The sequence below is a fragment of the Rhinolophus sinicus genome, linkage group LG12 (genome assembly GCF_036562045.2).
Source record: "Rhinolophus sinicus isolate RSC01 linkage group LG12, ASM3656204v1, whole genome shotgun sequence".
NCBI lineage: Eukaryota > Metazoa > Chordata > Mammalia > Chiroptera > Rhinolophidae > Rhinolophus > Rhinolophus sinicus.
Genome location: NC_133761.1, coordinates 58,516,231 through 58,588,319, shown reverse-complemented (window position 1 = coordinate 58,588,319; position 72,089 = coordinate 58,516,231). Strand labels below are relative to the sequence as shown.

Genomic DNA, 72,089 nt, shown 5'->3' with positions numbered 1-72,089 from the left:
TACTACGGTCAGTGAACAGGTATTGAACACTAAGGTATCTACGGGAAAGCCACAGGTCCATAGCAACACAAATGGAAAGTCAGGAAAACACTTGGATTGTTCCCAGGGAAGACCACAGGTGTGATACAGTAGACTTGGAAATGGTACAGACTAGCAATGTCCATATACAGTCATGGGAGGCGAAATACCCCGTTATAGGAACTGTGTCACGAGGTGGTGATTACAAGGCAAGACCAATTAGAAGTTTTGTGTAGAGGCAACAGCATAGAAACTCATCTTCCTGCTTTTCCTCTTTCTTTGGTCAGTATGTTCTGGACGCAGAAGTCTGAGTTATCTCTTTAAAATGTAAATCATATCCCATTACTTTCCCGCCTATACGCCTTCCATGGATTCCCCATCACATTGAAAATAAAGTCCAAAAAAACACAATTATGGGCTACAAGGCCCTACATGGCCTGGTTCCTGCCTGTTTTTCTGACTTTATCTTATGATATACTTCCTCTTACAATCTCAGCACAAGTTATCCTTCTGTCTTCCTCTCTGCAAATACAGCAAAGTGTGTGTCTGCCTCAGGGCCTTTACACATGCTGTTTTCTCTAATCTGGAATTCTTTTCCCTCAAGTATTTGCATGACTTGCTTCATAACTTTCCTCAAGTCTAGAAATAGATTGTCTCTCTCTGTCTCTTATATGCTCATATGTGAGTAATATATATACATATATATATAAGTAAATATACAAAATATGATTATGTGTATATAAAGTACGTGAAAGGTGTTATCTCAAGTCAATGCGGCAAAAAGAACTTTTTAAAAAACATAGCACTGGTACAACTGGATAGTCATATAGTAAAAGGTAAAACTACATGTATTCCTCACACCCTAATCAAGAATAAATCCCACTTTACCAGTGATCTAAATGTAATAAATGAAACCGTACAAGTACTAGACGAAACCATGGGTGAATTTCTCTTTATTAACCATGATATAGCAGAAAACTCTCTAGCTATGATTCAAAAATCCAGATGGAATAAAATATTAATAAATTTGACCCTATATATTAAAAAATAACAACTTTTGAATGGCACATCAAAAAGCTATCACAATCAAACCAAGAGAAATGACAGGCAAATCTTGCAACAGATATCACAGAAACGTATTAATATCCATATGGAAAAAGCTTTGAAAATTTGAGAAAAATATTTTATACATGCTATGGGAAATGGGAAAAATTATAAAAATATAATTAGCCAAAAAGTGGTCCTTAAATATTAAAGAGATGATCCGTTTTACTCATAGGAAGAGCAATGCACATTAAAACTCATCGAAATAACTTTTCTCATCCATCGTGTTAGTAAAAACCTCAAAAGCTTGTAATACATAGTTGATGAGAAATACTCATACTCTGCTGACGGGAAAGCAAAATGTCACAACTCTTGAGACAGATGGGCGGAATTTGATGATATTTACCAAAACTGTATATACATTTGTCTTTCGATGCAGTAATCCCCCCTTCCTGGAATTTGTCCTAAACGATGTGAAAATACTCATATATGCAAGAGGTTATTCATTCATTGCCTCATTACTTGTAATTGCCAAATATTGGAAACTACCTAAATGTTCAAACACAGGAGGCTAGTTGAATGTACTATGTCATAGGCACACACCAGCACCATAGTATTGTGTAATGGCAAAAAGAGAATGCAGAAGGCCTCAGGAAAGCAATAGGGAGTTACTTCCAGAATATATGAAATGAAAAGAGTAGACCAGCAGAGCGTATCCTATATCAATTGTACGTTTCCTAAAGTTGATCATTTTTGTGTGGCTATATACGAAATATCTTTGTGCTTAGGGAATGGACAGAGGACGAAAGAGCCAAAGGGAATGCCGTATGCAACCTGCTCACAAGTGGTTCAGAAAAAGTAGCGAGAAAGAGAGAGAGAGAAAGAAGGAAAAGCAAGGGTAGCACAGGGTTCAAACTGGTGATTCTGGGTGATGTGTACAAATTGCTTCAGGAAGAACCCTTGACATCTCTTGAGCACTCCCAGAGCACCCTCTGTTAGTTTCCATCTTTGTTCATCACTGCCTGGGAGTTGCTTAATGTTTATTCACTTCGAATCCCCTGTGACTTTCAGCCAGATATGGTACAAGGGAAACTCTGGATTGTAGTGCAAATGAGTTAATGAATGAATAATAAAGGCATTAGAAGAGAGAGATTATGTGGGTTGGTTTCTCCAGGGAAGGTATCTCAGAGGAGGAGAAACTTAAAATGTATCTTGAAAATTGCTGACATGGGGTGGGGGGTAAAGGGGGGTGGAAACAGAGGGGGACAACGGAAACAAGACACTGATACAGGGATGACCAGATAGGGCTAGAGATGGGGCCATTACGACAGGAACAGAGGCCCTGGAATGGAATTAGTGGGAAATAAGTTTGGAGAGCTGATGAAGAGAACAGGCCATACGGACACCGTAAATAGAGGCAGGACGTTTGGGGAGGTAGTAGAAACTCCCACTGAGCTCCTGGTCACAAACAATACAATCTCCATCAAACACAGCTCCTCCAGTTGGCCCAGTCACACTGGAGAACACTACATAGGCCAAGGGTACAGGCTCAGGCCTCTTCCCTCTGACGATGCTCACTGACCAAGCAGCCTTCCCAACCTCAGCTCTTCCTTCGGAATTTTCAGGCAGGAATCTAGACAGATGGCAGCTTGGTATCACTTTGCCATTATATAGCCACCGGAAAATGTTGCAGTGTTGTTGTGCTTTTTTCAATCCTCTGCCCTAACCATATTATTTCATGCTCTGAGAGGTTTGCTTTGGTGAAACAATATGGAAAAAAAAGAAAAAAGAAAAAAGAAAAGATAGTCTTAAATAGGTTTTCACTTTAAAGGGCAGAAAATAAGAATTCCAGCTCCCATGATTAACTAGGCACAGCTTCTACTCTGTGAGGTGCCAAAGCTTAACTGGAAAGACGTTAAATGCTTCAAGCTGTGCAAGCATGTGTTTCCTCAAATGGGCAGAAGTGATCCTTACGAACACAGGCAAAGCTTTAATTGAGGGATGCGTACAGTTGCCTCTGTGACAATGGGGTTACAGGTTTACAAATTATTTATTCGGTAATTTTATTTTTTTCCTGAAAAGGTCAATATTAACCCATGGTAGGTGTCTGTCTTTAAGAGATTCAAAATCTAAGAATATACAATACAGACAGTGATTGGATTGACTTGAGCGGGATAGGTAATCGTTTATTCCTGAGAGCAAGCTGCTACCCTTCCCTCTGGCAGGCACAGGCAGGGGAGAAAGAAGATGACTGACCTTCAGAAAACGAAATGGCCATCCATTCTCTCACTTGATCCATATTTATTAGCATGGTTCGAAGATGCTTACTGTTAAGCATGTCTAGAAAAGATAGATCCTCCAACTATTAGCAAGCAACTCTCAAAATTCCCTTATGCTCAGTTGTCCATATGCCAATACATTTGTAAATTACTTTAATTATGTAGTTGCTCACTCAACAAATAATTATTTAAAATACCTAGAAAGTGCTAAATACTGTTCTGTGCACAGGAGGAATATAAGGAGGAAGAAAAGAAAGGCAGAAACAAAATCCCTGCCCTCGGGGGCTTTCGCTATAGGAGGGAGAGGCAGACACTGAAAGAGTATGTGAGTATAAAGCAGGGTAGGCTGCTGGTGCAGAAAGTGTAGAAAAATGAATCATGGGAGGAGAGGAAGTGTGGAGTAGGCTGCAATTTGAATTAAGGTTTTGGGGAAAGTCTCCCTGAGAAGGTATTTGAGGAAAGTCTTGAAGGATGGGAGGCAGTGATCCATATGGGCAGCAAGGAGAAGCGTCCAAGAAAAGGGCACAGGGGTTATTCAGGACCTGCCTGCTGTGTCCTCAGAAAGCAAGGACAGCGTTGTGACAGCAGAGTAGCCAAGTGGAAGGGCTGTTAGGCAAGTCAGCGAGGAGGACCCTGAGCCTGAACTTTGGCCATCTTAGTGAAGGACGTTGGCTTTTATTCTTTTATAAACTGAGGAGCCCAAAAGGATTTTGAATCGATGAATGACAACTTGACTTTTGCGTGGAGAATAGACTGAAGGGAGACAAAATCAGGAGTGAAGAGGCCAGTTAGGAGGTTATGGAAATAACGCATGAAGCACTGGCTCAGTAAAGGACATGCCGTGAAGTGGGTGTGTTTTGAAAGTAGACATCGATGGTTCTTTAAATAGGTTTTCTTTCCTCTTAGATGATTTATTTACACTGAGGGCAGAGGTGCTTGTATGAAGTAACTGAAAGGAAGGAATGTTGTATGAAGTAAACCTCAGGAAAAGGGTTGGTGTGGATAGGGAGAAAGTCTGGAGAAAAATGTAGACATAGAGCAAAAGAAAGTTCCAGGCTGCCTACATCACATAGAATGGAGCATCCAGAAGGGAAAGAAAGATGCAGAGAGGTAGGAGCACTTCAAATATAAGTTGGTCACTTTGTAGTATTTCCTGGGGGCTGTGTGAGAGCAATACAGTTAGGGCACTGGATTTTTCCAGTCTCTAGATGTCAGCACCCCATCTTAACCCCAATCTAATGCCTCTGCAAGAGCAAAACTAGATCCACGGGAGCCCTTACTCAATCAGGGAAGAAGCATAAAGAGAGAGACGGAGAACTGAAGAAACCCAGAGACAAGGATAGATAGAAGAGAGAAAAGAAGGAAAAGGCTCAAGAAGCAAAGAAAGATGAGCACGGAAAATATTTTAATAGTGTCGCAAGCAATCGCCCTCGCCGCTGTTCTGTGACACACCTGGTCCCAGCAGGGAGCCAATGATCAGGGTACAAAGATGCCTGAGCGAGGAGAAAACATTCCTGACCAGACTGACTTGACAAATGTTGGGCATCTAGGGGCCAGACTGTGTATATTTCAAATGCGCTCACTGATATTTTTTTATACGACCTGAATAAAGATAAACATGCTTTACAGAATCACTAAATTATCTAAGATGGTTTCAATTCCCTTTGATTGTACTGTTATTTTCAGCTAGAGATGTAGAAAATAATTGAATATCAAAATCAGACCTGGCTGAAATTCAAACAAAATAATCTGATCAATCTGGACAGCTAAACTAGATAATTGATGCCTCCAAGTGGATTTTTTGGATCAACTAATCGTACAAAAATGAGTAATCCCGTTTGGCTGTCGGAACTGATCAAGCGAACCAGGTAATGGCAAAATGTTCCCCTTATTTGGGCTGCGGAGATACAGTTCAATTGTAGAAAGGCAGCTTTGAAAAATTCTCACTGGATGCTATTGGCTGTAGAGTTTTCCATGTTTTAATTCTCAGCCTCTTCTCCTAACGACTTGTTTGAACAGAAATGCGGTTTGCCGTCCAGGGTGGAGGACAAATGGTGCTGGGCTGTTTATTATGATTTTGTGGGCTCTTGCAGCTTTTTATCGCGGTTCATGTCCCTGTCATGATCCTAATGTCAAGTTGCTCGGTCATTACTTTTCTTCCTCTTCTTCCTGACACACATCTGGAAACTCACCAGCCCTTTTTCCTATCCAACCACTGAGTAGGCCTATTTCGAAAGTCAGGGCCAAGCGGCAATTCTGAGTAACTGCCCTCCTCCGTCTTCTTGAATTTCTCTTCCTCCCTTCCCCCAGCCCAGGCTGGGCACTCCTCCACCTGGCACCGTGTGGGGATTAACACGCGCGCGAGCCAACAAGACAATACAAAGGAACAATGGTGTTTCTACGCATCCAACCACATTACACTCTCCCCCTCTCCCACCTCGTTTCTATCTCATATGGGTCTTATACCCTAAATCCCGCTGGTTTCCTCCTCTCCATCATACAAATAGCTGCCTTATGGTAATAATAATAATAACCAACACACCAGGGCTTAATAAGGGCCAGGCATTGCTTTAGCCACTATATATATTAGCTCGTTTGATCGTCATTCAAGCACTATGCAATAGATACCATTATTGGGCACCTTTTATAGATGAGGGAACAGAAGTACCATTAAGTAACTTGCCCAAAGTCACTGCTCACAGGTAGAAACTCAAGGCCAGGCGGTCGAGCTATAGAGCTCAGGCTCGTAACTACTCTGGCCCAACTGAGTCTCAGCTGAGCCTGCTACAGTTATGTGCACATCTCCTGGCCTGGCAAACAACTGATGGGTTTTCTCGTCTGCTTTGTCTTTGGGGGTAGAATAGCATTCTCCCACTCTGCATGGAAGGAACTTGGAGATTTCCTCTCCTCTCACGGCCTGCGTGTCACAGACGTGCCCCATGGAGCTGCGACGGCAGAATGAGGACCACCGTTCATATTGGTGGAGTCCCTGCTGCCCCTAAGGTCCCCTCACCCTCTGTTCTCAAAGGCTGTGGAAACATCAGAGGAGCAAAAGGAGCAGTTGTGAGTTGCTGAATTCCCAGTCTGATGACCAAATAAGTCACTAGCTGATGTGTGGGTGTACATTCAGAAGTCTAGCTAAAAGGAGGCTTACAGAGCTTGTGATTCATTCAAGGGTACTTACTATGGCGCCAGGTACTAGACCAGCTGGGTGTTCTCAGTACTCCTGTCTGCTCCATTCCATGACAATCATTAGTTCTTCTTTCTTTCACTCACTTTACTTTATTCACTCAGTAATAAATTCGACTTTTATTAAGTTCCAATTGGGTGGCATCAGATAATGTGCTACATTGGAGGATATAACGTTGAAATACAATCTCCAGGCTGCAGTTCCTCATATCTGAGAATCATCGCATGGTGACACTAACCATACTTCCTATCCTTTTTTATGGTAATGGGTGTGTCTTTGTTCACACAATCTCTAAAAAAGGCAACGCCCTGAATACCCAACCTTGGACCATTAAGAAGCCCTTTTAATACTAAACTGCAGCCAGCACTTGTATGGCTTGAGTTTTTGCAGAATTCTCCGCTTCAAATGTTTTGTTGCTGATGAAGCAGGAGAGAAAATAAGAGTGCATATGTGGATATGTTTGTCTAAGTATTTGTCCCAGTTTCCAGCTGAATCAGTCTGAAAAAAATTAATCTTTGAAGCCTTAACTTCCTCATTTGAAAAATGGGATAATAATGTCTAATTTGAAGATTGTAGTGAAGATTAAATAAAATAATGTGCCTAAGGTGCCTGTATGTAAAAGATACTAAAATGGAGTAGAGGAAGGGGAGACAGAGGAGGGGAGGAGAATTCATGTCATGTGATTTTTGCACCAGTAAAAGTAATGTAATAGAGTAAACTCCATGGCCAATGAAATACCAGAATGACAACTTTCTTAAAGAAACGAAGGGTTTTTGTTTTTGTTTACGGTTTTGGTTTTGTGTTTTTGTGTGTGTGTGTGTGTGTGTGTGTGTGTTTTGGGGGGGGGCTTTGTTTGTTTTTTTTTTTTTTACTTTGGAGATTTTTTAATGAAGTACAAGAATCTTTTCTGTATTTTTAAGTTTAGTTATACTCTTCCTTCATTTTGTGGTTTTCTTATTGTAAATCTGATTCCCCATATTATTTGAGAAATTTTCTGTGGTCATTGTCCTTCCAATTCCTTCACAGGGAAATAGTGCTGTATTTTAGCATGAGATGCTTTTTTTTTCATTTTAAACTATCTCTGGGATAAGACATATTTCTGTTTAATATAAAAGCATTTCAGAAAAACATGGTAACAACTAGATTGAGAAAATGCAAGATTCTTGGTTTCAGAGGCCCAATTTTATATTATGTAAAAAGTGTTTGAGGCCAAGAAACCACAAGGAAAAAGAGAAAGAAACATTAACATATTTTAACCAACTTTTAGGATAACATAACTAAATATGAGTTCAACAGCCAGCTCAGCATATGATAAGAATCATTAGAGAACTGACTTTGAAAGAAAGACTAAAGCACCCTGATCTGGTTCTCTGAAAGCTCCTGGGAATCTTACTACAAGACGTTGAAATATATTTAAGAAACTGCTTAAGATCCAGCAACTGAAAATGTTTCAAGTTATAACTCACCAGAGTAAGAATAATACAGGCCACTATAGTAAAGTAGGGAAAAGGATATAAAACTTTTATACGCAGAAAGCCTTCAAAAATATACAGAAATCTAGTACAAGGGGCTTGGAGGTGCCATGTGTAAAAATAAGCAGAAGCAAAACAAGAAATTTTAGCTTTAGCAATGAGTGAGAGGTTTATACGCCAAACCACAGGAAAATATTTCAGTGGAAAATAATGGGCTCTTGAAATACATTTTCAGAATAACGGAGCAAAGGTAAAAGCTGTTCTCCTGACAACATACAAATGAGAAATTAAAGACAGGGGAGGAAAAAAAATGACATGAGTACTAACCCCAGCGATTGTTACTTCCTTGAGAAGGAATACCAAGAGAAGGGGAGGTGGCCAGTACTGGGAACCCATTTCCTGGAATAACTGGGAAAATGTTTTAAAGTGAGATGGTAGAAATTAAAACAGCAGCAAAAAGCTGGAAACTGATAAGGCGAAATAGACACCAGGTCTTGATAATATATCACTGTTATTACTAGATTAATGGCATGCTGTTCCACTATATCAAAACCTTTTGTAGGAAGGGATCATATAAAAGCATCAATAAAACAACTCTTTAAAACAATAAAGCAAACATATTCCATATGTTTTAGAGGAAATGAAGAAAAAATTAGTGAATATTTAAGGTTGTTTAGGTCTCTTTCACTAGGTTAGAGTAGTGAAAATTCAAAACAGAAGTAAACATTATTTTTCTAAAGGTTGGGGATTTAAAATCAAAGGAGGAGCCCAGGAAATATGCATTGAAGACCCGGCAATTTTCAGGTTAATTTGTTAATATGGATATCCTCCAAGCCTTTATTTTCTTTTTAACTCCTGATAGTAAAATTATATTTCTGTATTAACTATGCATTGCCAAGTTTCCTCTTTGTACCCTACGAATATAGCATAAGAAGCACAGGTGCATAATTGAAGATCTTTCAGCATTATTTGTACCAATAAATTATGAAATAAACACATATTATACAAATATTATGTATTAAATTATGTGCACACGATAGGAATAAGAAAAAATACTCACAAATCTAAGTCATATATATATATATATATATATATATATATATATATATATATATACATATATATGTATATATATTGATTTATTCCTTAAAAAAGGCCTGTAAGGTAAATTTTTATTATCACTCTCACTTTATATGTGAAAACACAAAGCCTCAATATTAGAGTGAATTGCCCAAGATTACTGAACCTGTCGCTTTGATTTGAATCAAGGCTGTCTGGTGTTCCTGGTCTTTTAAGACTGTTATGCTTATGTTATGACTATGGCTATCAAATAAACAGGGAGGTCTATATACCTATGAAATCGCTCTGTTAAAAGTGTGCGAAGCATGGTGTGAACACAAAGGACGGCATGTCTAACTGGTTGGTGGGAAGGGCGGAGGGTTAGGAAAGTCTTGATCAAAACATAAGTAGGGTCAACTCATTTTTGTTTGTTTGTTTTTTTATCTAGTTCTATATGCATCAACAGGGACAGATCTTAAAACCAAAATGTGTGAAACGGAAATTTTCAGAAAAATATGTACAGATGATACAATTTATGTTGATTTTAAAAAAACATATAACAAACCTAAAAATAAAAAATAAAGTAGGAATTCACTTAGGTAATAAACTGGAGAAGGACATTGCTAGCGAAGATATAACTACGTGTTGTGAGAGAGCATACGTTTGAGGAAGATGAGATTACAAATAGCGCAATGTCACTAGCACACAAAACAGAAGTATGTATATTCACTAACTTATTTTCGCCTATCTGCTGCAGGCAAAGTAAGTTTTCAACATGCTTGATTTATCCTCCTTAATCGGAAGCCAAACATGTATTCCCTTCAAGTAAAGTAGACATTCACATTTAACTTGAAGAGATTATGATTGATTGGTATGCTGGAGACAGATTAAATTTCACCTGGATAGCTAATGTACGTGGCTTATCATTTTAAGTTCCAAGTACTGGGATTTTAACCAAAAGAAAAATAGATAAAATATTTGACTTAATTGATTGGTCAGTCTAAACTGTATAGAGACAGTAAATTCAAAAAATCTGGTTATTTCCAACTTATGTGTAAATACAGCCTTACAAATATTCTACCTTCCTACCAAACACAGCTCTCTCTGTTGCCACTAGCATGTCTGTTTTTACAATTCATTTTAAAATTATTCAAGCATTTTTTAAAAACACCACAATGTGGTCTATTTTCTAACGGAATCTTTAGTGAAGTAAGAATACAAATATTGGCAGCAATATAATGAAGTAACTCCATATTATTAAGCTAGACTAGGCTGTTAATTTTTAAAAGGATTAGTCCCTCACATACTAAAATCCTTGGGGTCTTTGTTCTTTACTTTTTAGATATTGAATCATATTCTGAATGAAGTAGCTTTCTTGAAATGCCTTATGTATTACAGAATTATACACCTGAACTCCTTGTAATTCTGCTAACAATTGTTACCCCAATAAACTTCAATTAAAAAAAAAAATTCCTCTAAGAAAAGAATTAATGTTTAATGTTCTAGGGCCTAACTGGTGTCCCAAATAAACAGAATTAGACAATGAATTTTGAGCCTGACCAAATCTCACTTCCACTTCTCACGAACACCCCAGTACCCTCCCCCTTCTTTCCTCCCATTTGAATTCCTTGACATTTCCCTGGAATGAAAGTGGACCTTATTTTGAAACCATGACAGCGCCTCTTATTTCCTGGCGCTATTTTCACCACTCCCTACTCCCACCCCACCGCAATGATCCTTCTGCTTGCAATGACTTACCCCGGCCTCCCTAACTGATAACACCCACTGAACCCTTGTCAAGAACCAAAGCTCCTTGGAGATTCAGCTGCTGCAGTTACTCACACCCCACTGATAAGCTCTCAGGTACTGATCCCAGACAAGCCAGAATCTGGAGTCAGTCATGCTCTTCAGAGAGCCCATGGTTTCTGCTGCTCAGTTAATTCCCCTCAACTGCTTCCGGGCTTCAGCTCCATAAGGCCCTCAAATGACACACTTTGTCGCTGAACACATAGTGATAATAAAAAAAAAAAAAAACTACAAAAAAAACCACCCACAACACCCTGCCTGATTTCCTGCACACACGGGGAGCCCTCAGGTGCCACTCCTCCACTCTGCTGGGCTGTAGTATCTCCCTACCTTCCTAGTCCACCATGCTTCTAGCTAGCAGCCATGGCCATGGGGATTCCCTGACATCACCATCTCTCCACGGGGACTGGACTCGCTCAGAACGTACAACTAATGCCAGGGGCCCTAAGTTACCACAACCCCAAAAGAGACTCTGATTCACGGAGTTGCTTCTATCAAAGGCCAGTCACTGCTGATGGATATTGTCAGGCCAGGACGTTGCTTTTTTCCAAGAAAAGTGAGGTAAGAAGGTTTGGTCTCATCAAGACACCTGGAGAGCCTGAATATAATAAATACCATGACAACTGTATTTTTAAACAGAGGCAAAGTGCCTCAGTATATACACTTTCATCCGTTTAAGTCAGCAATTTAACTTGATGAGATTTTTTTTTTTTTAGAGTTATCATATATTCATTTCTGACACCTAACGTCCAGGCCTCCTCTTCTGTCTTTTCATTTGCATCTACTATGGTTCTTGGTGTTTTTTACATTCATATTAAAAAATAAGTGAGAGGTTAAGTTGCCCTCTCTTCATTATGCATTTACTTTTGCACAATATTCTTTAGTGAAATTAGACACATTCACTGGAGGATCCTAAAATGCCAGTGACAGAAACAAAATCTAATCAATCCAATTTTCTCTTTCACTCAGAGGACTATTAATATATAAAAAAATCAGATTATCTTCAAGAATTTCAAATAGAGGATAATTTCCACCTATTTTTAGAGTGAGAAATGATTAGCTTGTGGGATATGCTAAATGACATGAGTATTAGCTGCTTGAACTTCGGTCACTTCTGCACATATGCAATAGACTCTTCCCCACTTTCTAAGAGTCATTTTACAAAGAAATCCAATAAAATTGCTTTAAGCTGTGTAGTAAGGAATACCATATCTCTGAGTTTATGGTACTTTAGCATAGGCTAAGTGAAAGTCTTATATATTCCAGGAGAGCATGAGGCATGTCTGTTTTATTTATTTGTTAAAATGTGCCTGGCCCCCAAACACCTAAGGACAGCCTTAAACAATACTAAATACTGACCAATGAATTAAAACAATTCCTGTACTTGAAAGGATTCAATTCAATATATTACATAACTTCAACTGCAGCATTTCACAATTTCGCTTCTTTGTAATTGGTCCAAATCCCCTAGAGTTTTTAATATATTTGAATTATGTCTAACTATGACAATTTAGCAGAGATAAATTCCATTACTTGGGGTGAATATAAGGAACTTGGTTGGTAAATTCATTGTAATACGTGTATTTATAATCTGTCACATCACATAAAAATGTAAGTTGAAAACAATGGAGAAAACACACTATTAAAAGAGAATAAACTGGAACAGCCTCACCAGAAAATGTGAAAACTATTTTGGTGGATTTTGGTTTTGTTAAATTCTTAAATACGTTTGGCCTAACACATTTCCTTTTAATTCCCTTAATATACCCTGTGGATTTCCACAGAAATGTGAACCGTATGTTTCTGATTCATTTATAAGTGATTTGAAGCAAAGAGCCTCGTGAACAGTTTTGGGGAGGGCAGCTCTTTTATTTTAGTTAGTAAACAGCTGGAACCTGAACCCAGAAATCTTAGGGCTTCATTTAATACTCAAATTCCATACAGAGTGAAAGCATTCTTAACTGGATCAGGCACACTCCGCCTTTGACAGTGCCTTGCTCCAAATCTTACAGCTGGGAGGAATTATTTTGATAGTTCCCTCTATTTCTTGTCACTTTTATTTTAGAGGATACAAGCCTTTGACGGTGCAGAACTTGTGAGTCTGGACTAGATGACACCCCATCAGCTCTGTTTGTTTGCGCAGATCTAAGTAGGTGCTGTTACTGCCTCGGGAGCCGGCTTGCTCATCAGAGCCGCCTGAAAGATGGCTTTCCTCTCCCAGGAGGAAACTGAGATGACCAAGCAGAGTAATTCCATAATCTCTCCTGACCCACCCACTGGAATGTATTTATGGAGAGAGAGAGCAAGAGACAGAAATTTTTACCTGACTCTCTGCAGGATGTGAGCAAACCAGTACAAAATTATCTATTTAATGACTGTTTTCACCAAGCCAATTATTCCTCAGATTTCTACTCTAACCCTTAACCCCTGCATCTTTCGTAAAGCATGGGGACACATCCATTTCCTTTTTCTCCTAGTTTGGGAAATCATTCACTAAAGGTCTGTGCCTGACTACTTAATGAAGGGTGCTTAGTCCCTGCTCTCCAGCTAGGTCCTTGCTCTGTCATATGTCTATCATCCCGTGGGTTTTATTTTGCTCATTAAAATGGCTGACATCTCTCTCTCGCTCTCTTTTTTTTTTTTTTTTAAATTAGCAACCACACCTCCTGGTCCTCGTCCTCCTTCAAGGGCACTCCTCCAACCTCTGTCAGATGCTGGTTTCCCTGTGGTTTGTGTTCATAAAGACCCTACACTCTGTAAAACATTAGATAATCTGCTTACGCTGGTGTCCACTTCGTCCCCCAACCCGCCCCACTGCCTCCTTCATTACGAAACCCCACGCCTTCCCTAGTACTTCTGAGGACTCCTTTGTAAACAAGATCTTAGGTCTGGAGGCATTCCTTTCCTTCTGATACTCATTGCAAACTAGAAATAAAAAGTCCTCTGGCTTTGAGATATATGTCATTTCTGTAGAAAAAAGCCCAACACAGAGGATTAGCATACTGAAATAAGAATAATCCGAAGGAAATTCCTAAGGAGAAAAACAGCTCTCTTTCATCAACTCTCTCTGGAATTGAAGAGAGATGAAACAGATATGTGTGGTATTTGCAGAAAGGAAAAAAAAAAAAAAAAGGTGCTTTTCAGTACAGAGCATAAAATCTTCCTTCTGAGCTTCATAATAAATGAGCGTCTCGATCTTTTTCTTTTCTCAAACGAGAGATGTATAACTTGTCAGAAAAAAAAAAAAAAGATACAGTGAAAGAAATAGGTGAGGAAATAGGTCCTGAGGTGCTCATTTAATAAACACTGCTGGACCAAGGTGTTGTGGAAAATAAGGCACCAGAGATGGAAGTGTGTTACCCTCATTTATAATCACTAAGGACCTCTTTTATTTCCCTGTTGACATAGATCATTCTTCCCTATTAAGATAAAAGTCCGAAGGCCTCACTCCAAAGTGGGGAGAGGAAAGAATTCCTGGGAATCTTTATGTTATTTTATTATTTGTTTTTAACCTCAGATGTTATTTAGTTTTAATCTCGCCCTTTACATTTTTCTTTTTAAAATACATCGGGGGTGCCCAAAAAATCTATACACATTTTAAGAAAGGAAAAATCTGTTAAAATTACGTGGATGGTAACCACTTTGAGAACCTCTTGTAATTGCAGAAGTCAAACGTGACTTGTATTCATCTTTCGTTGTCGGTATTTTTTAAGTATGACAATTTCAATACAGTTTTTCCGTTCTTAAAATGTGCATATTTTTGGCACCCTCTGTATATTGTATAATGTGAATAATACACTGTATAGCACATGCAGACATCTTACAGATAAATACACAGATACACACAGGCTCAAAATGACCTTTGCTTTGTTTTGTTTTACTAATAGGAATGCATAATCAAAAATGTTTGGAGCCCACTGACCCATCAAAACGAACCCTGGACTGGTAATTCTGAATCTGAGGCATAGTTCCTGACCTATGCCTCAGCTGAATTCAGCTGCATTCCTTTGGACAACTCACTTAGATTTCTGAATCTCCATTTCCAGTTCCAAGGTTAAATGAGATACTGCCTGAAGTCCCTAATGACCCAATGTCACTTGTGTCTGTACACATGCTTATTAAAACCTCACTTGACATTTACAGTGACTTGCCACTCAACAGGTGGTAAGGGTGAATAAGCGCTGCCATCCAAGAGCTGGGAGTCTAACAGGAGAAGAAAATGAAAAAGCTTATTCCACTCTAATCGTTATAATGAGACCACCAGTAAGGGCTTCATGCTACTCTTCTAGACGGTTCCATGTTGGATACAACACTGTGTCCTTCTCAGGATTTTTCTGGTGCTGAGATTAGGGGCTTGGTTTACACATACAGAGGAAGGAAAGTTCTTAATGGCTATAGATTGGGAGCAAATAAAGGTTCACCTGTTAAAGATGAGCAAAGAAAATACTTAATGTAACCCAGAGCCAGCTTTCTTAAGTCTTCTTCCAAACCTCTCTCAGGAACATCCTCACATTTCTACCATAGAGAACTTTTTGGATTTTATGGATTATTCAAGAACCATTTTCTTAAAATCTTATGATTTGGGCAGACGGTTAGCTCAGTTGGTTAGAGTGTGGTGCTCATAACACCAAGGCTGCCGGTTCAATCCCCACATGAGCCACTTTGAGCTGCACGCTCCTTAAAAACAAACAAACAAACAAACAAACAAAAACAAGAAACAAGGAACTTATGATTCATTTTCTTAAATTAAGATCCTTGCATGTATCCCTTGTGAGTTGGAGAGTCGATTCTTAGGTTCTGATAAAGTTCTACTCTCTAATTACACTTCCCAGCTATAAAGAACATGGAGAATATTACATTCATTTTCTTTCACAATTAAAAGATCTTTATGTGACTTAACTCCCTTACTATATTTTTGATTTCTTGAAAAACAAAAACTGTGTTCAATGCATTTTGGATACCCCATGTAGCAAGCATGATTTTTTTACACAGAGAAGGTGCACAGAATGTACATTAAATGAGTGAATGAATGTGCAAGAGGAGAACAGTACTTTACCAAAATCTAGAAGAGCTTTCCCAACATGCAACCTGTGGACCATGTGCATCATTCACTCTTTTGAGACCTTGTTTAAATGCACTTTATTGGGCCCCGCCTCAAACCAATTGAATCTCTCATATATTAATAGGCTCACCAAGAGATTCTAGGCACGCAAAGTTGGAACCACTGAGCAAAACAAATGGCAATGCTCCTCCCCACCTTTTAGTTTCCAGGGGAGAGCTGGGACATGAAAGGTGATTTTTATCCTGCAATTTCTTGAAACTTAAATTTGCTCTTTGCTTGAGTTTGCTTTGTTTAGAATGCCATCTGAATCCCCAAGGCTGCATATGGGTGGTAGTTTGACAGTAGGTTAATAGTGGTGCTGGACTAGGGACCAACTGAAAGCAGTGACTACTAATGGCTACAATGCATTGAGTACTCATGGCACGCCAGGTTTTGTTTTAAGCATGTTTTACCTAGATTTATTTATTTAATCTTCATTCCAACCCACATTTATTAGGTTCTGTTATCAGGTCCATTTTACAGATAAGAAAACTGAGGCATGAAATAAAAGGATAAGTCACCCATGGTCCCACAATAAGTAAATGGTAGAGTCTGGCTTCAAACCCAGGCAAAATGGTTCTAAAGACTATACACTTCACCACTAGGCTAGACTGTAAAGAGCAGAGTTCTAAGGAGTTCAAGGAAGAAACAGATCATTGTTCTGTCATAAAAAAGAAGCCTTCTAACTGAGAAAAAGATAATGATGTGCTTCTGTGTCTGTGAGTTATTAAGAGCCATTGTGAAGATATGATTTGATAGCCTTTCCCTGAACAACAGTTGCCTAGTTGCTCTCACACCCTCTACACCCCAATCACAAATGTCAACCAGAGTTGGTGGCTGTGGTTGATCTCAGTATGAGTTGTCATCAAGTGGACGTGGGTTCTCAGTGTGGAGGAAGTCTAAGAGGTGTAGGGAAGCTTCGACCAAGGAATAGATATCTAAGGAACCCTGAAGATTTCATACACAGCATAAATAAAAATGCAATTTTAGGGAAAATTAATAGTGGGGGTGCCAAAAATAAGTATACAAGTAGACATTTTGGTCAACGTTGCTCAAGCAGTAGTTCGCCATAATAGGAAGTGTCTGGACACTGATGGTAACCACTTTGAGCACCTCTTGTCATTATTGCAGAAGTCAGACGTGACTTGCAGTCATCTTTTGTTATCAGGATATATTGAGTATTACAATTTTAATAGTTTTCCTTTCTTGAAAAGGGTATGCATTTTTTGGGCACCCTCTGTAAATTTTTCGCTGTGGACACACTAGGAAGTGGGAGCAAGGAACTTCTTATTTACCTTGATGGTAGCCCAGGTTACAGGAGATTTATCAAAATGGAAAGAACATGGAAATACAGACTCCAGACCAAGTCATTCTCACCAGACTGAAGTAATAGTGGTGGAGAAGGCAGTGTCCTGGGGGTGGGAAAAGCCATTCCTTTAGGTTTACAGCAATTGTACAGCCAGTATAGGTGCTGACAGGCACTTTACACTTCAGTCTTCTCTGGATAGGATGGACTGCGATCCATTCACTTTCTTTTCTCAGGTTAAGGCAGGACAGATCGGGTTGTGACACCCAGTTGTCATCAACGAGACATGTCAAACATGTCTTCCTGAGGCAGCTTTCTGATGCTCTGCTTGCTCTCAGTAAGACCCGAGGAACTTGGATCTCAGCAGTAGGGGGAATAGGCCAGTCTAGAGGGGATCTAAGACCCAGAATTACCTGTGTGATGGAGATGGACACACATTTCAGTCATGAAACGTTTTCTCAATGCCTGCTGTATTCCAGACGTAACACTAGTCTCCAGTGGGAGAATTTCCTGCAAGTCACATGCAAGAATATGTAATAGGGCAAGAAGTACTGGGAATGAGACAGATCCCAGTCACCAGATCTGGTCAACAAACACAGGAAAGAACATAAAGTAGATCATTTTTCTGAGGGATTAACCTTACAAAAAAAAAAAAAAAAGCAAAAAGGATTCTCTTTCCCTCAACAAGGTGGAATGATTTTTTAAAAGCAAATCCTAACCATAAAATTGACAAAGGGGAAAGGTCGTTGAGAAAATATGCACCAAAACGTATCTTTCAGCATGAATATTTCAGGATAACTCACCATGCATTTAAAATGAAATGTGAATTATTCATTATCAAGAAAGTTCAAAGCCCTTCAACTGAATTTGTTTGACCTGTTTGGCAGCAAAATAAATCTGATGGGTGGTCTGGTTCAGGCTCCCGTCCAAGTCCAGTCACATTACATTTTCAGAGGATCAACATTGAAAAGCTCCGTGCCTGTTGCATCAACATGGGAACATCTCCCAAACACATGGCAACCAACACGTTACATAAACAAGTTTGCTCCATGAGCCAGACTCGGTAGTTTTCCAGAAAATCCAAGCTCAGCAAATGAAGAAGGGATTTGCATGTTCCGACTCAGAGCTCTACCACTTGAAACATATCACATGAACTTGAGGAGTGAAGATTCATCTCATTAATGCCAAAGCTCGGACATCATTTTCCAGCTCAAAAGGCAGAAAAGAGGCTACAATGCAAGTGTCTTCTGACTTTTAAATCAGTGTGTTTTCCATTACACGAGATGCTTCTCAGTTCAGTTTTCCGTATCACTAAAGCCTAGAGAGTTACTGAATATCCATCAACTTTTTTCTCTACTTTTATGTATCCAGTGTGGCCAGTAAGGCAAATAACCCAGACCTGAACGCACTAGTCTGCCATTCACTCTGTAAACAAGTCACCTAACTTCTCTCAAGTCCATATGTCTAGCCTACAACTAACTATACTGACTAAATTCAAGGCCCTTTAAAATGATTGTACAAAGATTCCTACAGAGTACAAGTACCACGCAAGCATGTGATAACCATCAGCTCCCTGAGATTAAGGATTCTAAACATACTTATGCAGCTAAAGTACCTTGTGTATAGAGGTAATAATAATTGAACATTATTAAACACATGCTATGTGTCAGGCACTGTTCTAAATACTTTATTTGTATAAATGGATTTAATCTTTACCACAAGTCTATGAGGAATTACTATTATTGTTCCCATTCTACATATGACATATCTGAGGCTCAAAGAGGTAATGGAGACCTGAGATTGCAGCCCCAGAAGCCCCACTTCATGACCACGGTGGCTTAAGGCGTGTGATATAATTAACAGCACTGGGCCAATAACCAATAAACTGTCACTCTGTTTCTGGTTCAGGGACCTCCTATCCAGAGCCTAGAACCAAATGCATGCTCAGAAAATGCTTACTGAACTTACTGCTACATAATGCCTTCTTTCATAAGTCTTTGGATCCCATCTCACTCACCTACCTCACCAGTATCAGTGAGGCTCCATGAGAAAACAAGGGCTATTAGCAATGTTTGTGAAGACACAAATGATAGCCGTGCCTAGAAAGCGCGACTGATTTGCTCCACTCTAATCTACTGTGTGGTGAATTAGGTTTAGACGTCAGAGTAGAACTCGCTGACTATGTTCCCGTGTACAGAAGAGTCAGGAGGCCTTGGAAGCCTTAAGCAAGGCCAAAGTCTTGCGGCAGGTCCATCTCATAATTCTACCGTGGAAAACGTGAGGCCCACGGGATGGTTCCACTGCCAGATCACTTCCTGTGCTATATCCTGAGGCCTCCACAGCTTTGGCCACTCATCCCAACAGGCCCTCCCTTCTACAGCTGGTCTGGCTGACAACTTTTAGGATGTGAAATAATGCAAGCATGTGACACTATTATTACCATGTGTAGTGGGTTGAATATGGTCCCCCCACAACTCATATCTATCCAGAACTTTCAGGATGTTACTTCATTGGGAAATAGGGTCTTCACAGATGGAATTAGTTAAGGATTTTGAGATAAAATCTTCCTGGATTTAGAATGGGCACTACATCCAATGACTGAGGTCCTTACAAAAAAAAAAAAAGGAGAGGGCCATTTGGGCACAGAGATACCCAGGCACAAAAGAGACAGATACGGGAAAGAATGTCATGTGAAGACCGAGGCAAAGATTGGAGTGACGCAGTGCAAACCAAGAAGGACCAAGGATTGCCAAGGACCCATGGAAGCTGGGAGAATCAAAGAAGAATATTTCCCTAGTAGCTTAGGAGGGAAGACGGCCCCACCGACACTTTGATTTCAGATTTCTGTCCTTCAGAACTGTGAGAGAAGAAACTTTTATCTTTTTAAGCAACCCAGTCTGTGCTAATTTATTACGATGGCCCTAGGGAGCCGACATACCACTCCTATTGCTCATTCTATAAAGAATTAGAAAAGGTATTTCAATGACTTTAGAATTCACTAAAGAATCAGAGATGCTAAATATAGAACTAAATTATAAATTCTGTAAATCACATGCTACATGGGGAAAAAATTCTGTTAATCACACCTCACATTGAGAAAACACCAGTCATCACTGGCAACATCTATTTTCACTTTTGAGGGTCGTATAGTGAGAACAAAATCTACTTACAGTGGAGAGACATTTTTCCCTCGTGCAGCATACCTCCACATAATTATAAAACAGCATGTTCTTATAAGACACATGCTATAAAAATAAACTTAAAGGAAATATTTTAGAAAAAGATGAATTCCAAAAATATAACAAAATACTGTCATATTTCTGCCATCAACCACTTCCAGAAACATTTTCATTACTCTTGGTTCCTACTGATCTATCTATCCCAGTTTTCAATTTATTACACAGTAAAGTTCATTTAAAGGATTCCTTAATCCACATTTTTCCACAACCTAAATAACTAGGGACTGTCAAAGATCATTTTTTTAAAAAAAGTTTACCTGGGCCCACTTCTGCGCTTTTGACTATTTTGTCATGGATTATTACCCAAATGAAACGTAGAAGAGACCTCAAATTTTAACTTATTAGGGGGGAAAAAAGCCTGTAAAAATTTTATGCTTTCCAATCAAAGGTAGTGCTCCCAGCATGATGCCTGGAACCCTTGTGCAGCTGTGACTGAAAAAACTCAAGGTGTGATTAAACGGTCTTTTTCCTATTATCCTCCCTTAAAGGTTTTTTTTTTTTTTTTAATTGGAATGCAGCCATCATTAACAGAGCCTGCTAACCAGAAGTCTTTGCCCCAAGTGATGAATGGAGCCACCCAACTTCTGACTTCTTCATGCCAAGTTGATGCCTGCTCCTGCCACCTCTCAACAGTGTACTGCTCTGTCACCTGTCACTTTTAATAAAGAAAATAACATAATAACTCTGTTTATGAGCTTTGGACATCCTGTGGCTTCATAAGAAATCTATTTTTTCACAGTACAAACAAGAAGCGTTGGGATGGTTCGTCTCAGGTGGAAGACACACGTTTCTCCCTGCCCTACCCACACTCTCCCTTCTGTCCAGTTTCCCCTCATCCCTCGGGAGTAGGATTATTTTCTGGTGTTTTGACCTGAAAAGTTTAGAACCACTATAATTCTTCCTACTATATGTTCCCAGCATCTAATTTGTCATCAAATGTTTTCATCTCTTAAATGAAACTGTCTCATTCACAGCATTGCTCATCTCCTGTCACCTGAGCCTTCTCGATGACACACTTGGGCATATAGACTCCTTCCCTGTGAAATCCCTTCCACAGACCCTATCCAGGTAAATGTGCCTAACACGTTACTTTCTTCATGACATTCCCCTGCTTAATATTTTGGTACAGTTCCTAATGGTCCACCAGATAAAAGCCCTAATCCCACAATGGGCTTTCAAACCCTTTTGTCATGTAGGAGGGTTTGGAAACCCATTTATGATGTAGGAGAATCTGAAAACCCAAACTTGGTTTATCTATCCGTCTTTCTTCTTCTTGTAAACTTCAGTACAGCTACTGTTCCAGGAAGATGAGCATTCACTCCTCTTCCGTTCCAGCTCGATCTCCCCTTTCTTCCGGCCTCATGATTACTCTTCCATCCTGTCACCAGTGCTTCTTTTGACTTTGGGCACTGAATGCCCTCCTTTCTTCTCCACCATTAAAACTCTATCAGTTCTTAAAGACCCTGCTCAGGGAGTCTTCTCGCACTCCTGTATTCTACACGATAATATCCCACCTCTAAAATAACTAACTTTTAATGTGTAACTTTCTGTTCTTCCATTCCCTCATTCCCTGGTTCTCACGAAACTGGCTCAGAGACCTACAGGCTTTATCCTCTCATTATTTTCCCACTCTATCTGCCCTTTCTTGGGTTAATTCTTTCCCTACTTTGCCTGGACAGCACGATATTTTCATCAATGTGATTGACAGTGCCACCTCCCCTTGACCTTCTGCCTGGCTATCAGCAATACAAGATCAACGAATTGTTTATGTCTTCTGTTTCTATTCAGTAGCTACTGGTATAAATTTGATGGCAATGTAGACTTGCTCCTTTAAATGCTTTATATGCATTTATGGCTACTTTGCATTTCTTCCCCATTCTTACTCAGCTTCCTTGTCCTTCTAAAGTCCTTAACCCTTTGCCTGACTCTTTTAATTCTTAGCAAATGGCCATTATAAGGCATAATCTTGCTCGGTTTCACTACCCCAACATTCAGATTCGCCTACATTTCTTTCAAGTCTTAAAGAAGAATGTCCCTAAGTTCTTGCTGAAGCCATTGTTCTAGTTTTCCCTCTCTTGGCTTCTTTTGTCCATTTATAATAAGCTTCAGTCATTCCCATATTTAAAAATACTCTTCTTTACAGCCCTATCTCCTTCTTGGCTTTACAAGGAAACATTTTAAAGGAACAGGCCACACTTGCTGTGTTCACTTTTTTACTCCAGGTTTCCAAACCGAGCCACTCTAATCTGACCCCGGGCCCAGCTACTGAAACTGCTCTCCAAAAGATGGGCATACCCCATGGAATACTACTTAGCCATAAAAAGGAGGAAATCCAGCCATTGGTGACGATATGGATGGACCTTGAGGGTGTTATGCTAAGTGAGATAAGTCAGAGAAAGACAAATACTGTGTGGTCTCACATATATGTGTAATATAAAAACAACCAACTCATAGAAAAGGAGATCAAATTTGTGATTACCAGAGGTGGGGTGTGGGGGATGGAATTGGATGCAGGGGGTGAAAAGAAACACACTTCCAGCTATTGAATAAATAGTGGGGATGTCGTGTACAACATGATGACGATAGTTAAAACTACTATATGGTATAGTTGAAAGTTGCTAAGAGAAGAAATCCTAAAAGTTATCATCACAAGGGAAAAAAAATTATATCCATCTGAGATGATATAACTAAACTTACTGTGCTAATCATTTTGCAATATATGTAAGTCACATCATGATGCTGTGCCCCTTAAACTTATACAGGGCTGCGTGTCAATTATATCTCAACAAAACTGAAAGAAGAAAAAAAAAAAGCATCGCCTGCCACCTCCCTCCTCTCCTACCAAATCCAATGGCCTCATTTCATCCTCGCAGAGCACGCCACAGATGTTTATCTACAGCTCAAAATAACTGTCTTCTTTGCTTTCATGGCATTCATGCATATTTCCTTTTACTTTCATGATTTCTTCTGAGGGTTTTTCACTGATTTCTCTTCCTTGGCCTAGTCTTGTAATATGGGTTTTCTAAAAAAAAAAAAAAAAATGATTCTCTATTCCCCGTACTACTAATTTCCTCTCAAAATGATTTTTCAATTCCCAGAGTTTTTCTGATTCCAATACACTAATGACTCCCAAAATGTAGTTTCATCCCCAATCGAAGCTTTAGACCCATATTTCCAGCAGTCACCAAACTTCTGTTGACACCACAAATAACCTGTGAAAAGTCGAATGCCCTGTCTTCACTCTACACTTACTCCTTCCTCTATGTTCTTTATCGTCATTAGAGCTTCACGAGAACACTTGGAGATAGTCATTTTAGACTGTTTCCTACACCTTACCTCCAAGTCCTAACCCATTCTACGTTTCCACTTCTACCCTTACCCCATCCTGGAAACCACTGCCTAAATTCAGATAATTCTGGTCTCTCCCTGGTCTGAAAACAGACTTCCAATGAGTCCCTCCTTAGAGGCTTTCAATCTACCCAACATACCTTCCCCAAAGTTATTGCTATGCTGTCGGAGCTGGCTTGTTACGTATAGAATCATGTTCTTCTTCTATTAAAAAAATAATCAACTCTGATCTATGTTTCTAAAAGCTGGCCTGTCTTCTGTGTCTTCCCACTGGATAACAGGGGTGTACATCAAGGCTGGTTGAGAAGACCCGTGGATAACTTTCGGCCATATGGTTTTTATTTGAGAGATGGTTACTATTTTCTTCTATTGTTCCAAGTACCAGGTGCTATCTATGGAACCATTTGTTTCTGTCTCCAAATGCAGTTTCCTCTGCTCCAAATTGGGTCCGTCCGTGTCAGGGGCTACTCATTTGTGTGCTGTCACCATTTCCTTAGACCTCACAGCTACAGTGAAAAGATTAGACTCCAGTGAGGTCTCTTAAAGATGTCTCACTTATTTCTGTAGAATAATCTTCTCATTGGGCATGACAATGAATGTCACTTTTAAAAAATGCCTGCTGAAATGTTCAGTGTCCTGGCTTTCCGTGTGGAATAAGCTTCTGAGCAGAAGGACTAAAAGAATTCACCTACTTGAAGAGGGCCCTGGATTCTCAAGATTATTTTAGAAGATTTACAATTGCTACTTTACATTTGACATGTACAAACAAAGCCATCAAGCCAATTCAAGCTGCTGCCAGTTTACTCTGACAGCATAAGAAGATACTCTCAGTGCCAGCCGGGCAGTATGCAAATCTTAACACATGGATCTGGCTGGGAGAATTTCAGCATATTTTTCAAGTATTGTTTAGAATTTGTGAAGGCTCTTCCATACTACCTTCCAACGTAAAGCATGACTTAGCAGAAGACCGAAAGCCTGATTTTGTGCTGATTTTATTAAGCCTTCCACACTATGTAAAGATAAAGAGCATTATGGGAGTTTGCTTGTACTGTCTCCCTCAAGATGAATCTTAAAAAAATGATTTAAGAATCTCCCCCTTTGTTTGTCACGTGGTAGGGTGTGTGAGAGTTTGGGAAAGCAGAAGCCAAGGATTAAGTTTGTTTATCTTAAAAAACTTTAGCTTCTAGTCAATCATTTCATTTTAATGGGCGACATCATGCGACGGTAATTGTTTTAACCCCTGTCCTGCTGGACATACCAAAACTTTTGTGGAATCAATTTAATTTTGCCTTTTTGAAATTGTTTTCCAGAAAGCAAGGGAAATAAAGATCTGAAGCCAATATATGAACAACTACATGAAAATCCAACTATTTATGTATAGGTTGGGCTTTTATTTTTCTCTACTGGCTCACAGTGTTGAGCATATTTGTCATGCAAGGCATATTTTGCAGGAACAGAACCGCTTAGAGTAAATGGGTCAATTAATTTATTAATGAATTAATTAACTTCCTGCTTCATTTTTCTTCTATTACACAGCTGTGAATATTTATTTAGGAGAGCCAAACATGATATACTGATAATCATTCTCATAAGCTATTATTCCCTGTTATAGAAGTTTTGTGATACAAAATCACATAATTATAATGTCCTAAAAAAAAAAAAAACACAAAAAAAAACCCTTCCCCATCCAAAAGAAAAGGTATAAATTTAAGCTAATATAAACTTGTCAGAGTTCTCCCTCTCAATTTCACACCAGGATGTGGTGCTACACAGCTGGGGAGCTGAGCTAATAAGTGTTGAAAAATGAAAAATGCTGCTTTATGGCATCACATAAACTGGCAAAATGAATACTTTTACCTCCACCCCATTTTTGACAAACAAATGCCAAAATGTAGATGCTGTAAGAATGAAACTTTATGGTATTAGACCCATGGGACACACAGAATTGTCTTGTGGGATTTTCTTTTTATTGAATACTATATGTAATAAGAAGTGGCATAACATTTATAAAATCTAATCACTTTTTGTTCCTTTTTGAACCTCAAAGGGGTCATTTCTAGGAAAGCTGTTGGAAACACTGCATAATGATCTATTTATCCAGTAGTGAAAAAGGATTATGCCTTTTACAAGGAGACTGAGCCTTCCCTAACAATATAAATACTGCAATATGAATACACAAATTGAGGGTTTTGAGGAACATTACGTTCAACAAATATTTATTGAATAACTATAACAGCGTTCAAAGAGTGATGCTAAGTGCTCTCATGTAATTTACATTAAATAATATAATCAGGACCCAGCTGTTTTCCTTGGGCTGGTTAGTTTCCTAGCTGATGGCCATTTACTCACTCACTCACCATCCCTTCTCACTCTCTGGCCATTCCTTCAACACTCAATCAGCAAACATCTATTGCAAGTTTATCATGTCCAAGTCACAGAGGCCTACAAATCATGTGAATGATACCATTACAACAAGATATACAGATTTATCATGAGAAGAAATCTCTTAGTCAGGGGCTAGAAATCTTGACGGAGCCAGAACAAGGTAAGCAAGAAAAGAGAGGCAAGAGGGTACCCGTTGTCAGGGTACGTTCCTTCCCCATATTGAACTTCAGTGAAAAGAGACGAGACAGAGAAGTCCAGAAACCTATCCTAAGGTTTCTAAGTGTTGTTAGAGTACAGTGCCTGGGGATTTCTGATTAGAATATTTAGAGAACTGTGATTGTCTATTCCACGTATGCCTTCTCTCATTTTCCAAAGCTAGAAATATACTCTCTCACCTCTAAACTTATGAAGATTGTATCTATAACTTTCATATAGGAGTTAATAGTATTTACCTTATATTATAGATATGTACACTGCTTATCTCCCTACTAAATATAAACTCCTTCAGAGTAGGACCAAAGTCTGAAAATACCTCTTATTCACCAACAGTATTTTGCAGAGTGTGTTATGGATATTCTACATGATTTGGTTGAATAAATGACTTCAATAGACTCAACCAATATATAACCAACTATTCATAGCATTAGATAATACTTATTATAGTAGTACCTGAAGACAAAAACATAAGTACTAATCAAGAAAATTAAAAAGTATGCCTAATATTTGGGAGAAGTCCCATCTGGGTGGTCCAAATCATGTGTCAATTAATAAATAATAGAATGAAATGAGGGATTCTGATTACAGCTTTTAAAATATGCAATTACATGAAGAAGCCACTAAAAAGTGTCCTTCTTGAAATCCCCCAAAGTATTTGAGTCGATTTTATAGGATACAACTGAAGACTACAATGACATGAGCTGATTGCATTACCCTTCTTACCTTCCATAATTTAATAAAAGGCACCCCGGGCACCTCTCTCTCATAAACAAATGCAAATTCTGCCAGTGGCAGATGACTTCCAGGAACAACTCTATTCCTCAGTCACTAATCTTACTCTCAGTGTTACTACCACTGAGTCGGTGATCAGTTTACCCTTACATATGCCAAAATGGTAGAAACAAGGAGTATGGGTTCCTTGTAGTCGGTTCTAACTATTAAGCAGATAGGTTTAAAATGTGTCTTCGCTCTCTATTGCTATACTGTGAGCAACAGAAAGGAAATGTAAGTCCTTTAGGAATATAGCCATGCCAGTTATCTTTGTTCCAGTGTTCAGGACACAGCTGGTATTGGCCAGTGATGCTGACATGTTAACTCTCTTGGTGAAGTTTAATGAAAAGACTCTACTGCCCATCCTCAGGGAATAGCTCCGAAGCTGTGGTGTCCCGTTGAACTTTTAGGCTGACGAACAGTGTAAAGACAGCTTATCACATACCCACATCATCTCTAGCAAGCTAATGATGATTCCCGCTTTCACTCCGGAAGACAGGATTAGGATACTTTTTTTAAAGACTCAGACTGTTCACAGTTGGGAAGTGGTGAATGCTGGACAATTTTACATTAGTATAAGATATCTGGATATGAGAGAAATCACTGATTTTTTTATCACTGTGAGACTTTTTTTCACCCACTGGAATTCACATCATGGCCATCAAAATACAGCACAAAATACTCCAAAGGCTCATGAGCTTACGTGAATCAACTGCAACAGCAAGTTCCCTGACAGAAACACGCTTAGGGACTCAACAAAGCACTTCCTCCGACAATGTGGGAGGTGGGCAAGAATCTTAAGCAGAACCTCTTGGAATGCAGTAACATCAGTGTGGTGACATCTCTTAAGGAAAGGATTTAGTCAACCGCAGGTCAAAAAAGACAATAATTATAAACAATGACAACCTCTGAGGACAACAGCCACAGCCGCAAATTAAAGTTCTCTCTTCAAAGGGGCTTCATTTTAAGCTTCAGATCCCAAAATAATTGCCATGATTAGCATAACCTTTGGATATAAAGAACAAGCTTCCCCCCGCCATTGTGTGGTGTAGACCACTATTTTAAAATATATGTATTTAGTTCTTTACAGTATTTGTGGGCCCTTTTTTTAAGCTCACGTGCATCTTTTAAATGATCCCTAGAGAAGCTTCTTGGATTGACCCTATTGGAAATGCCTGGGAGATTTGTGGAACACAGTTAAGAAATGCTTGCTATTGAGTACAAAGAGTACGGTTGAGCATTTAATATCACACTCTATATTTTTCTTCTCTTTTTTTTCCTCCTTAGAAATGAACAAGTCCCCTTAATGATGTTAGGAGGGAAATTTGGTGCTTTACACAAAGCACAACTTGTAGGGGAAAAAATGCACGTGCCTTGTGTTTATGGCCAGGGCCATGGGTCAAAATGAAAATCATGTCCTGTGTGAACTGAAATAATCAAGAGGTTTCATTTGGAGTGCATTTTTATGTTTTCTGGAAGTTTGTTTTAAGACAAAGAATGTTCCAGTCTTTTCACTTGACTAATGAATGGCTTAAAGACAATGATGAGATTTGAGTCTGTGTGTGTATCAATGGAAACATGGGATTTGCCTTCTCTATTTCTATTCTAGTCTGTTTTCTCTGAATAAGTAACAAATTGGTTGTAGCTATTACCCCAAGTGGCTTCCAGATGTTAACCATGTGAGTGAACAGAACTATTCTCTGATGAGAGTGGCAAGAGAGAGAAATTGTTAGTATATTCAGTGATTTTAATAACCATGAAACACACATTTTTGTCTAGCAAGCCCACCTGCACAATGTGAAAAACCTACACAACCTACATAAATAGGTTACTTTGTTACAGGTAAGAGGAAGATTTAAATCTATGTAGCATATGTGAACTTACTCTTTAAAAAAAAAAAAGGAATAACTCACTTCATGAAAACTGATTACTATCTATATTTTAATGCTTTAATTTTTTAATTTAAAATTTTATGTCTGTGCTGTACAGAAATGGATATTCATTCTTAAAGTCTATGTTAAGATATTATAAGCCCTTTTGATGTTTTACATAGTCTAGGTAAAAAAAAAACAAACTGCCATTAAATTGTTCTCAGCCTCAGTTGAACACCGATGCACTTTACATTTTTTGTTAAGAAAAATAAATAATTCACAGTTTTGCAAGTGGAGGTATGTTCCTTTCCTTGCTTTCTTGAAATTATATTATTACTAGGGACAAGTGCCAGCAGATTTCATGGGTGGCATTTCTCACTGAGAAGCAAGACATGAATCAATATTTTTATTACAGTCAACCCACTTGTCTTCATAAACAAAATATTATTACTGTTTTTCCATGTAGATTTCAATGCTAGTAAGAAGAATACACAAATTGTTAGAAGAGAGAAATAAATTACACAAATACACAGTTTTTCAAAGACCATCATTGGTGTAAACTGAAGCAAGAAGTTGAGATTGTCAGTTAAAGTTCCAAAAGCTGTTTAATGTGTGTGTGTGTGTTTTTTGAATGTTAATTATTGAGTATAGATTGCTTGTTCATCTCTTGTGCTTTTCCTATTGAAACAGCTGTAGTTAATGATATTTTTGAACATCTTTTGCCTGTTATGCGTTCTATAATGACCATGTAAATATTAACTAGTAGGGAATATGGGAGAAAAAATTACATGAAAATTATTTTTCTTTACATACCACACACACACACATACACACCTGCAGCCTGCCTTCACGTAAAAAAAATAATTAGGAAAGACTTAGTACAATGGCAACATTAAATAAAAAGCTCTTTATTTTTGTTGATTGTTTTTAGTCCCATAATTATGAGAACGAGGAAGGAGAAAGACAGAAAAGTAAATGGTTGAATGAGCAGTTGCTATATGTAGTGGTGACCCTGCATGCTCTAAGAGCAGGTACAAAGGGCATTTGAGCCCAGAACAGGACAAAATTTAAGGTCCCCAGAACTGAAACAATGGCTACATTAAAGCTTATAATCCCATATAATCATTACTTTCTAAAGAGTTTAGTTCTATTTTATAAGACTTCAAGGCCTTTAAGTTTTTTCTAGTTATTTTTTGTTGTTTTGTTTTCATAAGTGGATAAGAGGAATGTACACAGAGACTTATTTTGTTAATTTATAAAATTTAAAAAATTACCTAACGCTGAGCTATTTTGTCCAGTGTGTATGTAGCGTTTCTGTATATGTGTTTCTCTGTTTCTTTGAATAATGCAACAGAGAAAAAGCAACCAATGGAGAGGATATAATCTGACGCTCAAGAATGAATAAAACAACAAATGTATAACTGCTAACTGCATCGTCTGCATGCCTACGGTGGTTTCATTTAACTGTAATCCTTTGAAAATACCAACTATTCTCCTCTAAAAGGCTAATCTTTCAATCATTTTTTAAAGCCAACAACTGTGCTCTAAAGGGTTTCTAAACACATAGTGGAACAGCAAACTAAACTGACCTTGACATTTATGTTTTTACATCCCAGTAGGCATTGAAACTCTGCGAAAAAGGAGATTTTTCTTTTTTGCTTTTATTTTGTTTACTTGCTTTTCTTAGTTTAGACACTGAAGTGACCAAAAGGGAGTGCATCAGTCAATAATGGGCACATAGACTGCCTGAAAGCAAATGAGTAACAACAAAAAAAGGAAGACATACACAAAGAATAAAAGAATGTACCAATAAAAATTTTCCAGAGATAATTTTTCTCCCAAGTTCAATAGGGCAAAAGATCCACCATAAAAGAAGCAAACAACCATTCTGAAACTTAATTACATTTCAAAGTAATGCAGTCACATAAAAGGAACAAAATATTTTTGTTCAATAGTTTGCCTACCAGATGGCATTTCTAAATATAGTCATCTAAAACCTTCTGTTTGTTCTATAAATAAAGATGAAAGGAATAGCAACAATAGCTAAGCATTTAAGTCACTGGAAATAAAAGGGCACTTTGATTAGGTTTGGAAGAATCTGGCTGATTCTAATAATGATCCTGAATCTGGGAAGGCTCAAGTTCAAGGTGAAACTCAGAATCCCAACCTTAAGGTACCACTCAAACTGGTGCTCATTCAGGGAGAGGAGCAAACCAGGAACTAACACCGGGAGACTTGGGAAAACACAGGAATTCCTAATTAATAGAGACTCTAAAGGGCTACAGTCAAAATCCCAGAAGGACCTGAGCTCTGGAGTCAGATAGGCCCAACATGTGAGTCCAGACTCTACAAATGACTGGCAGTATGACCCTGAGCCAAGTTCTTTACCTCGCTGGCAAAAATTGATAGTAATGGTACAGAGTTGTATAGGAATTTACTTACTCCAGTGCTTGGCACCTAGGAAGTCAGTGAATTTCAGCAGATTGTTATTGTTATTATCATTAGCAACAATAATAATCATTGAGTGAAATAATTGTTTCTGATTTTTTTTTTTTTTTTTTTTTGCTGTCTCAAAAGTGTATTGCGCACAGCAAGGTTTTCTGGCAGTAAATAGTGTTCTAAGAGTAGAACTTAAAGCCTTACCTGGAATATTTCCATGTGGCTTCCCCTAGCAGACAGCACTGCCCTCTTCTCACCGGGCTCTTGAACATTATCAAGAATTCATGTGGGGAAGGCAGGTCTAGAGAGAGAAGTTTTGTGTTGTTATTGTTTTTGTTTTTTGGAGAATTGAATGTCAGAGCTCAACCCAACACGTCCTCCTTGATGACTTCACTCTTATTACTCTCAGCTGAAGATTTATAGGTTTTAGTGAGAGGACTCAAAGTTCCTTTTAGATCTGGTTGACTGACCGCAAATAGGACCATTCCCAGCTACAGCATTGGTGTAACACTGGGATAGTATAGAGCTTATCTTGGCAACTGACCCATGATGATAAACAGTTTAGTCAATTGGGAGTAGAGTGATTACCTTCAACAAATAAAAGATAAGCAGCAATTGCTTCAATATGATGCAGACTTCGACATACTGGTATTTAATGGCACTTAAAATTCTACTGGGTTGTTTTTGAATTTTACATGAGGAAAGAGCCACCTGCTGGGGCTACAGCCCTCAATATTAAAAGATGTCTAGGGTTAGGTCTTTATATAGAAAGTAATTCCATTCTTTGGGTGGGGATATTTTTTTTAATTGTGATCACATGTACGTAAAATTTAGCATTTGGACCATTTCTAAGTATATAGTTCAGTGGCTGTAGCCATTAAATAGTATCTCCCCATTCTTCCCTCCCCTTAGCCCTTAGTAACCACTACTCTACTTTCTGTCTTTATAAATTGGCCTATGCCAGGTACCTCATATAAGTAGAATCATGTATTCGTCCTTTCACTTAGCATGTTTTCAAGGTTCAACCACGTTGTACCATGTAGCAAAATTTCATTTCTTGTTAAGGCTGAATAATATTCCATTGTATGTATGTATCACGTTTTGTTTTCCGTTAATCGAATGGTGGACATTTGCGTTGTTTCCCTCTTCCTGCTATTGTGAATAATGCTGCTATCAACATTGCTGTACAAGTATCTGCTTGAGTCCCCGGCTTTCATTTTTTTGCATATATATCCAGAAGTCGAACTGCTAGATCATTTGGAAATTCTGTTTTAACTTCTTGAGGAACTGCCAAACTGATTCCACAGCTGCTGTACCATTTTACGTTTCCATCAGCAGTGCACAGCGGTCCAATTTTTCCACATCATCACCTACACTTATTTTCCACTTTTTTTCAATAATAGCCATCTTAATGGGTGTTAACACGGTACCTCTTTGAATCTTTGCAAGCTATGTTTAAAAAACTACATAAAGAGTTGTTATTACATAGCTGTCTTATCCCACATATGAATAGCTACAAACATCCTGTTGAAAGTAGAAGGTAAAATATGGTTATATCTGTTACATTTTAAACATAATAACACCAACATTTTTCCCAACAAAAGGTAATCTTGAATTTAGGGTTGCAGTTAAAAACCATAGCGCGAATGCATATTTCGTTGGCCTTCCAGAAGCTGTCCTCTGCCTAATCCCATTCTTAGCAAAAACAAACCCACAGTGTAACTAGAACAGCCTTAAGCGGCACCCAGTCAGGACAGCGCCAGGCCCTCTGCGCATGCGCTCCTTCAGGCGGCCCCCCCCCCCGCGGGCGTACGTGCGCTGTCACGCAGGGCGGCGGAGGGGCGGGGCCTGCAAAGCTCTGATCGGCGGCAGCAATGGCTGCTGCGTCAGGATCAGTTCGCCTGCAGCGGTGCATGGTGTCGCCGACTGGGAGGCACAGCGCCTCTCTGATTTTCCTGCACGGCTCAGGTGGATTCCAGTTTTACGTCCTTGTTTTCTGCAGCTTGGGACACATTCTCCCCTCGGGCCCCCCAGTGTTGCCCCAGTGGAGGAGGCCCGGGGCCCCAGTGGGGCCAGGTGATCTCGGAGAGGGTGGCTCTCTCCTCGGTAGCCCCGCGGCTGTGGACACACGGGCAGCGTGGTAAACGGTCCCCAGCCGTCCCCCACTTGCCTTCCTTTTGCTTCTATCTTGCGATCACTGGCCCACCGCCCTCACTTCCGGCCTGTGTGTCCCGCGGTCCGGCCAGCCCTCCACCCACGACATTCCCTCCCGTGCAACCCTTGCTACTCCCCATCCCCCTCCCCCGAGTTTAAACAGAGCAAGTTAGCAAGGTAAGTCCTCTACCAGAGACAAGTTATGCAGTACTTTTCAGGGTCAGCTATTGGTGATTGGAGTTTTCAGCCGCATTGGATCATTTGCTATTTCTTGCTGCAGTCTCCCATGCTAAAGTAGGCAATTGAGATTCGCAGCCAAATAATAATGATCGAGTAGCTCTTTACTATGAAGCACTGTGCCCGAGCTTTCCTGCCTTTCTCTCTTTCTTGCTTCCCCTTTCTTTACTCCCCTTTGGCCCTCTCCTGTCATTAAGCACCCAAAGTATATAGCACAAAGCCAAGTCTGATGTTCTCCTTCCACATCTGCCCTTGGTAGCCTGTGCTTAATTCTGGGTAGCGTTTCTTAATCTCATCCGTTATGACTTAATGCCTGTCTTCTCCCCTGGATCTTGAGCTCCTCACGAGTAAGGACCTTTGTTTTCATCTTTGCATCCCTAGTGCTTGGCCCTGGGTAAGTTCTTAAATGTTTATTCAAGAAATGAGGTGTAGCTAGTGTCCTAAAGTTAAAAAAACAATTCAGTTAGTTTGAGTCAGCAGTGGATGGGAGATCACAAGATGGTGCATGATTTACTGCCAAGGAATTGTGAGGAAAAAAACTGGGTAGGCTTATTAAGGCATTTGGAAGATGAAGAGCTTGTCAGATTTAGCAGAGAAAGTGGTCTTTGAGCTGAGATGTATACGTAGGCTTAAAGAAGATGGTGGGGATTGGAAAGGTACTGGGTGGAGACCTGGCCCTGGGCAGTTGTGGGAAGTATTGTCAACTTGAAAAGGAGTCTTGATAGGTTGACCAGCTTGCCTGAGGTCACTTGGCTATTACTGAAGTGGTGGTGGGTTTGGGACTTGAACCCAGATCTGATTCCAAAATCAGTGTTCTGGATGGATAAGGGTGAAAACATTCTGAACTAGGACGTGCCATTTTGGAAATAGGGAAGAAAAGTGCCCACAATGTTTAAAGGGAAAGACTTGGCTGAAAGACTTAGGTGAGGTGTCTAAGATAACGGCGAAAAGCGTTACAACTAGGTGACCCTTGCCAGTACTGTTCAGGGATCCAAGGGTGTTCGTTCATTTGTAAGCACCCAGAAATTCCCCAGTACCGTACTCCTTTTAAGAAGTAAGCTAATTATTTTACAGTACTTTTAGGAAATACTCCTAAACTTTTTTTTTTTTCCTGGACACTATTCTTAAATCCTTTTCAATTTCAAATTATGACATTTTTATAACCTGTAACTGTATATCTCTGAAACTGAGTTGTACATTGCATACAAGTTATATATACCCTTTGTTCTTTGAACAAAGAATTCTGCCAATTATGCAAGTATAATGCAATTTTTGTATATTTAGATCTCCATTTTAGGAAATAAAATTCTTATTAGGAGTATGATTTTACATTAGACTTTAATATGTGTTTGGCTTCTAGTTCATCCAAATATGGGCAAACCAATTTTAATAGTTTTACCATACTCTTGGAATAAGGTGCTGGCTTTTTAAAAGGGGGATTTTGTGACTGGAGGGATGGATGTTTTGTAGCATTCAGCTTTGCTTTTGAAGGTTGAAAGAGTGGTTAGAGGCAGATTTAGTGTTTTTTTTTAAATCTTAAAAACCTGAGATTCTTTTCTAGAATATGTATGGCAGCCATAGGAGAACAAGTGGAAATGTAAGTTACATATAGCCAACTTAATTTGAGCCTTTCCTATTACTAAAAGGCCAAAGAAGTACCTTTTTTTCAGGTTAAAAACAAATGATAGTCCAATTAGCTTTGTTCAGCTTCCCAGATTAGACTAATGTACTCTGTTATATGTTTCCTTAGGACGCTATAGTTCTCATTTCAGTAGTATTCGTATTTGTCATTATCTAATTTAATGTCTGTAAACCACACGAAGCTTAGAAGGTTCACACAGGCCCAAACTGTGCATATCTTTCTTCCCTTATAGTAAGTCTCTGCGAACTGAGTGAGTTGGCTCTTCAAGTTACCAGTAACCTCTGTGTTGCTGAATGTAATGGACATTTTTCAGTCTTCCTCTTATTTGAACTGTCAGCAGCATTCAGCTTTCTTGAAACACTCTCTGGGTTCTTTCTACCCATATTTGCTCCTTCTGGTTTATTTTGCAGACCCATCCTCCTCTTATCTGACCATTAATGTTAAGGTTCCTCAAAATTTGGTCCTAGGTCCTCTTCTAGTCTTACATGTTTTTCCTTGGGCTAAACCCCACATAAGCCCACAGATTGTATTTTTACCTATATACAGGCGACACAAAGGTGTGTCTCCATTTCAGGTCTCCATCGAGCACTAGACATCCAACTGGGTTGTAATCACTCATTCATTAATCCACTCATTCAAGAAATATCCATTCGTTGGCCACTACGAACAAGGCAGTGTTCCTGGCTCGGTATACGGTGACTAAAGCAAACAAAAGTCTTTGCTCTCGTGGAGTTTACGTCCTAGTGGAGCAAATGGTACATAGTAGTAGAAGATAGTGAGTCCTGGCAAACAAGGAAAGCAGGATAAGGAGGATGGGAGGTATGGGGGTTACCGTTTTAAATAAGGTGACCCAAGTGGCCTCGCTGTGAAGGCGAGGATTTAATGAGTGCAGGATGTGTGCATTGGGTGAGGCTGTTACAGAGCAGAGAAAAGCCAGGAAAGGGCCTGGGTGGGTCCCCTGACATCTTCACGGAACAGCAGTAAGTCTAGTTCCTGGAGTGAGAGGAGTCAGAGAGAATATCCAAGAGGGTCCTGGTATCCAGGTCGTATAGGGCAGGGGTTGGCATGCTTTTTCGGTAAAGGGTTAGACAATAACCATTTTAGGTTTTGTGGGTCACATAAAATATCTCCGAGTTTTCTTTTTCCCTTTCCCTTTTCTCCATTCTGTCTTTTACTTTTTTTTAATGACTTTAAAAAAGTCAAAGCCATTCTTAGCATATGACTCTAAAGACCTGGATTATGTCTCCAAGCTGGCTGTAGTTTGCTCAGCCCCAGGTGTAGGGCCCTGTGTGCCTTACAGAGAGATGCCCTACACTTAGCATGGATGGACCTTCTGCGTCATGAGTTCCCATCTCCGTGTCCATATAGTACTATTATTTACCCAGCTGTCCGGGCCGAAAACCTCGCCATCATCCTTAAAAGCTTTCACCATGGACCCCTCCTAACGAATCTATCGCTAATTTGTGTTAATCTTGTCCTGTGTACCTCTAGTACCTATTTCTGTCTGCTCTACTGCTGTTACCGTAGTCTACTATCTGTCACTTGACCTGGAGCCACCTAACTGACCTCCCCCACATCTTTTGTCCTTTGGTTCTGTCTCCACACAGCTTTCAGAGTGATGCTTAGAAGCATACCATCCTCCTGCCAGAAAAATATCTCAGTAACTTCTCCATGCTCTTAGGATTTGTCAGCTCCCCACACTTTCTCTCGCCTCATTTTTTTCTTACAACAGTTTTATTATAACAGTTTTCTTATTACAGTTTTACTATAGCATAAGGATACACATTAGAACCAGCCAAAAGAAGAGACACACAGGCAAAAGCCTGGAGGGTTCTAAACCTGAGTCTTCTGTCATCCTCAGCGATGCATTACCCTCCCCATACTGAGGTATGACAGGACTCAAAAGAATGTTGTCAAGCAGGGAATTTCACCTGAGCATCCTACCCAGGGTTTTTCCTTGGGTTTTGTTAAGTAGACGTGATTGATTTGGGGTTGAACTCAATCTCCAGCCTCCTCTACTCCCTGGAGGTGAGACTGATACCTGTCTCCTAATGACATGATCGCCCTTCCTGGTTGGCCACCTCCCATCCTGAGTCATCTTAGCAGAAACTGTGCAGTGGTTTGAGGGCGCTTCTATGAATAACAAAGACAATTCAGTCACTGAGGAAATTCTAAAGATTTACAGGTTCCCTCTTAGGAATTGGGGACAAAGACAGCCAAATTCTCTATTGCAGTTATTCTGAAAAGAGTGTCTCTAAGCTCATCTTGCATTCACTGTTCATCCTCCCATGTTTTGGTTCTCAGATGTCATACTGCTCCTTCCTGTAAAGGGTTTTAGTGTTTGCCGTGTGCTATCTGAGATGCTCTTTCCATCCGCGCTTCACTTTTCGCCGTCCTGTAGATTTCAGTTCAAACCATTCAGCTCCTAGTACCTATTGGATGCCCAGTTTGTGTCAGTCCTGCTCTAGGTTACATGAAGCAACATCTCACAGGATAAAACACAAAATGAGCCTTGCCTGGCAGAGCTTATCTTCTAGTGACGTTATCCCTGAAGTCTTTCCCTGGGTCAGTTCTGGATACAATAAGCCTGTGCAGCATCCTGTGTCTCATTTTGCAGTGGGCAGTTGTCTTTCCGTTTAGGTAGATGATTATTTGACTAAGATCTGATTCTCACCATAAAGATCTGATTCTTCCCCTCCCCCTGCCATCACTGCCTTTGGCAGTGAGCTCCTGCCTGAGACAATAGATATTCAGTAGCTATTTTTTGAATTGATGTCCTCATGAATTGTTGATTAAAAAATTAAAGTTGTTACCTTTAAATTTTTTTCTTCAGCACTACATGAACTGGACCTATATTTCCTTCCTATTTTTTTTTAATGGAAATACACATATGAATTCTTACATGAATTTTGGTTATTTTTCAGCCTTGGAATATATCATCTTTATTTTAGGTCATGTAAAATGTTATCAAAGTTAAATTCTAATTTCTTCAAGTTAAAAATGAAAGTATACTGAATACCCCTTTTGAAGGATTTTATTATTTTAACCAAGAAAATTGTTTTAGGCTGTTACAACCAGAAAAGTTTATAAGCACTTTAGGAATTTATTATTTCTAAGAATAAAGATAAGAAATGACAGTGTTTAAAGTCAGAAAAAATAGAATTTTTTTATTTAGAAAAATTGACTTACTTCATGAGTCCCTATTATTCCCTTTAAGCAAATGAGGAAACTTAAAACTCAAGCTTAAACAATTCTTTCAAAGTGATCAATGGTGAGGTAGGAGAAAAATAATCAAAATTATTCCTACCTATTGATGCCTGGTCAATTAATTCATATTGATAAATCAGTTTCTGTATCGTTATTTTTATGTATATATATTTTTTATTCCTTGTTCCATCCTCTGTGCCACATGAAGCTATTTTGTAAAAATGTTTTATCTTATTCTCGATTTTTTGATTCACCAGGTGATTCCGGAAAAGGATTGAGAAGGTGGATCAAGGAGGTTTTAAATCAAGATTTAGCATTCCAACACATAAAAGTTATTTACCCAACAGCTCCCGCCAGGTATGTGGTAGCTGATGTCACTGCTCAGTATAACTTTGTGGCCTAAAACATATATAAATAGGTGAACCTGCCAGGTGTTCTTTAAGTTTAATTCTGTATTTAAAATATTTTAAATTGGGGTACTTTATTTCCAGAATTGTGTGTGTGTGTGGCGATTACACTATTGGGCCAGGTTTTGCTAGGTGAGTAATTTATTCCCTCTTTGTAATAAAGCATTCCTTGGCCTGTAGGACTCGGCTTCCTCTGGCCTGCAGATCACTCCTCTTTCAAACTCTCTATCCCTCCCCCCCCCATTCATCCCAAAAAGAAACTATTAATTTCAACGAGCAAAATCTTTTTAATAATTTCTAACCCAGAGTTCATAATCTCTGGAATAGAGATCCGTGGCATTCGTTCTATACTTAAAAGGTTTGAGAATTAATGTGAAGCTGTTTGAATCGGTAAACAAGAATAGGAATACAGAATTGACTAATACGTATTTCAATCATACGACCTGGAATGGCACAGTGATGTGATTGGCGTGGCTTTGAAGTCAAACTAATTTCTAAAAATTATCCAATTAGCATCTGCATAGTCTCTTATTCTGAACACATGCTTTAAACTGGAGTATGCAAATCCTTTTTTGTGTAAGTGAAATAATGTGCTGAGCTGTGCAGCCCAATCTGATGTCTCATTATCTGTTCTTGGTTTATTTTTATTAGGTACACTGTGTGGTTATTGCAAATGCATTATTTACTTTTCTATTAACTTAGTGTTAAGGAGGAGTATTTATATATCCAAAATATTATCATTTCATCATGTAATCAATACAGACTTATTAAAGTGATCTTTTACATTCTTTTGTTCATTCCAAATCCTTGAAATCTGATGTGTATTTTACATGTACAGCACATGTCAATTTGGATCTAATTAATTAAGTTTCAGTTCCTCAGTTGCACTAGCTACGTTTTTAATTGCTCTATAGCTGTATGTGGGTGGCTAGGGACGGCATAGTGTTAGACCTTAAAAAGGAGTTCCCGTTATAGTACGTTGGGGGCCACTGTTCTAGATCAAATCATCATTTTTACTAAAGTTTCTCATGAGTTGTAGTTCTTGAGCTTGTAAGATTTTTTTTTTTTTTTTTTTTTTTAAATGAGATGACTTAAATTATTTCTTAAGCAGAGATAATTGTCACTCAGGGAACGTTTGGCCATGTTGAGAAACCTTTTTGGTGTCTGGGAGGAAAGACAACATAAAAGGCTACTGGCCTCTAGTGGATGGAGGCCAGAGATGCTTCTAAACATCCCACACATCACAGGACAGCCTCCACTACAAAAAGTTATCCAGGCCCAAATCTCAGTGGCTCCTTGGATGAGAAACCCTGCTTTAAATTACACCTCTATCCCACACATACTAGCTGATTAGTCTTGTTTCTCCTTTATGTTGCAGTGTGGTCAGCTGTTTATATTTTAGAAAAACATCTGAGGTAATTAAAGTATGAATGGTATTATTGTCTTTGAATCAATACAAAAAAGAAAAAAGAAAAAAAAGTCAAGATTTCACCTAAGAACAGGTCTTTTTGTACTAGGCTTCCTTTATTTTTAGACTTAATTTCTAGGTCAGAAACATTAAAAACAAAATTCCCTTTTCCTTCAAAAGCCTTTCTCAGCTCAGATTTACTCCTGTGAATACAGAGTTGTAAAATTTTGCTTCCCTATTTTCACTGGTTCTAAGATTCCTAAAATGAAGAAATAAAGATCTCACAATTGAGTGCAATTTGCAATTTCCTATTCTGGAACTCAAGAGCTTTTCAGCAATATTCAGAAAGAGTGTACATATATTATATATTTTTACTATAAAACATGTGTTTTTACTGTAAATAGGATCTATCTATGTTGTAGAATATTATTTTTCAGGCCTCTATCTTGATCAGTCCCCATAAAATAAAACAGTGAAATAAAACATATGTAATTAAGGATAATAATGCCAGTTAGTTTGCTACTAATATACAAATCAAGTAAATTTGCAAAATATGCTTATTGCTTTCAAATATAACTACGAGAACCCTCAGCTGACCTAGCAAAGTATATTGTGCTAAATATTCAGCAACTTTTACACTCTCTAACTCTGCTGTATTTCACTGGTCCTTTTCCATGTTGGATATCAAATGTCATTGATCAAAGACTACCAATGGCTGCAAATCTTTGACCTAATGATTTTCCAAATGTCAAAAGGGATCTCATGAACAGTATAACAAACAAGACTGACTTAATGTTTTGTCATATTAGAAAATGTATTTCAACATTACTGTGAAATCATTTTTCTGTTATTTTATGAGAGGTGCAGACATCACCAAGTTTTAATTCCAGATGTCTCAGAGTCTCAGAACAATTAGAAACTTAATTCAGTATATAATTTAAAATTACAAGATCTAAAATATTTTAATTTTCAAATATGAATCATATCTCTATTGTCTGAAGATTTTGTAGTGTTCATTCATCTTACATCTCATTGCTGATCAGAGAAAATTTCAGTACAATTTCAGTCTTTTGATATTGACTGACACTTAAATTATGGTCTTGCACATGGTCTGTCTTGGTGACTGTACTATGTGCATTTTTATATATAGAATTCTATAAAGGTCAATAGTTGAAGGTGGTTATAGTATTGCTCAAATTTTATATTTGCTTAGTCATTCTTTTTCGAAGTTGTTTTATTAAGTCCTGAAAAATGCGTATTAAAATCTCCAATTGTGATTATAGATTAGTCTGTTTCTTCCTTTAGTTCTATCAGTTTTCTCTGTGTGTGTTTTTAAGTGATACCGGTATCATTGGGTGCATGCCTGTGTGGGGTTATTGTCTTCCCCATTAATAGCGACTTCTATTTTATAAAATGTTCGTTTTTATCTCTAGTAATAGCTTCAAGTATACTTTGTTTAATAATAATATAATATATATCAGCTTTTCTATATTTACTGTTTATATAGCATCTTTTTCCATACTTTTGGTTACTTTTGATTGGTGTTACATCGAATGTCTTTTTCCATCTTTTTACTTTTAACCTATTTATATCATTATATTTAAAGTGGGTTTTTTATAAACAACATGTATTTTGACTTTGTTTTTTCTTTAACCAATCTGATAGTCTCTGTCTTTTAAGTAACCTGTATAGACCATTTGCATTTAATGTAACAATTAATATGTTTGAATTTAAGTCTAGTAATTTTTTTCTCTTTTCCCTTTCCAACTTCTTTTTGGATTATTTGAATTTTTGTAATACTCTGTTTTCATGTATCTTATATTTTTCCTGATAGCTTTAGGGATTACAAGATATGTAGCAAACTTTTTACCTATTAGAAGGTTACAACCATACAGGTTCCTTTATCCTCCCCTCTTTATGTTATAGTTGTCATATGTATGTCATCTACATACATTAAAAACTGTTAAATAAGGTTACAAGTTTTGCTTTCAACAGGCATACATATTTGAAAGAATTTAAGAGGAGTAAGTAGTCTATTATATGTACCCAGTTGTGGTCTGTTACAGCCTATCAGTATGTTTTGATTAAATTGTTAAGTTGCCACTTTTGGCTATAAGGGATTTCTTTTCCTCAACCCTATTTAATAGATGTTTTTAATCAACTCAGTTAGGGGCATATTAAATAAAAGTCAGCAATTAGCTTGCTGTGTTGATTTAAATGGAAAATGTTGCTTCATTTTTTTCATTATGTTAATTTGGACTCTATTTAAACCAAAGTGCTCAATAAAGATTTTTATTTCTATGACATACTTGAATTGTATTTGTAATTAGAGGTTTTCTTGGTTTGAGTTTACTATTAGAATTTCCATTTTAAAAATAATAACAATTTTTTAACAAGCCATTAATAATTTATATGATGAAACATAGTTTTTCTTGGTGTTTTGAAAAACTCTAAAAGTAGTAAAATTTGCATAGTGTCTCTACTTCTTAATTCACTATTTTTTTCACATTAAGTGCATGCTTATATTTTTCATTCAACATGTATTCCAAAACAGGGTCAGGCCCTTTTGTTTTCGGTGCAGTAAGCAATGAATTCATCTTGATTCTATCACTTAACATGTTGCGTACTGCGGGGTTTAAATCCCTCGTGAAGATTCTCATGATCCGTATGCAGCATGTTAAGATTTCTATCTGCAGCACGATATTCGGGATCTCTCTTCTGATACCAGTAGATCTGATACCGGTACACTTCACTGGTAAGGAGCCCTGCTAAAAACAGCTGTTTTGAAGACATAGTTTTACTTTTTTGTTAAGTATTTTAAATAGCACATTTAAATAGTTATTAGTACATAAAAACTTGTTTTCTTTGAAACATGCTTTTTTTCAAAAGCAACAAAAGAAAAATTTGACCTTTTCCTAGACATCACAATATGGATTTTACAAGAATTAAAGTCAAAAGCTATTCAGAGCAAATAAAACAATTTTAGATATTCTCTTGTTGCTGCCTGACACAGATTATCCAAGGGACACAAGTGATTGTTGACATTCATCGTTCAACAAATACTTGTTCTTGGCATGGGGGGTAGAATAGGTAAAGTCTCCACTCTCAGGGAACTCACACAGAAATGGAAAGAGAGAGAGAGAGAGAGAGAGAGAGAGAGAGATTCAATATATTAACTTCAAATAGTGATAAATTCTGTTAAGACATTAAGTAGGGTAACGGGATAGAGAGGGAACGTGTGCATTGTAGGGTTAAAGGGAGGTATACGTTAAATTGCAGGATCAAAGAAGGTTCCCCTGCAGACGTGATATTTGAGCTGAGACCTCAGTGATCAGTGAGAGCCCACTATGTATCACTGACAAAGAGCCTTCCAGGTAGAGGGAATAGCACATGCAAAGCTCTTGGATCAATAGTGAGACTGTCCTGTTTGAAGGAAACCAAGAGGGAAATGTGATGTGAACACTGAGGGGACCACTATGAAAGGGGGACAGAAAGGAAGACTGGGGCCAGATGATGTCATCTGAGTGACCTTTTGATTTTATGACTTTTAGGGAACAGAGATCAAAACAGAACGTGGTATCAGGCTGAATGTCAACTCTCTCTCTTTTTTTTTTAACCTTGCCCATTTTATTCCAGCTTAATATTTTACCAATGTGTAATGGTTTGATTGATTGATTGATTTAGGAGGCACATAGTTGTTCTTTGCCAAACATATTTATTTATTGTGGTAATGTCTGAGCTGTTTTATACCAGCTAATAAAGTGATTTATTTGAAGAAGAAGGTGAATGATTATAACATGTGTACCAGTTTGTCAGCTGCTTTAAAAAACCCTGTTACTATTATGCTTTATCTGTTATTTTAACAACTTAAGAGTTACGCATTCTCAATTATGTGTTCTTAACAAGAGTTCTAAATTATTCTTTGCCTCATTAAAATTTCCCAGTTATCTCCTTTGAACAGAATTTTAATTTTCTTAGAACAAAAAGCTACTATTAATATTAGTAAAACTTACATTGGAATTCTACCTCAATGGCACATCTATCGCTAATTAAGTAAGGCACTGTCGGAGACCAAAAGCTAAATGAATATAATTTTTTTCTATTAATGGCTGAGTTCCCAGAATGATTCATATCTTAGCCTATGATATCATCCTTATTTAAGTGCTTAGCCAGACAAATAAACACTTAGAGAAATAGCAGAATAAAATGAAAAGGGAAGTAGAAATAATTCAAGATAGTAAAAGTCATATTCTGCTTTAAAGGGGGCAGTATGTTCAGTTTTCATTCAGAAGATCACTGTGGTTTTGGTGACAAATTGAATAGAATTTCATTTTGCCTGACAGTGACATTAATACTAGGTGGAAAGCACCTGCTTTTATTTTCAGAGAACTTTAAGAAAGTTAATCCTGAGAAAGGCATCCTGGGAGGTGAGAGGCTTAAATGCTTTCTGTCTTCTCTCCCCTTCTGAGTTTAATTTATTTACCTCTCCTGAGCAAAGCAGCTTCTGAGGTCAGAAGGCCTGCAGAAACTAGGGCGACTAGGCTCCATGGGAGTCCTGGTGAAGAGCTGGTGCAGGGTTTTGTCTTGGCTGCACCCGTTGAGAGTCTAGCGAACAATGCAGGAGAAGCCTGAGCTGAGGATGCGAGTGGCAGGTCCTGGGAAGAGCTCAGTCTGCGGAAATCTCCCCGCTCACGTTTGTGTCACGAAAGGTACATTTCCAGACAATACCGCAATTTTGTACTACAGTCCCACAGGGATTCTGAAGGAGAATTATTTGAAACTATTTTAAAATTTACTGCGTATTTGATAAATTTCGTAGATAAATAAATAAGAATGGATGTCTGAGAATAGGCAGGACAAGTCTGAGAAGGAGACAGTGGGTGATGAGGGTAGGTAGAGGCGGAACTGCATGGCCCAACTGCAGAACATTCTCCAAAACCACTGTACTACGATCAGGGTGATCCTAACAGTAAGTTAAGTGGATCGGTAGAGCAACAACAACAAAAAATAGACCCTTTCTCAACTAGTGTTCTTCAGCTGAATCATAGAACACAAAAAAATGGTTTGAGTAACTATTTTCTTAATTTTCCCAAGGCGAGTATAGAATTGGTACCATTCTAGATGCAATGGAGAAAAGTCTACTCATCATATATAGAGAGGGTGCTAAAAAAAGGTTTACACATTTTAAGAAAGTAAAAAACTGTGTTAAAATTACGCTGATGGTAACCACTCTGAGCACCTCTTGTAATTGCAGAAGTCAAACGTGACTTGTATTCATCTTTTGTTGTCGGTATATATTGAGTATTACAATTTTAATACAGTTTTTTCCCTTCTTAAAATGTGTGTGTGTGTGTGTATATATATATATATATATATATGTATGTATCTATATGTTCAGTTTTCATTCAGAAGATGAAATATATATATATATATTTATATATATATATTTATATATATATATATATATATATATATTTTTTTTTTTTTGGCACCCTTTGTAATGTATGTATTAGGCATTAGGGCGTAATTCTCTCACAGAACCTAGGGTGAGAGAGACTAGATAACTCAGAACTATAAAATTAAATATATGGCAAAGCTGGAATTTTGCCTTTGTGAAAAAAAGGTAAGTTTAGTAGTTGTTTTTTTAATGGTAGTACAGACACAGTTGACTATTCATGTGAAAAAAGATTAATTTGAACCCATAGGTCACTTCACGTACAAAAAAATTCCAGCAAAACTCAAGACTTAAATGTAAAAATGAAAATAAGACTCTTAGAATAAATTTCGGATTCCACATATTAAAATATATGGATTGGAAAGAACTTTTTAAATGAATCAGGAGACACAGAAATTTAGGGTTTTTTTTTTAAGCCAGATTATATGAAATATGAAATGTATAGTCTTTTATCTGATTTTAAAAACCTTAAATACATAATATCAACATATAAAATTATATTTTAAAAAGTATATTTTAAAATACAAATGACAACTATTTAAGTGTCAATAATAAAATGCTTTTCTAAACTAATAAAAAAATCAAAACCACAACAGAAAAAAATAGCAAATGATATGAATAGGTCATTTCGTTTCTGGCATTCTAGGACAGGCAGCACTCATCTGTAGTGATAAAGTAACTCTGATTGCCTGGGAAGTGAACAGGAATTCTTGGTATGAAGGAATTTTCTGAGGTAAAGGGAATGTTGTATGTCGTTGTGGATATCATAGTTACATTGTCAAGTCTTTGAACTATATACTTAAAATGTGTAATTTTATATATGTCAATTCCTCAATAAAGTTGACTTTAAAATTATAGTTAATACTCTTCAATGGTAATACTTTAAAGGATATTAGCACCTATTGCTATTAGGGCTGTAGGCGAAAACGGTGTTCTCTTACTTTTCTTGTAGAAATGATGATTTTTATAGCCTTTAAGGAAGTGACTTTCAAACATCTATTAAGATAAAAATTATATCTTTCAATCCACCGGTTCTGGTTTTGGACTGTGCTTCATAGGATGAAAAGTTCCAGTACATAAAAATGTGTATACAAAAATATGTACATAAAAATATGTGCAAATGTTTAATGAGTCATTTTAGTGGCTAAAAACTGAGTACCAAGTAAATGCCCGTTAGTAGGGGAATGGCTGAGTGACCTTTGGAACATCTTTATCATAAGATTATATAGCCCTTTAAAAGGGTGGGCTAGACCTAAATCAGATGGAAGGATTTTCATGAGGGATTGTTAAAGGAGAAAAGGCACATACATAAATCAAATAGGCTCTTTGATTTTTGAAAAGCAATAGTGCTCTAAAAAATGTCCTGTAAAGATGTATGTTTTAATGTGTGTATAAGAACAACATTCAAGGGTATATTTTAGATCATAAAAATAGTTTACCTAGTGTGTGGGCCAAGATGTGGGGGGTGTAAGAGCGGAGAGGAGGAAAGGTACAAATAAATAAGATTTAGATGAAAAATATCAAAACAACACGCAAACATACACACACACATATATACAATTTCCCATATTTGCAAAATATCATGTATCTTCATAAACTAGGAACAAATTAAGTTTTTATGTACTGTCTAATAGGGATATTCAAAATATACATTCAAATTTTAGAAAGCATGTTGCAAAGTAATGTTTATCACATGGTTCTATTTTAGTAAATAAACAAAAGATTCTCCGTACGTGAGTTCTTGTTTCCAGATTTCTTTCAGTTTCTCTAAGAAACTTTCCAAAACAAACCTCTTGATTTCCTGGCTCCTAAAGTGGGTGCCCATTTATTTTGGTGTGCTGTGATCAACTTAGAAAAATTAGGGTGTAGTTCTCCTGTTCCCTTCAGTACCACTCATTGGTCCCAAAGATTGGGTGCTGCCCAAGGACAGATCTTCACAGATTGTGGGGTCCTTTTGATACAGTGGATAATGTTAATGGAATCATTAAAAGTATAGACGAGTTAATGCAATATGCATGGGGATGGTTTTAATATGAATTTTTTAACACCCAACTTGAAGGAAATGAAAATTATTCAAAACACTAATGTTTTAGAAATTAAAACATCCATTTTAATGTAATTCCCTTTATTTATCTGTTTGTTTGTTTGTTTGGTTGGTTGGTTTTCAACAGGCCATATACTCCTTTGAAAGGTGGAATCTCCAATGTATGGTTTGACAGATTTAAAATATCTAATGACTGCCCAGAACACCTTGAATCAATTGATGTGATGTGTCAAGTGCTGACAGATCTGATTGATGATGAAGTGAAAACTGGCATCAAGAAGAATCGGATATTAGTAGGTAAGACCTTTAAATGTTGGTAATTTTTTTTCACTTTTGTTTAATTCTATGCATTACACTTTACTTGGAATATTATTTAGAACCACTTGTCTATTTTTTGACCTGTTCATAGTTTCAAATAAACTTTGCATATTAAGGGATTCAAAGGTATTAGAATTACTAACAACAGCTCATGAAACTTTAATTCACTTTCTTTTTAATAATAACAATTTGAGAATCTCATGTTTAATTTTCTATTAAGAAATTTTTCATTTGTTTTAAAACAATTTATTTTAATTGGCTTAAGTTTTATAAATATGTTTAAACTATTATTGCTATGATGTTAAATATAACATCAAATTCATGAACAGTAAACACTTCAGAGGTAATATCACAGGATTAAGGAATTTTTTGTAAACTTTTGTTCATCATCTTTAGCAAACTCTGTTTCGAAGGGGATATAATGTGCCTTTATATAAGCTCTTTATTCTACTAAGTACTATTTTCTGTAATCATCAAATACATAAACTATAAAATCTCTATAATAGATACAAAATGAGATTGTTTAGAATGTGACTAATACAGAAGATATTGTAAATATAACTATTTATAATGAGTTTTATTTAACAATGAAATTATAAAGCAAAGTATTTCTCTCATGTTCAAAATATTAAGATGCACATTGAAATACTTTATTGACAGAATTAAGGTAAATTAATTAACTTCTTTGCATTTGTTGAAGTTCTGAACTATTCACTGAGTTGAGAGGCGACCTGTTATGATGAAGGCTCGTCTGCCTTGCCTTCAGCCTCCACGTTTGTTAGTGAAAAGCAGTGTGCCCTCCAGCCCAGTGGCATCACTTTCCTGTTTCCTCCTCAGTGTTTAACTCTGTTTCTATGTACGATATCTAACAACTATATTTAACCCTAATAGAGATAAATCCAGGACATTCTGAGGGAGTCTGGGAAGAGCCTGGGAAAGGGCACCCAACTCAGCCTAGGGGATGGATTATGTGACATAATGGCAAGATTGAATTCAAAATGTGTGAATGCATGACTGAGTCCATCATTCAGCCATCTGCCAAATATTTTCTGCGTTCTTCCAGTGTGATAGGCAATGTATTAGATGCTCCAACGGGCACATGGCTCAATCATAGGATCGGTCTCATAATTGCTTACAACTTGGAAAAGCCCATGAGGTGCTTTCCAGTGATAACTGTATCAGTGCCAGCAAGCCAGTGCTGAGTGCCCTAAAGCAGTAGAACGGACCGCTTTTCAGAGAGCATGCTGATGTGTATCTCTTACTATTTCCCAGGCCCACAATTCCTGCCACAGAGCCGATGCGTAGGACATTTATAATGAATGGCATGACCTGATCAGTGAATTGATGATTTAAGTAACTAAGTACCACAGGAATTTAGACGAAGACAAGATCATATGTATTTGAGGCTATTAGAGAAGAGTTTAATAGGAAGGTAGCAGGGGCATTTGAGATTCCGCGATGCATAGATAAATAAAGCTTTAACGATTGTAGTATAGAGGTTAGGCATAGAGAATGATATGAACAGTACATAGAAGTGGAAAAAGTAGTGCTTGTTTTTGTCTATCTGGACATTATATGTAGTTTCAGCAGCAGGTCGGTGGTCTGAACAGAAAATGCCTCGTTGACTCAATACTGGACTAAGAGGCTGGAGGGCGCAATGGGTAGCGACAAAGAAATGGGTTCCAGTCTAAAGTCTACCAGTGCCTCGCTGGTTCACCACTCAATTATCACACGGAATTTCTGCTACCTTATCTGTAAAGTGGGAATAATAATACATTGTTTTTACTGGCGGATGATGTCTGTAAAATACTTGGTTCATTCTAGGCTCTCAATAAATTCTGTCTGTTTTCCCTTTTATCCTTCATTCTATAGGTAATTAGTGAGGGATGATTAGAGAAAGTCTTTGAGTCGTATAGTTAATTAGAACTGTGCTTTAGGAAAATTATTCTGGCAGAAGGGGTAAGTGAAGAGATGTGAAGTTGGATGTGGAAAAACCAGTTACTGAATTTGTCATTATAAGGTAATAAGATCCTGAAGTAATGTGATGAATGGGAAAAGAAAAGATTAGGGTAAGAAATTGCTTTCACATAAAACTGCAAAATCTTTATACATAAAAAGTGGAAAATATTCTAATTAGTACTCTCAGTTTACACGTTAAAGAATTTATCACACTGAGTTGTAACTGCCATCTACTTGTCTCTCCTTCTATCCCCTCATCACCCTTCCCCACAGCTATCAGTTACTTCATCTCATTTATCTTTGAAAAGAAACTATGGATTGTTGTAAAGTCAGAGAGCTAATCAGAATTTTGAATCTAGGTTAACTTCATTTCAAAGCCCATGGTTCTTCCATTTAACTGAACAGTTTTAAGACTCTTAATAAATGTTGTCAAATTGCTTTCACAGAAAAATTATGCCCGCTGATATCTGCCTCCTGTATTAGAATGTCCGTATAGGTGGACATCCTCAGTGAATAATACATATTGACATGAAAAATCTTTGCAAAAATTAAGCAAAACGTTGTATTTAATCTGCACTTAATTTGTTAGTTTCCTTCCAATTGTGTTTGTTGTATTTTGACACAAGAAAGCATTTTTCAGTTGTCTATTAATCTTGTCTGATTTTTTTCAAACAATTTCTCAGTTTAAGAAAGGCTTTCTTTAGAACGTGGATAAATATTCAAACAGATTTTTCTACTGGTTTTCTATAATGCTATTTATTTACTTATTTACATATTTATTTATTTGTTTGTTTTACATTTAGTTCTATGCTTCACCTGGAATTTCTTTTCTTTTTTTTCTACCATATCATGAAAGGTTTTAATTGTCTTTTAAAATACCAAGACAATCTTGTTAAAGGATATTCTTATTTGTAAAGCTGTCGGTAAAATGGTCAGTATTTTATCAAAGCTATTTAATAATAACAAAATTTTAATTTTAGAAGTTTTATAAACTATTATTATAAAATCATGAAATTTGAAATTTATTACAAAATCACTAAAATGTATGTAAGAATTTGTGAGCTAATCTAACTTCTAGAAAGCCTCTTCCCTAACTTGAAAAAAGACCACAAAAGTGCAGATTCAAGGTTGTTTGTCCTTGTTACCTGTATTATTAGTGAACTAGTCCATGAACATAAATCTTCAATAACGGTTCTGTAGTTAAAACATGCGCCTCAAAATCCACATGCTTTTGATCTCTTACACTGTGACAAAATATTATATTACCTCCTTTTTTCTATGCTGGATTCTTCACAGAGGTTAGCTTTTAATGTATAAAGAAAATCGCATTCTAGTTCTGTAGGGATTTTTTTGTTGTAGTTATTTGTCTTTGTGATCTAACTGAATCATTTATTTCAAAAGGCGTCATAAGAAGTAGTATTAGACTATTACATATTAGAATATTTGTACATGCATTCCCTGAGTTATGAATCAAATTGCAAATGCACTAATGTAACTGGTGGCAGTGTAGCAGTTAAGAATTTGCTCTGGACTCAGACTACAGGTTTCTAATCCTGGATGCTCCACTTTGTAGGTAGAGAGTCTCCTTAACCTCTGTGCTTGAATGATAATAATGGGATCCATCTTTAGAGTTGTGATAATTGAATTAGTTTGTTGTTAAAGGATATTCTTATTTGTAAAGCTGTCGGTAAAATGTGCCTGGCACGTAATCTTGAACATGTTTTCTTGTTGTTATTAAATACTCCTTAGTCCACCCACCGCATGGTCACCCCAGATACCAAAAAGGGCTGACTGGACCAATACTGCTACTCAGACTCATTGGTAGCTCATCATTTCTTCACCCCCAGCTGTTTTATTTTTTCTCAGGGGGGTACATGCTGTGTTTTCCTCTTCTTTTTCATTGCTCACAAATGATCTAAACAGAAGTTCCTGCTTAATATTTTTCTACTGATTTTTATGCTTTTGTACAATGTCTATTACAGTACGTTTTAAGTTAAGTAAGATTTAAATGCTATTCATAACATTTTAATGAAGGAGGGATTCATTGGGACATCAAAGGGAAATGCATTTGCGATCCTACACAATGTTTACTAAACACACATACACCATAGTGAGGTTAGGTTATTTAAAAAAATAATAATAATTATAAGAGGAAAAACTAGAAACTTGTAAGACTGAAAAAATGGAGATAATAAGTAAATAAATTGTTATGCTTATTGATTTTGTTTCTATGTTGACTATGTGACAACATTTTTTATTTAATATTATGTAATCTGTGCTCCTGGAACCCTTGTGTCTGACATTAAGATCACAGCCAGTGTGAAGACCAGGGGAATGGCAAGATGACAAATGCAGTAGGTCCAGGAAAATGATGAAAGACTAACACACACACCATTCCAAGACTGTGGGAACACAAGGATGACGACACATAAGGGACATTGAGGTTGACTGCAGATGTTAGCTGTGGAAACACAGCCTTCACTTCCTAGTTTTCATCAAGAAAATGTATTGCTTACTTAATGGAAAACATAAATTTTGGTTAGCTAGGAAGAACTGGGCCAAAGGTTCACTCTACCTGTCCCAGGGTCAGGTGAACAGGACATGTTCAGTGACCGTGTGTTCCTTGGACACATCTGTGACTCCTCACTCTCTGCATTCAGATATCAGATGTAAGAAGTTTGTTTAGTTTTATATGTTCATACCACACATGATTCTACAGAGGGGTATGATAAAAAAGGGAAACACTGGCAATAAATTAGTGACTTTTAAATTACTGTCTGAATGTTGGCAATATAATTGTTCATAAAACCTGGGTTCAAATCCTCTATCCTGAGAACATTATTAATAATATTCCATTATCCCACCATCTTCTGGTTTCATTCATATGTTGAGAGTGTCCAGTGTGCAGAATGAAAGCATACTTCATGGTACAGCCTGCCTCTGTTTATGTCTGTCTTGAAACCCTGCATTTCCTTCTGGTATTTTCTGTACAATGTGAGAAATCAAAGTGGAAAATGTATATCATTTCTCTTGTGTGAACTGTTGTGCTCAAGAGGTATATACAATGTAGTCATACGACTGAAATGGTTGACATTTACATTACTCTTGACAGGTTTTAAATCACCAGTATACATCATAATGTTTTATATTTAGTGTTTAAATTATACAAGTTGTTTTCATATATAGCCTCTCTCTTGAGCTTTGTAATAGGTAAAATAGGAAATTATTATTCTCATTTCAGTTATGATGAAAATAAAATTCAAAGAGGTTACTGGCTGTTGTTGTAAAGTAGAGTTGGGACTAGAACCCAGATCCACTGACTTAGTCAAGGACTTTGTACAGGATGAGATTCCTTTCTTGGCCACTAGGTGGTGATAATTTGTTGTTAAGAGAAAATTGATATAATTTAGGTTTAACTTTGATCTGGGATGTATAGAACCTGACACATGATCTGACTGGATTATAAGAATTTTGATAATATGAGCATACTATCAGAATTTTGAAGCAGGGATAGTCAGGTGCTTCTGGAATTACACTTGTGATTTACATGGATGTTCTAAATACCCATCACGAGAAAAATGGTTATGGGAATCGAATATTATGTAACGACCAAATACTGTATATACACGTAAAGGCATCTAGTAAGTATGTGTTCAGTGAATAAAAAATTAATTATGGAGTTTTTTTATTCTGTTGAGAGTCTCTCAAATCAGAAAGACTTGCTTTTATTACATGAAATAAAAAGTAAGGTATTATACGTTTAGAGTGTTTAACTGTTAAAATGAATTTTTAAAAAACATGTCAAAATTATGTCTGAGCATTGAGATTTTGGATGACTCATTTTATTTCTGTCTGTATGGTGGAAACACTTTGCACAGTGGATTTAACTAAATATATTAATTTTATAAGATTTAAAATAAAAACGATAGTTGGAATTACCCAGATGAAACCTAGCACCCGAATTGCCAGGCTTTCTTGCCCTGATCTTATACAGGTTTCTTCTGAAGCTCTTTCTTGGAGCTAAAACTTAAGAATGATAGCATTCTTTCTTTTAACTTATACCGTGTTTCCCCGAAAAGAAGACCTAGCCAGACCATCAGCTCTAATGCGTCTTTTGGAGCAAAAATTAATGTAAGATCCACTCTTATATTATGTTAGATAGGTCTTATATTATAGTAAAATCAGACCGGGTCTTATATTAATTTTTGCTCCAAAAGCCACATTAGAGCTGATGGTCTGGCTAGGTCTTATTTTCGGGGAAACAGAATATGTCATAATTAAACAAATGATGTTTCTTCAACAACAGTTGTCAGAACTTTAAAGGTGTGGGACTGCTGTTCGAACAGCTTTCCATAGAAGATGATAAATATTTTGTTTATCCTATAAATTTTGTATGAGAGAAAAATATACGAATAAATGTACCCAAATATTTTGACACTATCACAATTCAGTCTGTAGGATAATTATAATGTATAAATCAAATGGAAGAATTGTTGAAATTTGGAACAAGGGGGGATTTTTTAATTATATTTTTAAAATCCTATTCAATTGATGGTAAACATGAATTGTAAGTATTTTTTCCTCTGGAGTTTTTTTCAGATAGATTAGCTTATTTTTCCCAGTATAGTTTTTTAATACATTGTTTCTGTTTTATTTTATTTAAAGAGTTCGTAAAAGCTAGGTTTATTATTTTTTTAACATATTTTATTCAGCTTGTTAATCTTAAATGTATGTTGAAATGTTAACCCCTGACATTTTAATATTTTGCCAGCAACTATAAATATACATTATAATCATTACCTACAATGAGTTTACTATTTGGTATTTACTTATTGAACAGTATATTTTATATTGCATTTTAGATGTTTCGATGGAAAGTGAATTCAAATAACTAGTCCTTTGTATTACATTTTCTTCTGTTAGAAAAAAATACACAAAGTCCCTTTTCATAGTAGTGTCCGATGCTAAAGGTGATTTTATTGTCAAAGATGGCGGATGAGAAATTGCAGATTACCTCACAATATTATAAATGGGTAAGGGACTTTCATTAAAATTGTAAATAATAAGATTTCAATGAGTACATTTTTCTTCCTTATAAATTACGAGACTTGAACATGAGGTGAAATGTTTGCAGGATTCATTTAGGTTTGTTCATAATGACATTTCATATGTGGGAAAATGTTTTCTTAGTTTGTTGTTGTTAGGCTGGTGCCATCAAGAGGCCTGTGAAACCACATAAAGTGATTACATTACCCTGGTCAATAAAAAATGAAATGATGGAGCAGGGAATTTAATGTGCAAAATGTTCTCAATAGGTATGCTTTTAAAATCACTTTTTAAATGTTCTTGCTTACTAATCTATTTTTTGTGATGTGATTTATAAAAAAAACTTTCACTTGAAAAGATTACATTTAATGATCTTAGACTCAACATTATCTTTTTATGAAAAATTAATTTTCTTTTTACTCCATTTACGAATTTTAAATGATGTTTTCAATCTGTGATGCAGCTTAGATTAACTAGAACTTCATTGTCCAATATGATTTAGCTATATACTACTCTAGCCATATGCTACTATTTCAATTTAAACTATGTTAATCGTTTTTAAGTTTTTAAAATGATTTAATATTAGTTTTAATATTAGTTACAAGCAAATAAAATTAAACATTTAGTTCCTCACTCACACTAGTCACATTCAGTATGTTCATTGGGTACGTTTGGGAAAAATATAATTCAAGCTGTTGAATTTCTCCAAAAAATAAAAACTTTGTTCCTAGAGCGTATGGATTTCCCTTAAATCATGATCATATTTTCACTTTTTTTTCTTACCCATTATATTTAATTTTGAATTGTCTGCCTGTAGCTTTTGATATTTTTCTAAGGCTGTGATCCTCATAGATTCGATTCATGGGTACGAGAGCTTTTAAAAATGAGACATGGGCTTTGAGATTGTGTCAGTGGGGCTGGGGCTGAGTCTAGCAATCGAACTTTAAGGGGCCAGATTCAGGAATCATTGGCCTGGGACACACCAACCATCCACCATACATTTTCTGAGCTTTATATCAAGATAGATCACCAAAAAGTGACATGTCCTGATGACGTAAAATTTTCTCCTTGCAGAAATATCCTGATGGAACTGCAACTGACATTGTTCCTTTATCCAATAAGGATGACGCACCAGGCACTGTGTGCCAGGCTCTGTTCTGAGCATAAGGAGGGCACATTACTGAGTAAAACAGGCAACAATCCCGGCTCACATGAACTTTAGAGTCTAGTGAATGTTACATCTTTATGTCCTGGACTTCTGTTGTAGAGGAGTCAGTAGTGGAAGTGGCTATGTGTAAAATGTCTGATTTTGAATGTTAGGTTTACACAGGATCAACTCGATAAATTCCACCTGGGAATTCAATGCTATGAAAGTTCCTAGTACGAATTGTTCTGGTTCCTTCTGTTAGAGAATATTGCCTTGCTACAGGAAAGCAGTTCAGTGTCCAGTCACACCCCTAATCATGGTGCTCCCCGTATTATGGTCTGTGGCTCTCCTTCTCTTTTGTCTCTTCTTGATCTGCCATTCTTTCCCCGGCCTCATCTCTCCTCCCTTCACATTTCCCCTCATTTTAGACATGTAGTTTTATTGTTAACAGTCTGTTCGATTATAAGCAACCTTGAAATCATTTGTTAAGTAAATGGTGAAGAGGGGAGATTGGAAGAGATGAAGGCAGTAGAAGTAAGCATTTGCCCAGTGAACTTTAAGGGAGACTAAAATCGTATTCTGAGAGATATGGCGTCTTATTCCTGAACTAAAAGTAGACTTCTGTAGACTTGACAATAACTGTAAATTTTAAAGTCCTTGCTGTTTTAACCTTTACAAGTGATTCATAAGCATTTATATAATAGGTTTTAAAACTGGATGAAAACCCTAGAAATCTTCTTGTTCAGATACCTAATTTTACTGGAAATGAAATAATCTGCCTACACTAAGCTCTTCATATTTTAATGGGACATGTCAAAGATTTATTAATGCATGAATAAATAGATAATTTAGCCCGTGGCTTTTAACCTTTTTGGGAATCTGATGCCAATTTTACATACAATTTTAAGATATTTATGCTCCCTCCTCTCCTGCCAAACTTATTCATGAGCTTCTAACTAGATGTATGCGTATCTGGGTGTGGGGTGGGGTTATTTGGAAAGAGTCCTTCGTTCTCATCCATGGTGAGAACTGCTGCTGATGAGACTCTATTATTTCCTTTTGATACCGTGTTTCCCCGAAAATAAGACCTAGCCGGACAATCCGCTCTAATGTGTCTTCTGGAGCAAAAATTAGTATAAGACCCGGTATTATATTATTATAGTATAAGACCGGGTCTTATATAATATATATAATATAGTATAATAAGTATAGAATAGTATAATATAATACCAGGTCTTATATTAATTTTTGCTCCAAAAGATGCATTATTGCTGATTGTCTGACTAGGTTTTATTTTCAGGAAACAAGGTATGTTGAAAACCACAGAAGGAATATTTACTATGCACTGTAATTATTTACATATTATGCCATTTTTTAACATCTGAACTTCCCAAGGCTGATAATCTTTACTCACACATTAATGTACTGGGTCCAAAATACTATTATGAGCCTGCCCCGGATCAAGTAGTTCTGTTTTAATAAATATCGGCAGATAGTAGAGAGGACATTAAACTGTTACAAGCAACCTGGATTACAAAAGTCCTAGCTTTACAGCTGGAATTAGGGGTACAGCCTTAAGCAGGTCACCTAATGTCCTGTGGCTTCAGTTCCTTTCATTTATAAAAGGAGATTGTAGTAAAGTCAAATGTATGGTCTCTAAGGCCTCGGCTTTACATTCTGTTAATTGAAATAAAGCAGGGGGCTAAAATTAAGAGATCTGAATTCTACACCTAAGTATATTTTTATGTTTCTGCAAGTGTGTGGCTATGTGATTTACTGTCTACATTTCTCACAAAACATGCATTAGTTGTCTATGAACTTGCACTCAACCTGGGAATACCTTACCCCATCGAAGCGGGGCCACCCTCTCTGCTGTGTCACATCAGGCACCTGTCTCCGTATTCTGTGATGCCTCTGTTTCCCCCTCGAACACAGGGTCCATGTATTTTGGTAAATGTGCTGCCCAAGGGCGCATGGGGTCCACAGATTTTAACCTGCAGTGACTAGCACTATGTTTGGCACATAGAAGACAGTACGATTTGTCAAATGAATTAATTGTTTTTTTAAAACTTGCTTAAAAGTTCATCTGTGTATATATGTTTTAATTATACCACCATAAGTCAGATTTCAAAATAATATCCAAACAAGTTTTAACTAGCTCACCAAATTTTTGATTATCTTTTCCTAATTCAGAGACCACTAAGCATCTATTAAACAGCCGGCATTAGAAATACAGGTCCTCATGGAGCTTATAATTTGGCAAATAAGAGAAAAGATACATGTTACTAACTCTAGTTGCAGTGTGAAGACTCACACATATAAACAAAATATAAGAAAACATTAGAAATTTAAATAATACATTATGACTCATACTTTGAATTATAAGTATTTTTACTCGATGAACACGATTTCTTTGTTCAGTTCTAGCTCTTTTTATTACAAATGTCTTTACCAGCGATGATGTAGATGGGACAGTGTTACTTACTCTTGTTCTGCGAGATCTAAAGTAGACTAAATAACTTCGTAGCACTTTATCTCTTTAAAGGTCTCCAAGTATTTTAAAAATATGTATGGAAGACTGGCATAGCTATATCTTGTTTTAAGTTACTGTTGCATGTATTCTGCTTTTTCTGAGAAGTGCTTTTTTACTTTTAGGAGGATTTTCAATGGGAGGGTGCATGGCTATGCACTTAGCATATAGAAATCATCAAGATGTGGCAGGAGTTTTCGCTCTTTCTAGTTTTCTAAATAAAACATCTGCTGTTTACCAGGTAAGCACCAGATTTAAAATAATAATAATAAGAATAATATAATAAGAATGAAATATTCACACATTGAAACTAAAACAAAATTGATCAGTAACAGCAATTGATGCACAGAGCATTTCTGGGAATTCATGGGCAAATGAGTTATGTGATTAATTACAGATGGTTATTCATGTTCCAGAAATGCCCTGTACAAAGAATATTGCTAAGCAAGGTGTCAAAAGGAAAAGGATAAAACAATACATGTGTGGTATATCTGTATCCTTTATGTATATTAAACCTATAGATAATTATAGCTAGTTTTGCAGCACTAGCCCTATTTATGAATATGATACATTACAGTGTTGCAGCTGTATTACCAAAAGCAGAAACAGCAGATGTAGAAATGAGACCTAGAATGTAATTTTTCTCTGGACTGTGCCTTAGCTCTGTGTTCCTCCCTCCTTCCCCTCTATGTGAAGAGGTTTGTCTTCCCAAGTCACAGTTTCTTCAGGAGATGCTTTGATCATTTTTGAAACCGTCCTCTATGGAGTAAATGCAGGTACAATTCAGTTAAAGTGGTACCAGCAACCACTGAGGGGGTGCTGGCCCCCTCAGACAGCACCACCATTGCCTCTTTTTTCCCCCTAAATATTGATGCTTTGGTAAAATTGGAACTTTCCTGATTTGTCTGATTTCCAAGAATGATGTTCTTAAATGAATTTCTTAAACGTTTCCATTTTTATATCCTCTTCTCTAGGCTCTTCAGAAAAGTGATGGTGTACGCCCTGAATTATTTCAGTGCCATGGTACTGCAGATGAGTTAGTTCTTCATTCTTGGGGTGAAGAGACAAACTCCATGTTAAAATCTCTAGGAGTGAGCACAAAGTTTCACAGTTTGCCAGGTGTTTACCATGAACTAAACAAAGGTGAACTAGAAAAACTGAAGTCATGGATTCTTACGAAACTGCCGGGAGAAACAGAAAGGCACATTGAGTGAATCAAGATTGATGTGTTAATATACATGTAATGTCTTTGTGAAAAATAAAGTTTACTGCCAAATGATAACTTGATCAGTGATAATTAAAATATTAAGAAATATCAACAGTTTACTGACATTTGTTATTAAAATGCTTAGCACCATAGAGAGTAGTATAATCTTATTAATGATAAACATTAATTTAGGCAGCTACGTACCATTTTCAGATACATTTTTGTAAATATCTGTAGACCTTTTAAGTAATTAAATATTTAAATTTTTAAAAAGTAATATTTAAATAAGAGCAATACGAAAACATGAAAAGCCTTAACATGGTATGATTTTATCTTTCCTGCCACTTTCTTTAAATTGCTTTTCCAAAGGTATTTATGTTTATATAGTTTTCAACAGAGTAACATTGATACTCCAAGTTTATAAAGTGGCTTCACATTATCTCACAATAGGGATAGAAGGATGAAAACTTGCCTAAAGCCTCAAGAGCCAAGACTAGCATCCAGGCCTTCTAATTCTCAGCAGAGCGCTCTTTCTGTTGGACCAAATTGCTGCTCTGCTCTCGTCCTACCGAGTTTCCCTGAAAATAAGACCTAGCTGGCCCATTAGCTCTAATGCGTCTTTTGGAGCAAAAATTAATATAAGACCCGGTCTTATTTTAACATAAGACCAGGTATAATATAGCATAACATAATATAATATAGTTATAATATGATACCGGGTCTTACATTAATTTTTGCTCCAAAAGACACATTAGAGCTGATGGTCCGGCTAGGTCTTATTTTTGGGGAAACGCGGTCATGTTCCAGTTGTATGACAGATTTTTGACAACACTCAATAAGGCCGATCTTAAATTTTATCCATTCTCATGTGTGTGTAGTGGTATCACATAGTGATTTTAACTTTGCATTTTCCTAATGACTAATGATATTAAGCAATTTTTATATGCCTATTTGTGATCTGTATAAATTCTTTGATTATATATCCATTCAAATCTTTTGCCCATTTGTATTAGGCTGTTTTCTTGTTGCACGGTAAGAGGTTTTATGTGTATATATGTACACACGATACTCATCCTTTGTTAGATGTTGTGCAAATTTTTTTTTTTTTTTCAGTTTGTGGCTTGCAGTTTTTTCTTTCCAGTGTAATTCAAACAGCAAAAGTTTTTTAAGTCTGGTTTATTCATTTTTTTCATTTACATTTTCTGCTTTTGATAAAGAAATTTTAAGAACTCCAAGGTCACTAAGATTTTCTCCTATATTTCCTTCTAGAAGTTTTATAGCTTTAGGTCTTATAGTTAGTCTGTGATCAATTTCAAGTAAATTTTTGCATATGGTAAGAGTATGTATCTGGGTTCATTTTTGCATATCCAGTTATTCCAGCACCAGTAGTTGAAAAGACTGTTATTTCCCCACTGAATGGCTGGAAGTCCAGTTGTTCCTGCATATGTATGTTAATTTCTGGACCCTGCTATGGTCCATGGATCCATTTATCTGTCTTTACAGCTGGTACCACGCTGACTTCATTACTGGAGCATTGTAGTGAGTCTTGAAGTCAGATCATCTACGTCCTGTATGTTGTTAGTCATTTTTAAGTCTCTTATACCCATATATTTACCTTTTCCAGTGCTCTTTATTCCTTAATATAGTCTCATATTTCCATATGGTATTGTTTTCCTTCTGCCTGAAATACTTTAACATGTAAGATAGCGCAGGTCTCTGCTGCTCTTTCCACTTTTGCATGTCTGAAAGAGCATTATTTTGCCTTTATTTTTGAAAGACACATAGAATTCTAGGTTGACAGGGTTGTGGTTTTGTTTTTTCTTTTATTACGGTAACAATCTTTGTCTTCTTAGGTGGTATCAGAGCAGTCTTTGCTCCGGACTAATTTTGCCCCACGACTCAAGCAAGGTGTCTTGGAGGACTCTAGCTGATACGTGCTGGGCTGTGAGGTTTTACACTCTGGCTAGTAGAAGCGCACACTTTCCCAAGCCCTCCGTGAACGCCTGTGACTGTTCCTTCCGTTCCTCTCAGGTGGTTCATACTTTCCGCACACGTCTGACGATGAGGTAGAGCCTCTGCAGCTCTGGCACTGTCTGCAGCTCCCTAACACTCTGGTCTGTGACCTCTGAGCTCTGGACTCCCAGCGGGGTCCAGAAACTCTCTTCACACAATGATCTGGTTATTTGTAGATCTCCCCTCGTGGGTTTCTCCTCAGGGGATGACTGCCCTGCATTGCCCATGTCCAATATCTGAAAACTTACACATAGTCTAGCTTTTTTGTTGTTTCAGGTCGAAGAACAAATCGGGTCGCTGTTACGCTAGTTGCTTATCTTGGTCATAGCAGAAGTCTCGTTCCTCTTTTATTTAAAGTTACAAACTCGAACTTTGAAGAGGGAGAGACACAGAGAGAGGGAAGGAAGGAGGAAAAGAGACTGAGAACTTCACTAATGAAATCCCAAAAGACTCAGTTCATGCAGTGTTTTAGTTATCTTAAGCTTTTAATGACCTTCTACTTCGTGAAATTTGAAATACATTTGCTTGAATATACATGGATCACTCATGTTTAAAACCCTTATGGCTGCAGTTTGCCCAACAGTAACATATGTATGTGTCCTAGATAAGAGTGTCAGGCCTGTGAGTGCTGAGTATATACATACCAAATATAGTGTAAGGGAAAGGAATCTAGATTTTATTTTTTATTTTAATGAATACTTGTCCTGTCACTTAATAATTATGTATTCTGGGATACATCGCAACCTCTGCTACAGTGTACTCGTGAAGTTGTGTGAGGAGCAAGTTATATAGTCTATGTAAAAGCCTTTAATAAAATGTAAAGTTAAATAAATTTACGGTCTGACTAGTATAGTTTTGCCAGAGATGGAGGGGTGGGTGCATGTAATGGTTATAAATTTCTACAAACTGATCCGTGCATGGAATATCTATCTAAATATTGTATATAGACAATCTTCAATTCTGTCCCCGACCCTTTGGGCTGATAGGATATCCATTCTGTCATGAGCTCTTTGACCTCATTCCAAATCATGCAAGATCTGGGTCTCCTTACACAAAGCAGTGTAGTCAGGGGAGACCCTCCAGTATCCAGTTCTCCCTAAATAATCCTTTTGTCCATATGTGTGTGGTCTCTTAAAGCCTGAAAAAGCATTGCTAAGGCTGGGAACACCAGGATTAAGGTTTTATTCTCCTAGGGAAACCACTCAGCCTTTCACCTCCTGTCCCAAAGCCATTTGTTGCTTTACCCACATAAACATTTCCTAAGGCCAGGGAGTTGCCATAGCCGTGGTACTTTCTTACGTGGGAGAGGGAAAAGGGCAACAAGAAGAAAGCATGAATCAATAAATCATATATGTTTCTGTGTTGGGGAGACGGGAACTTTGCGAGGGAGGAGAGAGAAAGCTGGGGTATGAGTGAGAGAGACTGTTTTACTCTCCTGTCCGGATTTTTATAATCAGCTTTATTACGTCCGTCATCCTAAAAGTGAAGTAAAATATTTCCTGGTAGCATTTTTTCTCCACTAAGAACTGAATAAGAGATCATTATCAGTGGTAAGGATATTCAATGTATTCTTTACAGGAAGTTGAGTATTTCAACTGGAGTATTACAGCGTGCACTGAGAACGCAATATGAAGCTGACTGGCAATCTAGCTATTGAGACTTGACAGTACTGTGATACGTAAAAGGAAACGTCCAGATATCAGCCAGGGTATATTTAAACAAAAAGCCTTTATCATATAAAAGGGATTTCTTGCTATACGATAAGCGAACAGATTTACCAAAACCATACAAACATTTCAAGAAAAGACCGAAAGTATGCAAACATGTCAAGAGAATTCAGATTATCTGATACGCAAAGACAGCTGGTTCACCAGACTTTAACTCTGAATAATTTTAACACGTGAAGAGCTAGAATTGTATTTACAGAGAACAAATGTACTGTGACGTACATTTTGATTTTACTTCCCAATTTACCCTCAGAAAGAGGTTTCTACAGCAACACACATATGAACTCTTCTGAAGAGAAGGTGTAACCTTAGCATATTCCTACTCTGAGGGTAAGATGCAGACTCCTGCACGCATTATCTCTGTCACACTTGTTAAAATGGGCCATTGGGCTGCAACCAGATGAGTTCAATGTCTTTCACACAGCACAGAATTACAACTGCTGTGAAAAGGATTCGCAGCCCAGAATGAGGCCCAAATGCGGCACACTTGGTTAGCATCTCTCTAGAAAGCTGTCCCGAATTACCTTCCTTCAGTAGATCTCAGTCCCCTGAGATCTACGTGAGCTCTAGGTGGTGTTTCCTAACACACTTGCAAGTCTTACAGAAGATGAAAGTCACCATGTTTTCCAGAGACAAGTGAACACATCCTTTACAATTGTCAGGCCCCTCAAATGGGACCTCCATAAGTCAAGGGCTCAGGTGACAAGGTGTCCACCCTGACCTCCCAGCCAGCTGATACGTCTTAGAATTCCCAGGTCAGTTTAACAATTGAGTCTAGTCCTGGTTTTGCAGAGAACACCCAGGGACAGTCACCCCAGCCTTTGTCCACACACACAGCTGGGTGGCATTTGTCCCTGCCACAGAAGTAATGAGTGACAGCTGTGGGAAAGCCATCCAGAGTGGGGGTGCTGCCTTTTGTTTTTGTGATCCTTTCTCTCTCTCTTGCCCATAAGCTCCTGGGGTTCTCAGGGGTTCTCTCCTGAGCTTCCATGGACCACTGTAGGGGGACATCCAGTTGCCTCCCTAATTTCTCCTCATTAAGAGAAAGGAAGATAGAAGACCGTTTATTGCCCAACTGACCATACGATTTGGTCGACATGTTTGCTACCATTTCCCACGGACTCCCCTCACGTTCTGCTAATCACCCTGCAAAGCCTTCATTCTTTCCTTTCCTGGTCCTTGACTGCATTCGACCATGAGTGTGAAATTTCATTTGAAATAACGAGTGAGCTTTTACAAAAACATAAAATATTTAAAAATATATTTTCTTTGTGCTACCTTCAAGTTATTATGTGCACTACTTTGTGATTTTATTTAGTCCTTTCATTTTAGATTGGTTGTGAAAACCATATGTGATTTTTATAGCGGGAATAGAATTAATGGGTCTATGATGAATGGTGGACATCCTGTTTTGAAGAAATCATATTTTGGGCAAAATGCCCATTAGTGACTTATGTTTTTGCCAATAGTGTAGTTCAGAGCCTCTGGGATCTCTCTCTCTCTCTTTCTCTCTCTCTTTCTTTCTCTCTCTTAAGAAGTGATGAGAAAGTTTGATGTTTTGCATTCTATTTTAAATTTATTTTAGGGGTGATTTCAAAATACCTTATTCATCGTTTGTTATTGTAACTAATTTATAATTGTTTTTGTTTGTTTGTTTGTTTGTTTGTTTTATTTTGGTGTTTCACTACCTACTGTTAAGGGCATAGTATTACTTTAAAAATCACTGTTTTCATTCTATTTCCCTCTTTCTTCACATCCCAATTCTTTCTAGTCAGTTGTTGGCTTGTCCAATTGAAAATAGAGATACACTGGACATATGAGTTGTTTGACATATTAATTTTGGCCACTTCTGGTATGTTCTTTTGCCAATGAAGTTATTGAAATTGAAAAATTGGGTGGGGGTGTCTGTGAGAGACAGAAGTCTTTCCCTGTGCATTAAATATTAGGCCAGTTTCTCTATCATATACCAAGAGATAAGTGCTAAAAACCAAAGTTCACGGCATGCTACTGGCAGAAGCAAATAAATGGTTCCCTTTAAAAATTTCACTTCAACAGCAATAAATCTCTAGTTAAGCCCCAAACCAGGATTTTTAAATGGCACATGAAAAATGTATCGATTTCAAATAGTAGCTGCAGTGCACTTCATTTTTTTTTTTTTAGGTTTCTTAATTATCCTGTGAAATGTCAAGTGTGTTTTAGGGCCGCTGGTTAATGTTGTCTTAGTTCTGCCATAGAATCAAAAACTATTGCTGGAGGGGATTCAGAGATTATGCTTTTACACATACGCACACCACGATCTAAAGGAGTGAAGTGACTCAGAGGTGCGAATACGCAGAGCTAATACACACTTGTCCATTCTGGGCTCTTGTCACTGTGCCCTGTAGCCACACTAGGAATGTTCAGAAAGTATAGCTGAAAATTCATTACATTTCAAACGTTTACAATTCAGAGTTATTTCCTTTCCTTTGTAGACATCTTATGGTCATGCTTCTGTGGCCCGCTTTTTTCTGTTTTCTAAAGGAATGTACTAGCCAGCCCAAACTACGTTTTAAATCATGGTATAGATTTAAGAGTTTTTAAAGGTTATGAATCATTTCTATCTGAGTTCTAATTTCTGAATCCCATAGCCTCCTTCAGACCTTATCTTACGTGTGATCTTTATAGAATTTGATTCTGGAAACGTGAGCCTTCCAGTCTGGTTTCCCTGGGGTCTCTTGACTATATTTATCTTATCTGTTTCAGTGGCTCCTTTTCTGTTAGCTCCTTACTATGGAGGCTCCTCCTTTCGGCTGTTTTTATTCTCCCTCTGGGCCATCTTCCATTGTGATGGCTTCAGACTGTTGGCCCCACATCTATACCTGTGTCTCGAACTCTTTTTATCGTCACATCCATGTTTCAGACGTCCTGCTCGAACCCCCTACCTGGTTGTCAGATAGCCACTATACATCTAATACAGTCAAAACAATGCAAAAGTTTCATACCAAATGTGTGATTTAGGTTAAAAATATGTAAGCTCTCCAAGTTCCAGTGCCCTCACCTGCAAAATGGGTTTGTTATAAAATTAAATGTGAAGAGCCCAGCACAGCCATTGAGAATTAGTCCTTTCATTGCCCTCTCCTGAACCTGCTTTCCTTGATGTGACCTATTTTAAATGACTTTCCCTCCACGTAATAATGTCTTTGTGTCCTACTCCACACGTTCCCCTCTCTCATCTGGTCGTCATACCTGTTAACTAATCCTTCTGATGTTTTATCAAAGAAACATCTTTCCATGTTGCCCTCCAAACCATCCTCATCATCTCTGCCTTACTTGTGGTCTCATTCTGCCTCTGAACGGGTCTCCTGCCTCTGGTCTTTTCTGACTGGTCAGTTTCCAGCACGCCATCAGTGTTTGCACTTATTTCACTACAAAACCTCCTACTGGCTCCTCACTGTCTTCAGAATAAAATTAAAATTCTTGAGCTAAGCAGGAAATCCCTTCACAATCTAGTACCGACCTACTATTTCAGCTCCATGGCCTGCCCCTCCCATGTCACCGTGCATGGGAGCATATACTCGCTCTCTCTCCCTACACCCACCCCAGTTCTTCGACCCCCAAATTCCCTAGACAGGCCAGACTTTTTCACAGCTTTGACTTTATCATCGTGTTCCTTCCACTTGGAATGCTCTCCTCCTCCTCCTCCGATAGACAAACTCGTAACATTTAAGACGCAGGTTTTGCGTAATCCAGTGCCTTGCCCACTTGTCTTTGGTGGAAGTTGCTCTGTTCTCTGTGTTTCTGTATTTGTCCTTTGCATGTTGCTCCTCCACCCCGTCTAAATCGTGAGCTCAAGGATAAGGGATATATATATATATATATATATATATATATATATATATATATATATATATATATATATATATTCTCCTTAGTGCCTAGTACAGTGATTTGCACATAGTAGGAATGCAGTAAATGGATGAAAACATAGTTATCACTTCCTGCTAGCTTCTCTAACTTTTAAATTTTTCTTAGATGTTCTTTTGAACGTATTTTATAAGAATCCAGGGATGTGGTCCTTTCTTTCATTTTAGTTGCCCCTGAGGTTAGATTTAATTTTTAGGAAGACAACACTTTGCAGTCAAAGTGTTGGCAAATAACAGCAAAAGAAGCCATCAACAAAACAAAAAGGCAGCCAACAGAATCGGAGAAGATATTTGCACACAATACTTCCAATAAGGGGCTAATATCCAAAATATGTAAAGAGCTCCTACAATTCAACAACAAAACAATCAAACAATCCTATTTTAAAATGGCCAGAGAACCTGAACACATTTCTCCCAAGAAGACAAACAACAGCCAACAGACACATGAAAACACGCTCAACTTCAATAATTATTAGGGAAATGCAAACCAAAACCACAGTGAAATACCATCTCTCACCTGTTAGAAATGGTTATTATCAACAAGACAAGCAATAACAGGTGTTGGAGAGGCTACAGAGAAAAAGGAGCCCTCATACATTGCCGGTAGCAATGTAAATTAATACAGCCACTACGGAAAACAGTATGGAGATTCCTCAAAAAATTAAGAATAGCAAAGATCCAAGATGGCAGAGTAGATAAACACTGGGCCTGCTTCCTTCCATGAACACATTAAAATTACAACTATATTATAGAGCAATCAACCTGGAGAACCATCTGAAGCCTCACTGAACACAAGTTTTATAACTAAGGCTATAAAGAAGACATGAAAAGAATGGTAGCAGGGGCGGAGATGGGAAACAGGCTGGCCTCTCAACCCCCACAGGGGGTTGAGAACTGGGAAGGATATCTCAGCTGCAGAGGTTCCCCTCAGAGAAGCGAAGGACCCCAGCCCCTCACACCAGGATCCCCAACCTGGAATACTGGTGCCAGGAAGAGGAGCCCCCACAACATCTGGCTGTGAAAAACAGCGGAGATTTTGACCACCCAGGTAGGATGGAAGGCTGCCGGAAACCCAGATATCCTCTTAAATGGCTCACACAGAGACTCACTCGCTCGCAGGCACTCACCTTGAGCTCCAGCGGAGGAGCAGTGACTCGGGGGTGTATTAGAGGCATACGGGAAGCAGGCTGAAGTGTGTGGCTTGTAGGCAAGGGCTGGAGGACAGTCGCCGTTTTCCCTGTGAAGGAGCTTCTTCCTGTGCAGCCAGCAAGCAGCCACCTCATTTCCTGTGTTGAGCCCTCCCCCATACGGCCAAATCTGAATCTGATTGGTCTGGTGAGCTCTGCTGCTTAATGCTGCTGACTCACTGGGAACCCATCCTACCCAACTCCCATAACGCCTGAGGCACTTTCTCATGAGCAGCCAGCCCCGGCATCATTGTTACTCTCTCTTGGAAAGCTATCAGAGTCTGAAGACCCCAGGAGGGCAGCAACTAGCCTCGGTGTGCTCTGAGACTTTTGCTGAGTAGCTCCAGGCTCAGCACTGACACCAAACCAGAATCTATGTTAACCTGGTGAACACAATTCTTCCCACTCAAGTCTCATCCAACTTGTGCACTGCATGAGGCTTTATCAGTGGCTGAGCCTTCAGGGAGCTGGCAGGTGGCAGCAGGCCTCAGGGTGTCCTGGCTTTTTGCAGAGCTACCCGAGGCCCAGTACTGATGACAGCCATCCTTGGTTCACAACATGGTCTCTCCCATGGTCCTCCAGGTTGAGAATATCATGCTAAGCAAAATAAGTCAGGCAGAAAAGGAGAAGAACATCTGATTTCACTCATATGTGGGTTGTACAACAGAAAGCAACAAATGAACAACCAAAACAAACTCATAGACAGACAACTTCTGCCCACCCCCAGGGAGAAGACGAATGGAGGGAGGATGAAGAAGGTAAATGGGATCAAATATATGGTGATGTAAGGAGCCTGACTTTGTGAGCACACAATGGGATACACAGATGATGTATTATAGAAATGTACACTTGAGCTTATATAAAGTTATTAACCAATGTCACCCCAATAAATTTAATTAAAAATAACTGTAAAAAATGTTGGCAAATACACAGCACACATTTTGCTCCCCACCAAACCCCCAGAAGAATGGATCATCAGGAAAGGGATTCTTCCCTAAGAGGCTGGGTCTGTTCCTCACCGTTCTCAACATAGCACACTCCAAACAGCCACTGTTAACTGAATGAAGTTGGCTACTGAAATGAAGCCTGTTTGGAAGAACAAGCTGTTAAAAAAAAATACAAGGTGAATACAGGGTGAACTAAAATTCTGGTCCAGCTCTGTTGCTGATAAATCTGGGATGCATGTGATGGCACTTTGTGGGGTGTCTTACATGCCACAGATATTCAACAACTAGTTGTCTATTAGTAAATACTCATTACTAAACTAGTTTTGCCTCATTTCCTCTAGTCAAACCGTAGGGCAGGTAATTGCCAACTCTCTTTTGATGTTTGATGTAAGAATAAGCATCAGGAATGTGAATTAACCAGGAAAAAAAGTTTAAAATGATATATCAAGAATAGTTCCATTAAGTTAAGATATGTACCGTAAAGTAGTTAACTTGTAAAAAACTAACTTGTGGTTAAAACTAATCTTACAGCTGAGTTATAACAATTGGGAAAGTAAAATATACTTTTTTTTGGGGGGGGACTTTTTTTTTTTTTTTTTTAGTTTATTGGGGTGACAATTGTTAGTAACATTACATAGATTTCAGGTGTACAATTCTGTAATACATCATCTATAAATCCCATTGTGTGTTCACCACCCAGAGTCAGTTCTCCTTCCATCACCATATATTTGGATTTTTTTTTATTTTAAATTTATATGTAAAAAACAGTTACAAGTACAGTACAAAAAAACTTTTGTTTCCTGAATTATTTGAGTCTAAGTTGCCAACAGAATGCCCCATCCCCTCACCCCCAAATACTTTGATGTGTATTTCCTACAGTAGAACTACAGTAAAGAAATTCAGAATATATATTACTACTATCTAATCCTCATTTAATTAGATCCCCCTTCAAGTTTCACCAGGTATTCAGTTATATCCTTTACAGCAAAAGAATCCACACCAAATCACACCTTAGATTTAGTTGTTAAATATTGTTAGTTGCCTTTGATTTGGAGTGGTTCTTCCGTCTTTCCTTCACTTTTACCACCTTGATACATTTCAAGCTTTTGGGCCAGTTATTTTTGTAAACTGGATTATTCTGATGTTTCTTCAGGATTATATTTGGGTTAATTCCTCTTGTGCAGAAATATAGAAATGGCAGTGTGTACTTTTCATTGTATCCTATCCAGTGGCTGATGGTTTCATTTGATCCCATTACCAAAATGTTCATTGTGGTCATTTTCTCAATATGGTCACTTCCAGGATTATTCACGATAAAGTTACTCTTTTCCTTTTTGCCATTAATCACTATTTTGTGAGGAGGTATTTTGAGACTAGGGCACTGCCTAATTCTTCATCCAAGTTTTAATTCGTTTACTGACTTTTCTCAGAATCAAGTCATGGCTTCCTATGTTATTCAGTGGATTGTAATATGTTGTTGTCATTTTTTTTTTTCTTTTTTGAATCCTGAAATTGTCTCAGAATTGGTCAGATGGAGCCTCTCTGAGATGGCTTCAGTATCCTTTTCACATGTTTCTTTCATTATCTGAACACTGCATTATTGTACAGCTCAAAAAGAGGTATCCGGCTCATCTTATACTTTTCTCGCCCTAGCCACTGAATGAATCATTTCTCCAGGGCCTCCTGGTTCTAAGTCAGTGAAACATGAAATTTAGAAATCAAGATCTGGACATAACGTACTCATTCTACTGGGGTATTGCTGCTCCCAGGCCCTCAGTGGAAAGAACTGGGGATATAGATATAGATATAGATATATGTATCATATACATTTACAACTATGTTTATATTTATGTATATGTATATATTTTTCTACATAGTCTATATTTTATATATCCATTATGTATGTAATGTAAATACATATACATATATGCGTATATGTAATGAGTTCATGCATGTATCTCCACTATTAATAATAGTGATTATTCTACTCCTGAGTTGTTTTAGAACC

At 37.6% G+C, this 72,089-nt stretch overlaps 1 protein-coding gene across 1 annotated transcript; it reads left to right on the top strand.

The window, feature by feature from the left end:
* The first annotated feature begins 33,357 nt into the window (after window positions 1-33,357).
* Window positions 33,358-60,413, top strand: LYPLAL1 (lysophospholipase like 1). Its single transcript, XM_019742526.2, has 5 exons — window positions 33,358-33,512; window positions 39,042-39,141; window positions 48,226-48,395; window positions 59,224-59,339; window positions 60,073-60,413. Exons 1-5 carry the CDS (start codon window positions 33,419-33,421, stop codon window positions 60,310-60,312), a joined length of 720 nt encoding a protein of 239 aa, XP_019598085.1. The 5' UTR covers window positions 33,358-33,418; the 3' UTR covers window positions 60,313-60,413.
* Window positions 60,414-72,089: the final 11,676 nt, after the last annotated feature.

Excerpts from the sequence above, each read along its gene's own strand:
- LYPLAL1 (XM_019742526.2), top strand. The coding sequence starts at position 33,419 with ATGGCTGCTGCGTCAGGATCAGTTCGCCTGCAGCGGTGCATGGTGTCG. Across the intron at positions 33,513-39,041 it reads GATTTTCCTGCACGGCTCAG|GTGATTCCGGAAAAGGATTG; the intron begins GTGGATTCCAGT and ends TTGATTCACCAG. Across the intron at positions 48,396-59,223 it reads GAAGAATCGGATATTAGTAG|GAGGATTTTCAATGGGAGGG; the intron begins GTAAGACCTTTA and ends TTTTACTTTTAG.